Source organism: Bos javanicus, chromosome 18, assembly GCF_032452875.1.
Source record: "Bos javanicus breed banteng chromosome 18, ARS-OSU_banteng_1.0, whole genome shotgun sequence".
In the NCBI taxonomy this organism is placed as follows: domain Eukaryota; kingdom Metazoa; phylum Chordata; class Mammalia; order Artiodactyla; family Bovidae; genus Bos; species Bos javanicus.
Window position 1 is genome coordinate 45,206,108 of NC_083885.1, and position 72,089 is coordinate 45,278,196.

The following is a 72,089-nucleotide window of genomic DNA, read 5'->3' on the forward strand; positions in this document are numbered from 1 at the left end:
ACATATACACAATGGAGTATTACTCAGCCATTAAAAAGAATACATTTGAATCAGTTCTAATGAGGTGGATCCAACTGGAGCCTGTTATACAGAGTGAAGTAAGCCAGAAAGAAAAACACCAATACAGTATACTAACGCATATATATGGAATTTAGAAAGATGGTAACAATAACCCTGTGTACGAGATAGCAAAAGAGACACTGATGTATAGAACAGTCTTATGGACTCTGTTGGAGAGGAAGAGGGTGGGAAGATTTGGGAGAATGGCATTGAAACATGTATAATATCATGTATGAAACGAGTTGCCAGTCCAGGTTTGATGCATGATACTGGATGCTTGGGGCTGGTGCACTGGGACGACCCAGAGGGATGGGATGGGGAGGGAGGAGGGAGGAGGGTTCAGGATGGGGAACACATGTATACCTGTGGTGGATTCATTTTGATATTTGGCAAAACTAATACAATATTGTAAAGTTTAAAAAAAAAGTTTCTAGTTTTCTCTTGACCTATGCCTGCCACCTGGTAACTTTGATAGGACCTCATTCTACACAGAATATTTTCTGCAGCTTCTTTTTTTTTTCTTTGACTTTTCCTTTTCTATAGAGTCTAGACCATTAACAATTTTATGATAGTTTCTGCTGGACAACAAAGGGCCTCAGCTATATATACACATGTATCCATTCTTTCACAAACTCCCCTCTCATCTAGGCACTTACAAAACATTTAGCAGATTTCCCTGTGCTATACAGTTGTTCCTTGTTGGTTGTCCATTGTAAATACAGCAGTGTGGACCTGTTCATCCTGAACTTTCTATCTCTTCTCCCCATCCTTGCCCTGGTCAACCATAGGTCATTCTCTAAATCTGTGAGTCAGTTCCTGTTTTCTAAATTAGTTCATTTATATATTGTGTCTTTTTAGATTCCACATATAAAAAGATGTCATAGGATGTTTCTGCTTCTCTGTCTGACTTACTTCACTTACTTATGGCAGTCTCTAGGTCAATCCATTTTAGAAGCCTCTTTGTACTCTTGAGTGTGCTGTTCCCACTATCTCCTCTCCAGAGCTCCCACTTGAGGAAAAGTGAGGCCCCTTCTAGGCCCAATCTCTGGGCCAGTTGCACAACCAGCCCTGCACTGTTGCTGCCTCTGTGAACTTATCCCTGCTTTCTCTCCTCCCTCAGTGCCTCCTGTCTGCTTCTTGACCTAAGTGTGCTCCTGCAGCAGGGACTCTGAACATGGCGCCTTCCTGGCCTGGAAGGCTCTTCCTCTAGTGGCTGCAAGATTCATTTCCTCATCTTCAGGTGTCTTCAAGTATCATAGGGCACAAATTTCCCCACACTATTGAGCCTGCCTATCAAAGTGTCCTGCCTCCATCTTCCCCTGACAGCCCTCTGTCTTCTTCCCCTGCTTCATCTTCACCCACAGTGCCTTTTCCCTTGGGGTCACTGTCTTTCCCTCCCTCTTAGGTGATGAAGAGCTGCAGGAGAGCGAGAGCTATGCTGTGTGCTGCTGCATCTCCAGGACTAGGAGAGGGCCCAGCATTCGGTGGATGTTGCACAATGTTTGTTAGAATAATAGCAGAAATATTCCATTTCTCTGGAGTCAATAAACAATAATATTTTTAGTTCTATTTACTATAGATGTGCTTATGAACATTGCCTGGGATTAAATAAATAAGGTAAAGGTTTAAAACACTTGGTAAATCAGAATCAGGTATTTTCTCACTTGAGGCACCTGGCTGACATTTCTCTGAGCCACCTGTGGTGGAGTCTGGTTTGCAAGTCAGATCAACTTTGATCTGAAGTTGGGTTGCAAGATGTGTGACAGCAGTCGGAACCATATGGCATATAGGATTCACATCTGGTAACTGCTCTTGGCAAAGAGGCACTAAGTACTGAGCTGCAGTGACAGTTGGCCTAGTGGAGCCCATCCTTGCCATGGCTCCTTTGCCTGGGGGCCACTCCTCTGAAGGTTACCCCACAAGGGGCTCAGGGGGCTGCAGATGTGTCTCAGAGGTTCCTGGGCAAGAAGGTGAACACCCCAAGGCCCAGGCTGCACATGCTGTCTCTTTGTCTTTGGCGACAGGACTTCCATGTGGTGGGACCCCTGCCCATGCATCCCATGCCTCCTATCCTTCTGAAGACACTGCCCCCAGTGCCCTCTGCAGCTCTGTGAGGAGAGGAGTCAGGGCCTGGGGTGGTGAGTAACAGAGGTGGCTGCAATAGATCAAGCCCAGTGCCCTTCTGAGGGTGCTACAGGTTCCTCTGAGACATCTCTGGATCATGGGGACTTTTGGTGACATCACGGTGAAGAGCTGGGCAAGGTCAATGGAGGAATGCAGCGCATGTAGCTTTTTTCTAATGCATGTTGTTTTTAAAATAAAATTTTAGAGGTTGCAAATATTTCTCACAGTGAGAAACAACATTGGAGCATTACTACTAACTAAACCTCACCCGCTATTTGTAGTTTACCAGATTGTCCATTAATGTCTCTTTGGGTCCCAGCATCCAGTCCATAACCTACACATGCTGCATTCATTGTCATGTGTCTCCAGTGTCTTCTGCTCTGTGGATTACTCATTCTCTCCTGGTCTGTCGTGACCTTCACAGTCTTGAGGAGGATTGATCAGGGATGCTTAAGGACTGCCAAAAGCTTAGTTTGGCTGCTGTACTCATAATGTCGAGTGTGGTTCAGACTTTGGGTTTTGAGGAAGACACCACACAGGTGAATTGCCCTTCCTGTTTCCTCACTCGGGGTACACATGACAGCTGTGTGTCTTACCACTGGGGATATCAGCCTTGATTAGTTGATTACGTTGCGTTTGCCAGGTTTCTGCACTGTTTTCCCCCTCCCCACCTCTTCTCTTTGAAAATAAGCTACTCTGTCTAGCCCACACTTGGGCGGGGAAGGGCTGTCAGTTAACCCTCCTGGAGCGGATGATTTCTGTCTGTTATTTGGGATGTTTCTGTAAGGAATGGTTGTCTCCTCTCCCACATCACTTCAGGTTAGTTTAGGGGTGCTGGGTCTTTGTCTTGCTGTGTTGGTTCTACATTTTGGCACAAGGACCTTCTGTTTGCTGAGCATGTTCTCTCTAGTTGGTGTGTGAAGGTTTTAGTTGTCCCAGGGCATGTGGATTCTTAGTTCCCTGACCAGGGCTTGAACCAGTGTCCACTCCCTTGAATGGTGGGTTCTTAACCACTGGACCACCAGGAGAGTCTCTGTTTATTTGATCATTCATATGTCAGTATGGACTCAGAGGTATTAATTTATGCTTTGGGTTATCATCTAATACTCTGTTATTTATTTTGTTTCTCAAACTGTTTCCAGTTTGGCTGTTGGGAGCTTTCTCAGACTTCCTTCAAGAGTTTTTAAGGACTATCTCATCTCGTTTGAGCCAACAAACTGCTTTCCTAGCCTGAAAGGTTGAGTTTGACTTTTGAGAGAGGTTTCACACACAGAGTGCCACCTCTGGTGGACTCAGCTCTCTAGGCTTTAGAACTCCCGTCCCCAGTGTCCTTTAGGGCTGTAGACCTCAGAGTCTGTGCCCCAGGAGCAGAGCCCCAAACCCCATAGCTTCTCCCTGATGTTCCTGGATAGAGTGCACAGTGCAAGCACATCCCGAGACCAGGCTCACTGTGGAGGAGGAAGGAAAGCCAGGAGAAGGGGCAAGGCTGCTCAGGAGCTTGTTCCCTTAACGGCCTGAGGAAAGCTGGTGGTGTGATCTGAAACTACAGAATTACCAGTGCCTGATGAAACTCACATGGCCTCAGGTCCTGCGAGTTCTCAGGTTGGAATGATTTGGAGCCCAAGGCTGCTGTCCACCAGTCCTCAGCTGTTTAGATATTTGGGCTTCAGTAAGGCCCAGCTCCACACTCTTATCTCCAGAACTTAAACCTGGGGGGAAAAGGAAGGATTCTCAATGACCTTTTTTCTTCCTGAGAGTAGTGTAGATCTGTCCTTGGCCCTCCTGTGATTCTATCTGCTAGTTTGGGAGAGTGCTGACCTCAGGGCCAGGATAGGTTGGGGGAAGGTTGCTAGGAAAACGAATGATGGTTGGGGCTGGGACAACAGAGCACTTGGCTCCAAATGGAATCGCTTGGAAATGTCAACTCAACTTGATCTTTGGCAAAGGTACTTCCACATTTTCTCCATGAGCTCTGCTCTCAGAGCAGGAAATGCTTCCCACTGTAAACACCCCAAGGCCCCAGGGAGCCACCTGTGCCAGGTGCCTGGCCACAGGCCTGTCGTCCTCCTGGGAGGGATGTGGGCTGGGCTTGGGGAGCTAGTGGTGTATAAAGCAATAGATACCCTGTCCTGAGCAGCGCACTCCAGCCGCCGCCATGATGAAGGGAGCACTGCTTGTGCTGGCCTTGATGGTGACCAGAGAGCTGATCTTCCAGACAAGTGAGGGTAGGAAGGAGGGACCGAGGGGCCCTTCTAATCCTTGCCCGATGCCGTTTCACTGCATCTTCCCCAGTCCTGTCCGAGCTGCTTCTAGGGTCAGATTCAGAGGGCAGCTGTTTGATCAGTGCCCAGGAGTCCTGCACAGACTGCCTTAGGCTTTTATTCTTTGTAGAGGGGATGGTGTGGAGCAGGAAGGGTCATTAGCCATGCACACCCTTGGGGATAGTTCCTTCAGGTTAGTGTTGCTTAATGGAAAAAGAGAAGCAGGCTGATGATCTTGAGGGCAGTGGTCAAGGGTAGAGGGGTCTCCAGACCCAGCCCCTCTTGCTGCTCCCTCTGCTGGGAGTGCCTCATAGAGAAGGTTTTCTGTCTGGGATGTAAGCAGTCCAGGGAGAGGGCAGGTCTCTGAGGGAAGTGAGTTTGGAAGTTTTGGATGTGTGAGTTCCTGTCAAGTGGTGGGGAAACAGGAACCTTCTGACATGGCGATCCTGTTGATGAGGTGTTTTCTGTTGTGCCTTCAGCGGAAGCCTGCCCTGTGTTTTATGGAGTGTTTGGCACACTGATCCTTGGAAGCAAAACGTTGTTGAATACAACACTTGATTTTGTTGCTGCTACCGATGAGGAAAAAGCAGCTCTAGGAAAAATCCAGGATTGCTACGATGAGGCGGGATTTGATGACAAGGTTTTGGATCTGCTACTCATGGTAATTTACCCCTCCTTAACCCCCGCTCTGAGAATTCACAGGTGGCATAGTGTAATGTGCCACATGGTAATAGATCATGCTGTCATGGGATATGAGACAGAGAAGACCTATGAACAAAGAAGCACAATAAAACCTTTGCTCCAGTGTGCATCACCTATAATATGCAAGCACAATCCACCTGCACATCCAGCATCCCGCTACCAAACCTGTTCATATCATGCCAATTAACTCACACCGAGTAGGGGACTGATATCAATGTAATATGCCAAGTGTGTTGACTTGTGTGATTTTTTTTTCTAGTGTGAGAGATGCTAGCATTGGAGGACTAGAATTTTAATCTTTGGCAGGAAACCAACCATTTAATATACACATGTGTAGGAGTCATGTCAGCTCTATTTAAGGAATATTGAAAAGGAGCCCCTGCCTTTAAGAGTCTCTTTCCAGGATGAGATTCTCTGGGTTTGTAAGGTTTATGACTTATCGCCAATTCACTTCATCTTGTGCCCACTCAATTGGCCATTGCTCTGGCTCAGACCCCCATTTCCACTGACATGGTCTCTGTGTCTACAAGCCAGATTTTCCACTGTGGTGTTTTGGTGCCTGAGACTCCTGAGGAGGCTTCTAGGTACCTGCGGCTGCTCACTTGGGCTAGCGATGTATCTCCTAATGGCCTAGCTCTTCTTTCTTGTTCTTGTCACACAGTATTGGAGATTGTGAATAGTCTCTCAGCTTATTTTTCTCAAATTGTTAATTGTTCAAAATGAGAGGTTTTCAAGAACCAAAGTTTCATGCACTAATAGGAGGTCACAGGGCACATGGGGTTGTTTACAATACCTGCATGTATATTTCGTCCACCCAGCACATCTGACAGAAGAGGATCAGGTGGAGAATATGTGACCCAAACCTAGATACCAGCACTTTGCTCCTCCATCAGGACCAACCCTGGCTGTGCCCTGCTAACCCTTGTCATCTCCTCCTCTCCCTGGTGTGGCTGGTGACTCTGTCTCCATCCTGACACCTGTGCATGGGCTCTTAGGGAGCCACCTTCCCCCTGGTGCCTGATGGCAGCCCCCTTCAATGGTGGGTCTGTGGACAGAGGTTCTTACTGGGGATGGGGCTGAATCCCTGAGGGTGAAGGGTGACATGATCCTGGGGAGACAGGATAGCCTGGCTGTGTGCTCAGATCCTGTCCCTCTCCTCCTACTCCCTTCCAGGCTTCCATCCACTTGAGTACGGATTGCATCAAACATTCAGTGTCCTCGGTGGTGAATTCCATTTTCTGAGCCATACTCAGTATGCTCTCTTTGTTGACATAGTCTTTGCAAGTGATGCCTCATCTGCACTGGATCTTCCTGCCCTTTTTCCTTCTCAACTGAAGTTGGAATCTAGACACCTTTCCCCGCTGATGTGGCCTTTATCAGGTTGACTCTAATAAAATAACTGCAGCTTTGCTCAGTGTTACCAGTGTCTGTGTGCTGAGGGGAGAATGTGAGGCAGGAGGTCTTGGATGATGGTGGGGAGAAGTGGCCCATGTTGTCATTGAGAGCATGGGGACTGGGGTCAAATAGCAAAAGTGTAAACCTAGGCCCTGTCACTGGCAAGCTGTAGGAGCATGGGCAAGTTTGTTGTAAATTTCTCGTCATTTTGTTATCTGCTAAACAGGGATTATGTGTGAAGATTAAGCAAAATAGCAGATATGTAACCCCGACTTCATTATCTTGAAAGGATAAAATTGTTTTTTGTGGCCACTGATAGCTTATCTCCCAGTCTGTCCTTTAGCACAGTGGCAGAGCCTCCAGTCCTTTAAATGTCCCTCGGGTTATTGACAGGAGACTCAGGAGATGACCTTAGCAGGCTTATCAGAGGTCCCCTCTTTGTCCTAGTGGCATTCACCATTTTCTGCTTCTTAGGTGGGTGGCTTGAGGAGCCAGACCTTTTCTTAGGAACACTAAGTACCTCTGCTGTCTTTGGGTTCTTCCACAGGGACCAGTACCCCCATTAAGTCTTAGACCAGGAGGAAGGGAGTGGATAGAAGAAGCTACCCCAGTGGGAATGTTGTTTCTATGGAAACACCTCATGCTGTGAAGTGAAAATTGCAGAATTGCCACACGGGCAAGTGTCCTGAACCCTCCAGCCTACTTCAGAAATTATGAAATGCATATTTCACATTACCATAGAAGACTTGGAAGGATAGGACTAGGTTTTATCCCTGTTTCCCAGGGTCTAGGGTATTGTCAGACTACTGTCAGAATGGCCCACAAAAAGAGTGGCAAAACTGGTAAAATGTCTCAACCTTCTGGCTAGGCAGGCATAAAGTCACATCAGTTCAGTTCAGTTCAGTTCAGTCGCTCGGTCATGACCGACTCTTTGCAACCCCATGAACTGCATCACATCAGGTCTCCCTGTCCATCACCAACTCCTGGAGTCCACCCAAACCCATATTCATTGAGTTGGTGATGCCATCCAACCATCTCATCCTCTGTCGTCCCCTTCTCCTCCTGCCCTCAATCTTTCCCAGCGTCAGGGTCTTTTCAAATAAGTCAGTTCTTCACATCAGGTGGCCAAAGTATTGGAGTTTCAGCTTCAACATCAGTCTTTCCAATGAACACCCAGGACTGATCTCCTTTAGGATGCACTGGTTGGATCTCCTTGCAGTCCAAGGGACTCTCAAGAGTCTTCTCCAACACCACAGTTCAAAAGCATCAATTCTTCTATGCTCAGCTTTCTTTATAGTCCAACTCTCACATCCATACATGACCAATGGAAAAATCATAGCCTTGACTAGACAGACCTTTGTTGGCAAGGTAATGTCTCTGCTTTTGAATATGCTATCTAGATTGGTCATAACTTTCCTTCTGAGGAGTAAGTGTCTTTTAGTTTCATGGCTGCAATCACCATCTGCAGTGATTTTGGAGCCCCCAGAAATAAAGTCAGCCACTGTTTTCCCACCTACTTGCTATGCAGTGTTGGGACCAGATGCCATGATCTTAGTTTTCTGAATGTTGAGCTTTAAGCTAACTTCTTCACTCTCCTCTTTCACTTTCATGAAGAGGCGCTTTAGTTCTTCCTCACTTTCTGCCATAAGTGTGATGTCATCTGCATATCTGAGGTTACTGGTATTTCTCCCGGCAATCTTGATTCCAGCTTGTGCTTCTTCCAGCCCAGTGTTTTTCATGATGTACTCTGCAGATAAGTTAAACAAGCGGGGTGGCAATATACAGTCTTGACATACTCCTTTTCCTATTTGGAGCCAGTCTATTGTTCCATGCCCAGTTCTAACAGTTGCTTCCTGACCTGCATATAGGTTTCTCAAGAGGCAGGTCAGGTGGTCTGGTATTCCCATCTCTTTCAGAATTTTCCACAGTTTATTTGATCCACACAGTCAAAGGCTTTGGCATAGTCAATAAAGCAGAAATAGATGTTTTTCTGGAACTCTTGCTTTTTTGATGATCCAGTGGATGTTGGCAATTTGATCTCTGGTTCCTCTGCCTTTTCTAAAACCAGCTTGAACATCTGGAAGTTCACGGTTCATGTAATGCTGAAGCCTGGCTTGGAGAATTTTGAGCATTACTTTACTAGCATGTGAGATGAGTGCAATTGTGTGGTAGTTTGAGCATTCTTTGGGATTGCCTTTCTTTGGGATTGGAATGAAAACTGACCTTTGCCAGTCCTGCGGCAACTGCTGAGTTTTCCAAATTTGCTAGCATATTGAGTGCAGCACTTTCACAGCATCATCTTTCAGGATTTGAAATAGCTCAACTGGAATTCCATCACCTCCACTAGCTTTGTTCATAGTGATGCTTTCTAAGGCCCACTTGACTTCACATTCCAGGATGTCTGGCTCTAGGTGAGTGATCACACCATCATGATTATCTTGGTCATGAAGCTCTTTTTTGTACAGTTCTTCTGTGTATTCTTGCCACTTCTTCTTAATACCTTCTGCTTCTGTTAGGTCCTTACCATTTCTGTCATATATTGAGCCCATCTTTGCATAAAATGGTCCCTTGGTATCTCTAATTTTTTTGAAGATATCTCTAGTCTTTCCCATTCTATTGTTTTCTTCTATTTCTTTGCATTGATTGCTGAGGAAGGCTTTCTTATCTCTCCTTGCTATTCTTTGGAACTCTGCATTCAAATGGGTATATCTTTCCTTTTCTCCTTTGCTTTTCACTTCCCTTCTTTACACAGCTATTTGTAAGACCTCCTCAGGCAGCCATTTTGCTTTTTTGCATTTCTTTTTCTTATGAATGATCTTGAGTCCTGTCTCCTGTACAATGTCATGAACCTCCATCCATTGTTAGTTCATCAGACACTCTATCAGATCTAGTCACTTGAACTATTTGTCACTTCCACTGTATAGTCATAAGGGATTTGATTTAGGTCATACCTGAATGGTCTATTGGTTTTCCCCACTTTCTTCAATTTAAGTCAGAATTTGACAATAAGAAGGTTGGGTCACGGTGGAGAGGTCTGACAGAATGTGGTCCACTGGAGAAGGGAATGGCAAACCACTTCAGTATTCTTGCCTTGAGAATTCCACGAACAGTATGAAAGGGACAAAAGATAGGACACTGAAAGATGAATTCCCCAGGTCGGTAGGTGCCCAGTATGCTACTGGAGATCAGTGGAGAAATAACTCCAGAACGAATGAAGGGATGGAGCCAAAGCAAAAACAACACCCAGTTGTGGATGGTATTGGTGATAGAAGCAAGGCTCAATGCTGTAAAGAGCAATATTGCATGGGAACCTGGAATGTTAGGTCCATGAATCAAGGCAAATTGGAAGTGGTCAAACAGGAGATGGCAAGAGTGAGCATCGACATTCTAGGAATCAGCGAACTAAGATGGACTGGAATGGGTGAATTTAATTCATATGACCATTATATCTACTACTGTGGGCAAGAATCCCTCAGAAGAAATGGAGTAGCCATCATGGTCAACAAAAGAGTCTAAAATGCAGTACTTGGGTGCAATCTCAAAAATGACAGGATGATCTCTGTTTGTTTCCAAGGCAAACCATTCAATATCACGGTAATCCAAGTCTATGACCCTACCAATAACACTGAAGAAACTGAAGTTGAACAGTTCTATGAAGACCTACAAGACTTTCTAGAACTAACACCCCAAAAAGATGTCCTTTTCATTATAGGGGACTGGAATGCAAAAGTAGGAAGTCAAGAAACACCTGGAGTAACAGGAAAATTTGGCCTTGGAGTACAGAATGAAGCAGGGCAAAGACTAATAGAGTTTGGCCAAGAGAATGCACTGGTCATAGCAAACACCCTCTTCCAACCACACAAGAGAAGACTACACATGGATATCTCCAGATGGGCAACGCTGAATCAGATTGATTATATTCTTTGCAGCCAAAGATGGAGAAGCTCTATACAGTCAGCAAAAACAAGACCAGAAGCTGACTGTGGCTCATATCTTGAACTCCTTATTGCCAAGTTCTGACTAAAGGTCACATACTGGGAGCTAAACTTGGGACTTGGGGCTAGGTGGTAAGAGCATTGTGTCCTGGCTTTTCTTTAACCTGCTACCTGAATTTAGGCCTTTAAATTCACTGATTTACTCTTTCTACACCTTGATTGTATGTGTGTCAAGTTATGTATGCTCTGCTAGAGTTAGTATTAACTGTTCAGGTCATACTAAAGAGGTCTAAAATTTTGTTGAAAAGTGCACAGTAAAAATTGAACAGATTAATGGTAAATCGTATTCTTGCATGAAATAAACTGACCTGTAGAAATGTCAAATATTCCCAGATATGTCTCAATTAACCTTTATTCTAATGAAGATTATCTTAATGTTTACCCTGAAAACTAAATTCTTGAGCTCAACCCCCCCCCAAAAAAAAAATTGAGATAAATAGGAACTATATGGAGGATTGTTCTCTCCAGGTACTACAACAGAAGTATTAGTCTCCATCAGTAGTCTAGTTTTAGTAGAGGAATTAATACATGGTCATTGTAAGAGAATAACAGGTTTTTGATTTTTGATGAAGAAATGGATTTAAAAAAAAATGATGTTGCCAATGACAGCCCAGTTTCTTATTTTTCTCCTGCTTTACTGGAAAATCCTCAGGTTCTCAAGGTTGTATCCTATAGCAAGGATCATTCTCTTTGTATCTCTTCTCTTTCTTATATATACTCACTTTCTCAGTGATAACATGTAGCTTCATCTTCACTTTACAAGTTTCAAATTTAAATCTTCAAGCCCATTACTAAAACATTACAAAGCACAGAATTGACCCCCACAAAACATTTGTTAAATTAATGAATACTTTTTTTAAAAAAGCTCTAAAGTTTTCTTGAGGGACAAATACCCACAAAATTTAAATAAATCAATAGGCTCTTCAAGGGAAATTTTCAATGGAATAAAAATATCATTTCCCCTTAAAATTATCAGTTAGTTTAATGTAATCTCAGTGAAAGTTTTCTTGAAGAGATCTCTAGTCTTTCCCATTCTATTGTTTTCCTCTATTTCTTTGCATTGATTGCTGAGGAAGTCTTTCATATCTCTCCTTGCTATTCTTTGGAACTCGGCATTCAAATGGGTATACTTTCCTTTTTGCTTCCCTTCTTTTCAAAGCTATTTGTAAGGCCTCCTCAGACAATCATTTTGCTTTTTTGCATTTCTTTTTCTTGTGGATGGTCTTGATTCCTGTCTCCTGTACAATGTCATGAACCTCTGTCCATAGTTCATCAGGCACTCTGACTATGCCAAAGCCTTTGACTGTGTGGATCACAATAAACGGTGGGAAATTCTGAAAGAGATGGGAATACCAGACCACCTGACCTGCCTCTTGAGAAACCTATATGCAGGTCAGGAAGCAACTGTTAGAACTGGACATGGAACAACATACTGATTCCAAATAGGAAAAGGAGTATGTCAAGGCTGTATATTGTCTTATTTAACTGTATATTGCTTATTTAACTCATATGCAGAGTACATCATGAGAAACGCTGGGCTGGAGGAAGCACAAGCTGGAATCAAGATTGCCGGGAGAAAGATCAATAATCTCAGATATGCAGATGACACCACCCTTATGGCAGAAAGTGAAGAAGAACTAAAGCACCTCTCGATGAAAGTGAAAGAGGAGAATGAAAAAGTTGGTTAAAGCTCAACATTCAGAAAACTAAGATCATGGCATCTAGTCCCATCACTTCATGGTAAGTAGGTGGGGAAACAGTGGAAACAGTGGCTGACTTTATTTTTCTGACTTTATTTCTGCTCCAAAATCACTGCAGGTGCTGATTGCAGCCATGAAACTAAAAGACACTTACTCCTTGGAATGAAAACTATGACCAACCTAGACAGCATGTTAAAAAGCAGAGACATTACTTTGCCAACAAAGGTCCGTCTAGTCAAGGCTATGGTTTTTCCAGTGGTCATGTATGGATGTGAGAGTTGGACTATAAAGAAAGCTGAGCGCAGAAGAATTGATGCTTTTGAACTGTGGTGTTGGAGAAGACTCTTGAGATTCCCTTAGACTGAAAGGAGATCCAACCAGTCCATCCTAAAGGAGATCAGTCCTGGGTATTCATTAGAAGGACTGATGCTGAAGCTGAAACTCCAATACTTTGGCCACCTGATGCAGAGAGCTGACTCATTGGAAAAGACCCTGATGCTGGGAAAGGTTGAGGGCAGGAGAAGGGGATGACAGGATGAGATGGTTGGATGGCATCACCGACTCAATGGACATGGGTTTGGGTGGACTCCAGGAGTTGGTGATGGACAGGGAGGCCTGGCGTGCTGCGGTTCATGGGGTGGCAAAGAGTTGGTCACGACTGAGTGACTGAACTGAACTGAACTGAACAATGAAAATAACAAGAGCATTTTTTGAAAGGTATTTTATTCTTATAAAACGGATCTTAACCATTATCATATGATCCAAAAATCTCCTTCCTAAGTTTACACTTGAAAGGAATGAAAATTTATGTTCACATAAAAACTTGCCCACTGCTATTTATTGCAACTTTATTCACTTTATCAAATCTGGAAAACTACCAAGTGTCCTTCAACTAGTGAATAGATAAACAAAGCATGCCACGTTCCTACAGTTGAATCTACTCAGCAATTAAAAGGAAGAAGCAGGAAAAAACCCCTTGCAAATGCCATATTGTTGCATGTATCAATAGTTTATTTTCTTTATTGATAAGTAATACTTCACTGAATTGATATATGTTAATTTGTTTATCTACCCACAGAGTTAGGGCTACTGGGGTTGCTTTTCAAGTTTGAGGTGTTACAAATAAACCTGCTATGACCTGATAACTCAGACAGAAAAGATTCTGCCTGCAGTGTGGGAGACCTAAGTTGATCCCTGGGTTGGGAAGATCCCCTGGAGGAGGGCATGGCAACCCACTCCAGTATTCTTGCCTGGAGAATCCCGTGGACAGAGGAGCCTGGTGGGCAGTAGTCCACAGGGTCACACAGAGTCGGACATGACTGAGCGACTAGGCACAGCACACACATGAGTATCTCTGTGTGTGTGTGTGTGTGTGTATTTCAAAAAGAACCTATTGCCACATGCAACAACCTGGAGGAATCTCAAATGTATTCTGATAAGTTACAGATTTGGAACTTAAAGATTACACTTCCATGGTGGTCCAGTGGCTGGGACCCTGAGCTCCCAATGCAGGGGCCGAGGTTGGATCCCTGATCAGGGAACTGAATCCCGAATGTGGCAGCGAAAATCAAAGATCCTCTGTGCCCCAACTAATACTCAGTTCAGTCAAATAATAAATAAAAATTAAAATGAACATTAAAGATTACAATCATATGGTTTATTTATATTCCATTTACTGTGTTATATTTGGAAAAATCAGGAAACATATGTGTGAAAAAAAAAAAGTTAAGTAATTAGTAGTAAGCTGAGGAGATGCCTAAACATGCACACTCATATCATGGGGAGATAAATGAGCTATTAAAGGAAAACCAGAGATAGATCCTAGTCATCATGGATTTTATGAAAAAGATAACTTGCAAAGCAGGAAATTTGTATTGTTTCATACATGAAATTTTGGTGCTGAATAAACTAATTGAATATTTGGGGAAATAAAACTGTTGCATCTGTGTCTCCATAGCTTTCTCCAAAATTAATTTCAGATAAGTTAAAGGTTTACACTTTCAAAGACTGGGATAGAAAATGTCATCAAATTCTTAGAAAATGTTATGGAACGCTTTTTTTTTTTTTTTTAAACAGAGTAGAGAAGACCTTTCTAAAGATGAAATGAAACCCGATTGATAATTTTGAATGCATAAAAATTAAAATGTTACTGCATGGCAAAATGCACCACATACAACTTTTTCAGGACATCACTCAAATGTTATTTCATTGATGTCTTTGGTCATCCTGTTTAAATTATAACATGTGTACCACTCCACCTGCCCTCTGCATTGTTGATCTCCTTTCCCTGATTTCTCTCTTAATATGCTGTATGTTTACCAAGCTTTCTGGCTTATTGATTTTCTATTTTTTAAATTTTATTATTATTTTTTTTAGTTTTATGCATCTATATTTTATTTTATTCTTTAACTTTACAATATTGTATTGGTTTTGCCATATATCAACATGAATCCGCCACAGATATACACATGTTCCCCATCCTGAACCCTCCTCCCTCCTGCTGGTGCACTGAGACGACCCAGAGGGATGGCTTATTGATTTTCTAACACTCTCAGACCTAATCTATATGGCAAAGAAATTTTAATCATTAAAGAAATATTCTCCATTGAGAAAGTATCTCACCTATCTATCTATCTAGTCTATCTGTCTCTTCTCCATCCCCTCTCCACCTAGCCCCGTACATACTCTTTTAATTCGGGTTCCACAATGTTCTTTGCCTACTCCAATGGAGAATTTATAATAAAACAATGCCCTTCCAAATTTGTAGTCAATGGAATGTGCTAAGGCATTCAGACAAAACAAAATAAAAATATTAGTGGTTCTGGGCAGGAAATGGATTTATACTTCCACCTGGAACAACTAAAACTGGACAAAATATAGGAAAGAATGATATTCAGAAATTGAACTTCAGTCCACGGTGGCCAGTGTGGTCACATTTGCAGAGCAGAATACTGAAGTGGAGAGAGTTCCACAGAAAAACAATTCCAGGATTCTGCAAGAAGTCCTAAAGACTTCACTGCATATTGCTCACTGTGTGTATATGAGAAAACTGCCCAAAGTGAGGGAATAATCTGAAAGGAGCAGAGGAAACAATACTGAGAATTTGTACAGGTCTGAAAATAGTTTGTATTTCTAACAGTCTTAGAGGAATACCTAGGTTATTCATGGGGAATCAAGTATTTGATTAAGGAAGGGATCTTCAGATCAGATCAGTCGCTCAGTCGTGTCTGACTCTTTGCGACCCCATGAATCGCAGCACGCCAGGCCTCCCTGTCCATCACAACTCCTGGAGTTCACTGAGACTCACGTCCATCGAGTCAGTGATGCCATCCAGCCATCTCATCCTCTGTCGTCCCCTTCTCCTCCTGCCCCCGATCCCTCCCAGCATCAGGGTCTTTTCTAATGAATCAACTCTTCGCATGAGGTGGCCAAAGTACTGGAGTTTCAGCTTGGATCTTAGCAGTGGTATAAAATTTGCCTTTTCATGTGGATGCTTATGTACCAGCTAAACAAGGCTTAAAAGAAGCTTCAAATGGATCAGCCTATTTCAAAGTAAAAGATAAAAGCTCAGGAATATCTATAGTATTACAGAGGTACCTAGTACCTAAATGTTAAATTTTAGAATATATGGCATCAAAAAACTAGCTAGCAGCATGCAAAGCAGCAGAAAAATATGAACTGTGATCAGAAATAATCAATATAAATGACTCAAGAAACAAAGACATCAATACAAACAATTGGAGAATTGAAGAATAGAATCAATATAAATAATTGAAGAACTCAATATAAACAAACCCAGAAAACACAAACATGATACAGTTGATAGACAAAATATTAAAAGTTATTAAAATTGTATTCCAGATGTTTAAGAAATGAGAGGACCACTTGGACATGTAAACTTGAAACATAGATATATTTTTAAAAAGACTTGAATAGGTTAAAAAATATACTCCACTAGATGGAATTAACAATGGGTTAGGCACCATAGAAGAAAATATTAGTAAGTTTGAAATAGACAATGACAGAAACTATCCAAAATAAAAACCAGAAAAAATTGAGTAATGATAAGAGGATCAGTGAGCTGTGAGACAACCTGGGGGAGGGGTAATACATGATTAATTGGAATCTCTTAGGGAGTAGGGGCCAAAATCTTCCCATATTTGATGAAAAATATAAACCTATAGATCTATGCTAAGTCGCTTCAGTCGTGTCCAACTCTGTGCGAGCCCATAGACGGCAGCCTACCGGGCTCCCCCGTCCCTGGGATTCTCCAGTCAAGAACACTGGAGTGGGTTGCCATTTCCTTCTCCAATGTATGAAAGTGAAAAGTGAAAGTGAAGTCGCTCAGTCATGTCCGACCCTCAGCGACCCCATGGACTGCAGGCTTCCAGGCTCCTCCATCCATGGGATTTTCTAGGCAAGAGTACTGGAGTGGGGTGCCATTGCCTTCTCCGATAGATCTATACTACTTAGTTAACTTTAAGCATAAGAAAAATGAAAAAAAAAATTCAGTTAGCCCATTGTAATCAGATTTCTTAAGTGTGGTGATAAAATGGAAATCTTCAAAGCAGCCAGAGAAACAGGAACAGAGAGAACAGCAGCGTACTTCTCTTAGAAAACAATGCAGTTTACCAAGTATTGAAAGTATTAAAAGAAAAAAATACTGTGAATCTCTAATTCTCCACCTGATGAAACTATTTTTTAAAAATAAAGGAAAAAGAAACACTTTTTCACATATGCAGAAGCTTAAAGGATTCATCACCATCATACCTACACTATAGGAAATACTAGAGGAAGGCCTGCAGGACGGATTGATGTGGTGCAAGGTGGAAATCTCAAACTGTACCAGGGAAGGGAGAACATGGATGATTGTCAGTCTGAGGAGATCTTTCTATTTCTCTATCACTATCCTACCTGGAGAATCCCATGGACAGAGGAGCCTGGTGGGCTACAAGTCCATAAGGTCGCAAAGAGTCAGACACAACTGAGCACACACACATCCCTTATATAGAGAGATTTAATACATTCACAATGGATTTTCTTGGACTAAAGTATTCAAATAATACATTCAAAAGCAGAAATTACAGCTGTTGATAAAATTAGTAAGTTTTAACTTAGCTCAAAGAACAATAACTTGATAAAACAGAGACATAAAGTGTAATAAAATATGGAAGAGTGTGTAAGAGATAACATGGGACACAGTGAAAAGACTCTCAGTATGTAGATACTGAAATTCCTGGTGGGAGTCCTGTCTCCTGCCTAGAGCTGACTGGCAGGAGGACTCCCAGGGAGCAGAAGCTGCAGTGTGTGAGCCCCCAGCTGAGGGCGTGGAGTAGGTCAGCGGGGATGCTGGCCTCAGTACACTGGGTGGCCAGCACTGCTGCTTGTGTTGCTTTCTGCCCTACTTGTCTCAAGGATGGCTCTGGCTGAAGGGACCTAAGGGACATGGGCCAAAGCAAAGGACTCTTACAGAGCTCCTTGGAAGGTAAAAGGGCAATCCTCTGGCAATACCTAGATTGGGTGTACCGCCAAAGCCAAGTGGGGTTTCCTGGATGAGATATTAGCCAGCCTCCTGGGCACCAAGAGAACTCCTTAGCAGTGCCAGGAGAGGGTGTTCTTCTTTTTTTTTTTTTTTTTTTACTTTATTGGATTATAGTTGCGATACAGTGTTACGGAGAAGGCAATGGCACCCCACTCCAGTACTCTTGCCTGGAAAATCCCATGGATGGAAGAGCCTGGTAGGCTGCAGTCCATGGGGTCGCTAAGAGTCGGACACGACTGAGCAACTTCACTTTCACTTTTCACTTTCATGCATTGGAGAAGGAAATGGCAACCCACTCCAGTGTTCTTGCCTGGAGAATCCCAGGGACGGGGGAGCCTGGTGGGCTGCCATCTATGGGGTCGCACAGAGTTGGACACGACTGAAGCAACTTAGCAGCAGCAGCAGCAGCAGCATACAGTGTTATGTTTCTGCTGTACAGCAAAGTGAATCAGGTACCCATTTTATTTTGCATTTTCTTCCCATTTAGGTCACCAAAGAGCACTGAGTAGAGTTCCCTGTGCTATATAGTAGGTTCTCATTAGTTATCTATTTTTATACATTGTCAATAGTGTATATATATGAATCTAAATTTCCTTCATCCTACCCTCTCCTTCTTATATATATCTTTATTTTCTATGTCTGTGTCTCTGTTTCTGATTTGCAAAGAAGATCATCTATACCAAACCATCTTTCTTGGTTCCACATTTATGTGTTACTATATGATATTTGTTTTTCTCTTTCTGCCTTCCTTCACTCCTTATGACTGTCCCTAGGCAGTCTCTCACAAGTGGCACAGTTTGTTCCTTTTCTGTTGTTTATATGTACCACATCTTCTTCTTCTTTTTTTTTTTTTAACAACTGCTGGGTCAGATTTGATCTTTATTTCAATGGTAAAAAATTAACATTTTTTTTTCTAGTTTGATTTTTTTAAATTAATTATTTTAATTGGAGGCTAATTATTTTACAATTTGTAGTGGTTTTTTTTTTTGCCATACATGGACATGAATCAGCCATAGGTGTACATGTGTCCCCCATCCTAAACCCCTCTCCCACCTCCCTCCCCATCCAATCCCTCAGGATCATCCCAGTGCACCAGCCCTGAGGACCCTGTCTCATGCATCGAACCTGGACTGGTGAGCTATTTCGCATATGCTAATATACATGTTTCAATGATATTCTCTCACATGATCCCACCTTGCCTTCTCCCACAGAGTCCAAAAGACTGTTCTATACATCTGTCTCTTTTGCTGTCTCGCATACAGTGTCATCATTACTATCTTTCTAAATTCCATATATATGCATTAATATACTGTATTGGTGTTTTTCTTTCTGACTTACTTCACTCTGTATAATAGGCTCCGGATTCATCCATCTCTTTAGAACTGATTCAAATGCTTTCTTTTTAATGGCTGAGTAATATTCTATCGTGTATATGTACCACAGCTTTCTTATCCATTCATCTGCTGATGGACATCTAGGTTGCTTCCATGTCCTGGCTATTATAAACAGTGCTGCAATGAACAATGGGGTACACCTGTCTCTTTCAGTTTTGGTTTCCTCGGTGTGCATGCCCAGCAGTGGGATTGCTGGGTCATAAGGCAGTTCTATTTCCAGTTTTTTAAGGAATCTCCACACTGTTCTCCATAGTGGCTGTACTAGTTTGCATTCCCACCAACAGTGTAAGAGGGTTCCCTTTTCTCCACACGCTCTCCAGATTTATTGCTTGTAGACTTTTGGTCGCAGCCATTCTGACTGGCGTGAGATGGTACCTGATAGTGGTTTTGATTTGCATTTCTCTGATAATGAGTGATGTTGAGCATCTTTTCATGTGTTTGTCAGCCGTGTGTATGTCATCTTTGGAGAAATGTCTGTTTAGTTCTTTGGCCCATTTTTTTTTCTTTAATTGGGTCATTTATTTTTGTGGAATTGAGCTGCAGGAGCTGCTTGTATATTTTTGAGACTAATTCTTTGTCAATTGTTTCATTTGCTATTATTTTCTCCCATTCTGAAGGCTGTCATTTCACCTTGCTTATAGTTTCCTTCGATGTGCAAAAGATTTTATGTTTAATTAGGTCTCATTATTTTTTTTTTCTAAAACAGGTTTTAAATTTTATTTTATTTTTAAACTTTACAATATTGTATTAGTTTTGCCAAATATCGAAATGAATCCGCCACAGGTATACCCGCGTTCCCCATCCTGAACCCTCCTCCCTCCTCCCTCCCCTACCCTCCTTCTGGGTCGTCCCAGTGCACCAGCCCCAAGCATCCAGTACCGTGCATCGAACCTGGACTGGCGACTCATTTCATACATGATATTATACATGTTTCAATGCTATTCTCCCAAATCTCCCCACCCTCTCCCTCTCCCACAGAGTCCATAAGACTGATCTATACATCGGTGTCTCTTTTGCTGTCTCCTACACAGGGTTATTGTTACCATCTTTCTAAATTCCATATATATGCGTTAGTATACTGTGTTGGTGTTTTTCTTTCTGGCTTACTTCACTCTGTATAATAGGTTCCAGTTTCATCCACCTCATTAGAACTGATTCAAATGTATTCTTTTTAATGGCTGAGTAATACTCCATTGTGTATATGTACCACAGCTTTCTTATCCATTCATCTGCTGATGGGCATCTAGGTTGCTTCCATGTCCTGGCTACTGTAAACAGTGCTGCGATGAACATTGGGGTACACGTGTCTCTTTCCCTTCTGGTTTCGTCAGTGTGTATGCCCAGCAGTGGGATTGCTGGATCATAAGGCAGTTCTATTTCCAGTTTTTTAAGGAATCTCCACACTGTTCTCCATAGTGGCTGTACTAGTTTGCATTCCCACCAACAGTGTAAGAGAGTTCCCTTTTCTCCACACCCTCTCCAGCATTTATTGCTTGTAGACTTTTGGATCACAGCCATTCTGACTGGTGTGAAATGATACCTCATAGTGGTTTTGATTTGCATTTCTCTGATAATGAGTGATGTTGAACATCTTTTCATGTGTTTGTTAGCCATCTGTATGTCTTCTTTGGAGAAATGTCTATTTAGTTCTTTGGCCCATTTTTTGATTGGGTCGTTTATTTTTCTGGAGTTGAGCTGTAGGAGTTGCTTGTATATTTTTGAGATTACTTGTTTGTCCTTTGCTTCATTTGCTATTATTTTCTCCCATTCTGAAGGCTGCCTTTTCACCTTGCTTATAGTTTCCTTTGTTGTGCAGAAGCTTTTAAGTTTAGTTAGGTCCCATTTGTTTATTTTTGCTTTTATTTCCAATATTCTGGGAGGTGGGTCATAGAGGATCCTGCTGTGATGTATGTCAGAGAGTGTTTTGCCTATGTTCTCCTCTAGGAGTTTTATAGTTTCTGGTCTTACGTTTAGATCTTTAATCCATTTTGAGTTTATTTTTGTGAAAGGTGTTAGAAAGTGTTCTAGTTTCATTCTTTTACAAGTGCTTGACCAGTTTTCCCAGCACCACTTGTTAAAGAGATTGTCTTTAATCCATTGTATATTCTTGCCTCCTTTGTCAAAGATAAGGTGTCCATAGGTGCGTGGATTTATCTCTGGGCTTTCTATTTTGTTCCATTGATCAATATTTCTGTCTTTGTGCCAGTACCATACTGTCTTGATAACTGTGGCTTTGTAATAGAGCCTGAAGTCAGGTAGGTTGATTCCTCCAGTTCCATTCTTCTTTCTCAAGATTGCTTTGGCTATTCCTGGTTTTTTGTATTTCCATACAAATTGTGAAATTATTTGTTCTAGCTCTGTGAAGAATACCGTTGGTAGCTTGATAGGGATTGCATTGAATCTATAAATTGCTTTGGGTAGTATACTCATTTTCACTATATTGATTCTTCCAATCCATAAACATGGTATATTTCTCCATCTATTAGTGTCCTCTTTGATTTCTTTCACCAGTGTTTTATAGTTTTCTGAATATAGGTCTTTAGTTTCTTTAGGTAGATATATTCCTAAGTATTTTATTCTTTCCGTTGCAATGGTGAATGGAATTGTTTCCTTAATTTCTCTTTCAGTTTTCTCATTATTAGTGTATAGGAATGCAAGGGATTTCTGTGTGTTGATTTTATATCCTGCAACTTTACTATAATCATTGATTAGTTCTAGTAATTTTCTGGTGGAGTCTTTAGGGTTTTCTATGTAAAGGATCATGTCATCTGCAAACAGTGAGAGTTTTACTTCTTCTTTTCCAATTTGGATTCCTTTTATTTCTTTTTCTGCTCTGATTGCTGTGGCCAAAACTTCCAAAACTATGTTGAATAGTAATGGTGAAAGTGGGCACCCTTGTCTTGTTCCTGACTTTAGAGGAAATGCTTTCAATTTTTCACCATTGAGGATAATGTTTGCTGTGGGTTTGTCATATATAGCTTTTATTATGTTGAGGTATGTTCCTTCCATTCCTGCTTTCTGGAGAGTTCTTATCATAAATGGATGTTGAATTTTGTCAAAGGCTTTCTCTGCATCTATTGAGATAATCATATGGTTTTTGTTTTTCAATTTGTTAATGTGGTGTATGACATTGATTGATTTGCGGATATTGAAGAATCCTTGCATCCCTGGGATAAAGCCCACTTGGTCATGGTGTATGATCTTTTTAATGTGTTGTTGGATTCTGATTGCTAGAATTTTGTTAAGGATTTTTGCATCTATGTTCATCAGTGATATTGGCCTGTAGTTTTCTTTTTTTGTGGGATCTTTGTCAGGTTTTGGTATTAGGGTGATGGTGGCCTCATAGACTGAGTTTGGAAGTTTATCTTCCTCTGCAATTTTCTGGAAGAGTTTGAGCAGGATAGGTGTTAGCTCTTCTCTAAATTTTTGGTAGAATTCAGCTGTGAAGCCGTCTGGACCTGGGCTTTTGTTTGCTGGAAGATTTTTGATTACAGTTTCAATTTCCGTGCTTGTGATGGGTCTGTTAAGATTTTCTATTTCTTCCTGGTCGAGTTTTGGAAAGTTGTACTTTTCTAAGAATTTGTCCATTTCTTCCACGTTGTCCATTTTATTGGCATATAATTGTTGATAGTAGTCTCTTATGATCCTTTGTATTTCTGTGTTGTCTGTTGTGATCTCTCCATTTTCATTTCTAATTTTATTGATTTGATTTTTCTCCCTTTGTTTCTTGATGAGTCTGGCTAATGGTTTGTCAATTTTATGTATCCTTTCAAAGAACCAGCTTTTGGCTTTGTTGATTTTTGCTATGGTCTCTTTTGTTTCTTTTGCATTTATTTCTGCCCTAATTTTTAAGATTTCTTTCCTTCTACTAACCCTGGGGTTCTTCATTTCTTCCTTTTCTAGTTGCTTTAGGTGTAGGGTTAGGTTATTTATTTGACTTTTTTCTTGTTTCTTGAGGTATGCCTGTATTGCTATGAACTTTCCCCTTAGGACTGCTTTTAAAGTATCCCGCAGGTTTTGAGTTGTTGTGTTTTCATTTTCATTAGTTTCTATGCAAATTTTGATTTCTTTTTTGATTTCTTCAGTGACTTGTTGGTTATTCAGCAGGGTGTTGTTCAGCCTCCATATGTTGGAATTTTTAATAGTTTTTCTCCTGTAATTGAGATCTAATCTTACTGCATTGTGGTCAGAAAAGATGCTTGGGATGATTTTTATTTTTTTGAATTTACCAAGGCTAGATTTATGGCCCAGGATGTGATCTATCCTGGAGAAGGTTCCATGTGCGCTTGAGAAAAAGGTGTAATTCATTGTTTGGGGATGAAATGTCCTATAGATATCAATTAGGTCTAACTGGTCTATTGTATCATTTAACGTTTGTGTTTCCTTGTTAATTTTCTGTTTAGTTGATCTATCCATAGGTGTGAGTGGGGTATTAAAGTCTCCCACTATTATTGTGTTATTGTTAATTTCTCCTTTCATACTTGTTAGCATTTGTCTTACATACTGCGATGCTCCCGTGTTGGGTGCATATATATTTATAATTGTTGTATCTTCTTCTTGGATTGATCCTTTGATCATTAGGTAGTGACCATCTTTGTCTCTTTTCACAGCTTTTATTTTAAAATCTATTTTATCTGATATAAGTATTGCTACTCCTGCTTTCTTTTGGTCCCTATTTGCATGGAAAATCTTTATCCAGCCCTTCACTTTCAGTCTGTATGTGTCCCCTGTTTTGAGGTGGGTCTCTTGTAGACAACATATGTAGGGGTCTTGTTTTTGTATCCATTCAGCCAGTCTTTGTCTTTTGGTTGGGGCATTCAACCCATTTACATTTAAGGTAATTACTGATAACTATGATCCCATTGCCATTTACTTTATTGTTTTGGGTTCGAGTTTATGCACCGTTTTTGTGTTTCCTGTCTAGAGAATATCCTTTAGTATTTGTTGGAGAGCTGGTTTGGTGGTGCTGAATTCTCTCAGCTTTTGCTTGTCTGAGAAGCTTTTGATTTCTCCTTCATATTTGAATGAGATCCTTGCTGGGTACAATAATCTGGGCTGTAGGTTATTTTCTTCCTGGCTTGAAGAGTTTCTATTGAAAGATCAGCTGTTATCCTAATGGGAATTCCCTTGTGTGTTATTTGTTGTTTTTCCCTTGTGGCTTTTAATATTTGTTCTTTGTGTTTGATCTTTGTTAATTTGATTAATATGTGTCTTGGGGTGTTTTGCCTTGGGTTTATCCTGTTTGGGACTCTCTGGGTTTCTTGGACTTGGGTGATTATTTCCTTCCCCATTTTAGGGAAGTTTTCAACTATTATCTCCTCAAGTATTTTCTCATGGTCTTTCTTTTTGTCTTCTTCTTCTGGGACCCCTATGATTCAAATGTTGTAGCGTTTAATATTGTCCTGGAGGTCTCTGAGATTGTCCTCATTTCTTTTAATTCGTTTTTCTTTTATCCTCTCTGATTCATTTATTTCTACCATTCTATCTTCTAATTCACTAATCCTATCTTCTGCCTCTGTTATTCTACTATTTGTTGCCTCCAGAGTGTTTTTAATTTCATTTATTGCACTATTCATTTTATATTGACTCTCTTTTATTTCTTCTAAATCCTTGTTAAACCTTTCTTGCATCTTCTCAATCTTAGTCTCCAAGCTATTTATCTGTGATTCCATTTTGATTTCAAGATTTTGGATCAACTTCACTATCATTATTCGGAATTCTTTACCAGGTAGATTCCCTATCTCTTCCTCTTTTGTTTGGTTTGGTGGGCTTTTATCCTGTTCCTTTATCTGCTGGGTATTCCTCTGTCTCTTCATCTTGTTTAAATTGCTGAGTTTGGGGTGTCCTTTCTGTATTCTGGCAGTTTGTGGAGTTCTCTTTATTGTGGCGTTTCCTCGCTCTGTGTGGGTTTGTACAGGTGGCTTGTCAAGGTTTCTTGGTTAGGGAAGCTTGTGTCGGTGTTCTGGTGGGTGGAGCTGTATTTCTTCTCTCTGGAGTGCAATGAAATGTCCAGTAATGAGTTATGGGATGTCTATGGTTTTGGGGTGACTTTGGGCTGCCTGTATCTTGGAGCTCAGGGCTGTGTTCCTTGCTGCTGGAGAATTTGCTTGGTATGTCTTGCCCTGAAACTTGTTTCACCCAGAGAGGTTTACAGCGTTATATGGAGAAGAGAAGAGTGAGGAGGGAGTTAGAGGTGACCCGAATGAGATGAGGTGAGTCAATAGAGGAGAGCGTCGGCTATTCAGTAATCTCTTCCTTATGTGCACTCCACAACTGGACCGCCCAGAGTTGTTCACAGAGTTATACAGAGAAGAGAAGAAGGAAGAAGGTGGCATAGGTGGCCAGGAGGATAAATAGGGGGAATGAAAAGGAGGGAGACAGATCTAGCCAGTAATCAGTTCCCTAAGTGTTCTCCACTCTCTGGAACACACAGAAATTCACAGAGTTGGGTAGAGTAGATAGGGGTTAGGGAGGAGACACAGGCGACCTAGTGGAGAAAAAGGAGAGTCCAAAGGGAGAGAGAGCAGTTAAGCCAGTAATCTCGCTCCCTAGTGAAAAATGGGTACTGAAGATTGGGTTCTTAAAGGTACAAAATTGGTAACAAATACATAAAAGCAAAAATTAAAAATCTAGAGTAGAGTTTGGAATTTCAAAAATACGATGTTAAAGAAAAGAAGAAGGAAAAGAAAGAGAGAAAAAACGAACAAACAAAAACAAACAAGGTCGCGAAAATTATAAAGAAAATATAGGTACAAAATTGATAACTAATACCAAAAAGCAAAAGTTAAAAATCTAGAGTTTGGAATTTCAAAAATACAATGTTAAAAAAAGAAGAAGAAAAAGAAAGAGAGAGAAAAAAAAAAAAACAAAGAAGAACAAACAAGGTCGCATAAATTATATATAAAAAAAAATACAGGTACAAAATTGATAACAAATACCAAAAAGCATAAATTAAAAATCTAGAATAGAGTTTGGAATTTCAGATATACAATGTTATTTAAAAGAAGAAGAGAAAGAAACAGAGAAAAAGAAAAAATAAAAAAGGGTCACAGAAATTATATAAAAACAAAAACAAAACTATAGGTACAAAATTGATAATAAATACTAAAAAGCTAAAATTAAAAATCTCCTTTCGAAGACTTGGGTTGCTTTTCTGGGTGCCTGATGTCCTCTGCTGGCTTTCAGAAGTTGTTTTGTGGAATTTACTCGGCATTTAAATCTTCTTTTGATGAATTTGTGGGGGAGAAAGTGTTCTCCCCTTCCTACTCCTCCGCCATCTTAGCTCCTCCTCAGGTCTCATTATTTTTGCTTTTATTTCATTATTCTAGGAGGTGGGTCTTAGAGGATCCTGCTGTGATGTATGTCGAGGAGTGTTTTGCCTATGTTCTCCTCTAGGAGTTTTATAGTTTCTGGTCTTATATTTAGATCTTTAATCCATTTTGAGTTTATTTTTGTGTATGGTGTTAGAAAGTGTTCTAGTTTCATTCTTTTACAAGTGGTTGACCAGTTTTCCCAGCACCACTTGTTAAAGAGATTGTCTTTTCTCCATTGTATATTCTGGCCTTTCTTGTCAAAGATAAGGTGTCCATAGTTTCTCAAGATTGCTTTGGCTATTGTAGATCTTTTGTATTTCCATACATATTGTAAAATTATTTGTTCTAGTTCTCTGAAAAATACTGTGGTAGCTTGATAGGGATTGTATTGAATCTGTAGATTGCTTTGGGTAGTATACTCATTTTCACTATATTGATTCTTCAAATCCATGAACATGGTATATTTCTCTATCTATTTTCTGTTCTCTTTGATTTCTATCATCAGTGTTTTATAGTTTTCTGAATATAGGTCTTTTGTTTCTTTAGGTAGATTTATTCCTAAGTATTTTATTTTCCTTTCTTTTTTTAAAATTTTATTTTATTTTAAAACTTTACAATATTGTATTGGTTTTGAGTATTTTATTTTCTATGCAATGGTGAATGGAATTCTTTCCTTAATTTCTCTTTCTGTTTTCTCATTGTTAGTGTATAGGAATGTAAGGGATTTCTGGGTGTGAATTTTATATCCTGCAACTGTACTGTATTTGTTGATTAGCTCTAGTAATTTTCTGATGGAGTCTTTAGGGTTTTCAATGTAGAAGATCATGTCATTTGCAAACAGTGAGAGTTTTACTTCTTCTTTTCCAATCTGGATTCCTTTTAGTTCTTTTTTTGCTCTGATTGCTGTGGCTAAAACTTCCAAAACTATGTTGGATAGTAGTGTTGAGAGTGGGCACCCTTGTCTTGTTCCAACTTTAGGGGAAATACTTTCAATTTTTCATGGTTGAGGGTAATGTTTGCTGTGGGTTTATCATATATGGCTTTTATTATGTTGAGGTATATTCCTTCTATTCCTGCTTTCTGGAGGGTTTTTTTTTTTTAATCATAAATGGAAGTTGAATTTTGTCAAAGTCTTTCTCTGCATCTATTGAGATAATGATATAGTTTTTTATCTTTCAATTTCTTAATGTGGTGTATCACATTGATTGCTTTGTGAATATTGAAGAATCCTTGCATCCCTGGGATAAAGCCCACTTGGTCATGATGTATGATATTTTTAATACGTTGTTGGATTCTGTTTGCTAGAATTTTGTTAAGGATTTTTGCATCTATGTTCATCAGTGATATTGGCCTGTAGTTTTCTTTTTTTGTGGCATCTTTGTCTGGTTTTTCCTTAAAGATGATGCTGTGAAAGTGCTGCACTCAATATGCCAGCAAATTCGGAAAACTCAGCAGTGGCCACAGGACTGGAAAAGGTCAGTTTTCATTCCAATCCCAAAGAAAGGCAATGCCAAAGAATGCTCAAACTACCACACAATTGCACCCATCTCAGATGCTAGTAAAGTAATGCTAAAAATTCTCCAAGCCAGGCTTCACCAATACATGAACCATGAACTTCCAGTTGTTTAAGCTGGTTTTAGAAAAGGCAGAGGAACCAGAGACCAATTTGCCAACATCTGTTGGATCATCGAAAAAGCAAGAGAGTTCCAGAAAATCATCTATTTCTACTTTATTGACTATGCCAAAGCCTTTGACTGTGTGGATCACAGTAAACTGTGGGAAATTCCAAAAGAAATGGGAATACCAGAGCACCTGACCTGCCTCTTGAGAAACCTGTATGCAGGTCAGGAAGCAACAGTTAGAACTGGACATGGAACAACAGACTGGTTCCAAATAGGAAAAGGAGTACGTCAAGGCTGTCTATTGTCACCTTGCTTATTTAACTTATATTCAGAGTACATCATGAGAAATGCTGGGCTGGAGGAAGCATAAGCTGGAATCAAGATTGTCAGGAGAAATATTAAGGACCTCAGATATGCAGATGACACCACAATTATGGCAGAAAGCAAAGAACTAAAGAGCCTGTTGATGAAAGTGAAAGAGGAGAGTGAAAAAGTTGGCTTAACTCAACATTCAGGAAACTAAGATCATGACATCTGGTCCCATCACTTCATGGCAAATAGATGGGGAAACAATGGAAACAGTGGCAGACTTTACTTTTTGGGGCTCCAAAATCACTGCAGATGGTGACTGCAGCCATGAAATTAAAAGACACTTACTCCTTGGAAGAAAAGTTATGACCAACCTAGACAGCATATTAAAAATCAGAGATGTTACTTTGCCCACAATGGTCCATCTAGTCAAAGCTATGGTTTTTCTAGTAGTCATGTATGGATGTGAGAGTTGGACTATAAAGAAAGCTGAGTGCAGAAGAATTGATGTTTTTGAACTGTGGTTTTGGAGAAGACTCTTGAGAGTCCCATGGACTGCAAGGAGATCCAACCAGTCAATCCTAAAGTAAATCAGTCCTGAATATTCATTGGAAATACTGATGCTGAAGCTGAAACTCCAATACTTTGGCCACCTGATGCGAAGAACTGACTCATTTGAAAAGACCCTAATGCTGTGAAAGATTGAAGGTGGGAGGAGATGGGGACAAATGAGGATGAGATGGTTGGATGGCATCATTGACTCAATGAACATGAGTTTGAGTAAACTCCGAGAGTTGGTGATGGACAGGGAGCCTGACGTACTGCAGTCCATGGGGTCACAAAGAGTTGGACGTGACTGAGCAACTGAACTGAACTGAACTAAACTGCAGTTACTAGAAAGGAACATAGCATATATTGACATGGTCATCTGTTTTTAAAGTAAAATTTGACAAATACTTTAAGCACAGTTAAAATATGTATTCTTTCTATTCTGATTTGCCCTCGTTTACATTATTGGAATGTTTGAGTTACTTTCTTTTGTTTTGTGGGGTTTTCCTGTGTGTATTTGTTTTTCTTTTTCTTTTTGGTAATAGGAGTATTGAGTCTCTTCAAAACTATTTATCTCAAAAGAGTGCATGTACAAAATTTTCACTCAATTTTAGTATGCACATTGATGAGTTTTGAAATATTTTACACTGATAAACACATATAATCAAGATATTAAACATTTCCATCATTTTACCCAAATAAATGAAATAATGCAAGATACACTCATTTATACCTAGTTTTTTGTTGAGTTATGTTGTTGTGGGCAGCAGTAGTTCAGTTCTTTTGCTAAATAGTATTGCATCATATGGATATACCAAAATTTGTTACATGTTGGTAGAAATTTCTACATATTTTTTCAGAATTATATTATTATTTTTATGGTAATGGAAAACACATGAAATCTATATTTTTTCTTTTTGATTCTTTATTTAGATTTATAATAAGTATATATATGTTAATACGAATCTTAAACACACAGCCATGGAAGTTCCTCTGACGTCACTGTTGTTATCAGGAAAAAAGACCTGAGGAAATTGTTGGCCTTCCAGAACACCTCTAATCAATGACTTCTTTATTGAAATATTTACTGACCACACGGCATGTGCTAGTTCACTTGTTCCCTGGCTTTCTCAACTCTGTTTTTTTAACTAAATAACCAAGACAGCCTCATCAATCAGGCAGAATTACATTTCTTTCAGTGGCAAAAGAAATGGACCAGTGAACACACAGCCACAGCTATCACTCCAGCATCCTGGGCTCATGTTTTGTCATTAGCTAAGTGAAATCAAAACTAGGAAACCACATCTTTAGAAAACTCAGACACACTAGTTTACTGAGTGGCAGAATTACAAACACCATCCCCAAAGGGGCAAAGAAAATGAAACTTTTAATTTTCCTCTAAGAGAGACAGTCCCAGTTTATACCTGTTGTGTCACAGTCCCAGCTACCCAAACATTTCCCCCAGGGAATCTATATTCTTAATAAATCTAAGTATTGTTAACTAGAAGTAGTTAAGAATTGTACAGTAGTTCTCTAGCAGCTTTATATTTTCCACATTGCATAACCTGTCAACAAAATTTTCATTTCCCAACTACTCTCAGTCCTTGGTAACCACCATTCTTCTCTCTGTTTCTGTGGATTTCAAACTTTATATATATATATATATATATATATATTTTTTTTTTTTTAAGTAAAAAATGTGTTTTCTTGAAAAATTTATTTTTTTGCCATGCCGTGCAACCTGTGAGATCTTGACCAGGGATTGAACCCGGGCCCTCGGCAATGAGAGATTGAGTCCTGACCTCTGAACTGCCAGGGAATTTCCTGGTATATCTACTCAAGATACTATCTCATGTAAGTGGGATTGTGCAGAATTTGTCTTTCTGTGACTGGCTTATTTGTTTTGCAATAATGTCCTTGGGGCTTCCCTGGTGGCTCAGATGGTAAAGAAACTGCCTACAATGCAGGAGACCTGGGTTCAATGCCCTGGAGAAGGGAATGGAAACCCACTCCAGTATTCTTGCCTGGAGAATCCCATGGACAGAGGAGACTGGCAGCCTACAGTTCATGGGGTCGCAAAGAGTTGGACATAACTGAGCGACTAACATTTTCACTTTCAGTGTCTTTAAAGTTCATCTATGTTGTATATAGTAAGATTTACTTCTTTTTAAAGACTGAATAACACTGCACTGTATATATGTGTGTATATGTGTCTATATCACATTTTCTTTTTATATCTGTTGATGGATATTTGGCTTACCCCCATGTCTTGGCTATTGTGAATAATGCTACAATGAACTGCATAGTGCTATATCTTTTGAGATCTTGATTTTAATTCTTTTCGTTCATTTTTTCAGTTGCTTAGTCATGTCCGACCAGATGCCATGATCTTAGTTTTTAGAATGTTGAGTTTTAAGCCAGCCTTTTCACTTTCCTCTTTCATCCTCACCAAGAGGCTGTTTAGTTCCTCTTTGCTTTCTGCCACTAGAGTGGTATCATCTGCATATCTGAGGTTGTTGGTATTTCTCTTGGCAATATTGATTCCAGCTTGTGATTCATCCAACCCAGAATTTCACATGATGTACTCTGAATATAAGTTAAATAAGCAGGGTGACAATATACAGACGTGATGTACTCCTCTCCCAATTTTAAACTAGTCTGTTGTTTCATGTCTGATTCTAACTGTTGCTTCTTGATCTGCATGCAGGTTTCTCAGGAGGCAGGTAAGGTGATCTTGATTTCCCATCTCTTTAAGGATTTCCCACACTTTATTGTGATCCACACAGTCAAAGGCTTTAGTCAATGCAGCAGAAGTTGATGTTTTTCTGGAATTTCCTTGCTTTTTCTATGATCCAGTGGATAGTGGCAATTTGATCTCTGGTTCATCTGCCTCTAAATCCAGAACATCTTGAAGTCCTAGGTTCATGTACTGCTGAAGCTGTACATGAAGGATTTGAACATTACCTTGCTAGAATGTGAAATGAGCCCAATTGTATGGTAGTTTGAATATTCTTTGGCATTGCCCTTCTCTGGGATTGGAATAAAAACTGACCTTTTCCAGTCCTGTGGCCACTGCTGAGTTTTCCAAATTTGCTGACATATTGAACACAGCACTTTAACACCATCATCTTTTAGGATCTGAATAGCTCAGCTGGAATTCCATCACCTCCACTAGCTTTGTTTGTAGGTAATACATCCTAAGGCCCTCTTGACTTCAAACTCTAGGATGTCTGACTCTAGGTGAGTGACTGCACCATCATGGTTGTCTGGGTCATTAAGACCTTTTATGTATAACTCTTCTGTGTATTCTTGCCACCTCTTCTTAATATCTTCTGCTTCTGTAAGGTCCTTGCCATTTTTGTCCTTTATTATGCCCATCTTTCATTAAATGTTCCCTTGGTATATTCAATATTCATGAAGAGATCTCTAGTCTTTCCAATTCTATTATTTTCCTCTTAATTCTTTTAAATAGATAAATACTCAGAAGTGAGATTGGTGGATCATATGAAAATTTTATTTTTCAATTTTTGTGGACCCTCAGTACTGTGATCCATACTAACTGTGACAGAATACATTCTCAATTTCTCAAAGTCCATGCCAGTACTTGTCTTTTTTTTAAATGGCCTTCACAATAAGTAGGAGGTAATATCTCAGTGTGGTTTTTCTTTGTATTTTCCTCATAATTATTTACATTGAGCACCTTTTGGAAATCCAAATACCTCTTGGATTTCCTTGTTGGCTCAGACTGTAAAGAATCTGCCTACAATGCAGGAGGCCTGGCTTCAATCCCTGGGTTGGGAAGATCCCCTGGAGAAGAGAATATCAACCCACACCAGTATTCTTGCTTAGAGAATTTCATGGACAGAGGAGCCTGGCAAGCTACACCAGTTCATGGGGTCCCAAAAGTTGGATGACTGAGCAACTTTCACTTTCCCTCTTCACCATTAGTGTATTTTCTCTGGAGATTATCTGTTCAGATTCAATGCTCAGTTTTAATTGGGATATTTGTGTTTTTATATGGAGATGTAGGAATTCCTTCTGTATTTTGAATATTAACTTCTTTTCAAATATGTGGTTTGAAAATATTTTCCCTTTATGTATGTGGCCTTTTCACAGTGTTGATGATTTCCTTTGCTATGTAGAAGCTTTTTCTTTACATCATTTTCACTTGTCTACTTTTGCTTTTGTTGCCTTGCTTTGGGTGTAATATTCAAGAAATTATTGCCAAAACCCATGTCATACAGTTTCCCCCCATGTTTCCCTCTAGTAATAAAGTTTCAGGCATATATTTCAGTCTGTAATTTATTTTGAATTGTTTTTTGTGTGTTCAGTTCAGTTCAGTCACTCAGTCGTGTCCAACTCTTTGCGACCCCATGAATCGCAGCACGCCAGGCCTCCGTGTCCATCACCAACTCCCGGAGTTCACCTGGACTCACGTCCATCGAGTCAGTGATGCCATCCAGCCATCTCATCCTCTGTCGTCCCCTTCTCTTCCTGCCCCCAATCCCTCCCAGCATCAGAGTCTTTTCCAATGAGTCAAATTTTATTCTTTTTCACTTATATATCCAGTGGTTCTCAGCACCATGTATTGAAGATACCATCTTCCCCCATTGTGTATTCCTGGCACCCTGTCCAAGATCAGTTGACTCTGTGTGTGTGTGTGTGTGTGTGTGTGTGTGTGTGTGTGTGTTTCCTTGGCTGTTTATTCTGATCCACTGGTCTATATGTCCAAATGTTGGTATCATACTGTTTTAATTACTGCAACTTTGTAATATGTTTTGAGATGAAGAGGTGTGCTGCCTCCAGCTTTGTTTTTTTTCCCCTCAAGTTTAGGCTATCCAGAGTCCTCGATGGTTGCATATGATTTTTAGGATCGTTTTTCTAGAACACCAAAAAATGCCTTGGAATTTAGATAGGGACTGCATTGACTGTTTATATCATTTTCCATGGTATGAATATCTTAACAATATTAATCTTTCAATCCATGAATGTTGGGTATTGTTCTACCTATCATGTCTTCTTTAATGTTTTCCATTAATGTTTTGTAGTTTTCCGTGTATAAGTCTTTCCCCTCTGTGATTCAGTCTATTCTTAAGTGTTTTATCTTTTCTTAATTTCCCTTTGAAGTTTTCATTGTTAGTGTATGGAAACATAACTGTTGTGGTCCTCTGGGTACAGCAATAAGGGACTAGGGCAGACACTGGTGATTGCTAGTGCCAGGAGTGTGCATATGCTCAGCTATGGGGCTGTAGGTGAATGCATAGGGGCAGTGATGTATGCATTGTGGTGAGGGTGGGCCCCGTGGAGGATCTGGGTCTGATCTCAGGTGCAAGTTCAGTTGCTGAGGTCAGAGCTGGTGCCATGTACATGCCTGACTTCAGGACCGGGACTAACTTTGCAGCATCCATGATGGCTGTGCTGAGTTTCAAGGAGGCACTAACTGTAATGGCTCCTGTTTAGGGAGGGTGGAGGGACTCAGCATCGGGAGTCTGAGACATAAAAACCTGTGGGACCTTCTGTGCTGAGAGTTGTGGGCACATGCAGTGGTTGTGCTGGCTGTTGGTTTCCTGCACAGCTTTCCCTCATCTTACTTTGCACTACTTTGTTGCTGCAGATTCTTAAGTGGACCCCTGAACTCTGTCAGAGCTATTTCATTCACATCTGTCTGTCCAACTGTTGTTTTCATTATGAGGGTAGAGAGTGGGATCTCCTACTAAACCATCTTGCTGACATTACTCTTTATACATTTTAGAATCAGTTTGTCACTTTCTACAAACTTCCCACTGGCATATGAATCAGGATTTCATTGAAACTGAAGATCAATAGAATTGAAATCTTAGCAATATTACATCTTTCAATATAGAATCATGGTGTATGTCTCCATTTATTTATGAATTTTATTTCTCTCAGAAATTAATGTTTTGTAGTTTTCATCATACAGATCTTGCATGTATTTTATTAATTCTGTACCACAACATGTTTTTGGTGCTGTTCTGGATGATGAATGAAAGTGTTAGTCACTCAGTTGTGTCCAACTCTTTGCGACCCCATGGGCTGTACTCCACCAGAATCCTGTCTCCATAGACTTCTCTATGCAAGAATAGTGGAGTGGGTAACCATTCCCTTCTCCAGGGGATCTTCCCAACCCAGGGATTGAACCTGGGTCTCCTACATTGCAGGCAGATTCTTTACCATCTGAGCCACCAGGGAAACTCCATGATGCATGATATTGTACTTCAGTTTCCAATTGTTTGTTTCCGGTATGTCAAATAATCTTGATTTTTATACATTGACTTTTATTTTGGAAATATATTCAACTGACTTATATGCATAATCGTGTTTTTGTAGATTCATAGGATTTTCTCTGTACATTATATTTTACTCTGTATATTTAATGTTTTCTCTGAAAGAAGAGAATTTGAATTCTTCTCTTCCAACTGTACTTTGTGTTTATTTTTTCTTGACTTATTGTAGTTTTGAGAGCTTCCAGTCCAATAGAAATAGAAAGCATAGGCCTCTTTGCCTTATCCTTAATCATAGGGGGAAAAACTCAGTCTCTTCTTTAAGTGCAATGTTAGCTAAAGTCTGCCTTGTTATTTTTGGTGCCTTTTAGTAGTTTGAGGAAATTTTCTTCTATTGCTACTGTACTGAAAGGCTTAATGAATTTTGAATGTTTTCAGTTTCTTTACTGCATATTTTGATATTTGATAAACACTATTAACTGTTTCAGTTATGCTAAGTACCAATCATATCGAAATATGAACTTCTCTTCCCTTGGCAATGCTTGCAATGGAAAGTAGTAGCTGTATTTCGTGACTAAATTCCTCAGCAAAAATTTTACAAAAATGTTGGCAGACTCTGAGGTAGACGGAGTGTGGTGGAAAACAGAGTAACATTCTGCTGAAATTGCTTGTAAAACAGGCACTGTCCCTGTGAAACATGATATGTACATGGCCCCACCCTTTCTAACTTGAGCCAAAATACTTCCCTCCCTCTTGAGATTCTCTTATTGTTCTGTGAGGAATAGTGACCTCATTACTAATTCAGAGCTTACCGGGCCTGTCTGCTTTCTGCCTTTCTTTCCAAAATTTAGCTACCTTATCTATAGCTCATTTAGCAAACGGTGAATTAGGTACTGGCTTATCAGTGTAAGGAAATATTTACCAATTGGGAATTGAATGCAAAACAAACAAACAAACAAACAAAAAAACCCACCATACTAGAGTGAGTTTCCTGAGGTAAATGTGAACCTTAAAGAATCTACAGATTTATAGCAGTTTATCTTGGGAAGCAGTACAATACCTTCAAGTGTGGACTTTACAAGCACTCATGTACATGAAGAAATAAAATAACAGTGCTGAAGTAAAAGACACTTTACTGACAGCTGAGAATATCAATCCAAAATAAGCCATGAAAGAGAAACAAAATGAAGGTATATTTTACAGTTCTTAGGTAGGTTGAATTATTATTTCAAAAGCCTCCAAGAATTTCTAGCAAGTTTTAAGACTGTTCATTCTTGGTGACTCACATGCAAAAGAAATGGCTATTCTTAAATAATACCTGTTTGAACTTCTTATTCTTTTATGAAAAATAAGATTATGCATAAATTTTTTTTGGCTATTGAAATTATTCTGCTAGTTGTTACTATCACTGTTGTAGTGTGCAGTCCTAACTGGCTGAAGAATTTTATTCAGGCTTCCACATATTATTGAGCAGAGTTCCCTGCGCTTATGCAGCTGGACCTTTTTGGTTATCCGTTCTAAATATAGTAGGGTGCACCTGTTCATTCAAAACTTCTAATATCCTTTCCCCCTATCCTTATCCCCAGCAACAATAGTTTGTTCTCTAAATCTGTGAGTTTCTGTTTTGCAAATAAGGTCATTTGTATCATGTCTTTTCAGATTCCTCATGTAAGACATGTTATGTTTTTGTTACTCTAAGTTATATCACTCAGTATGACAGTCTCTAGGTCCATCCATTTTCTGCAGCCTCTTTCTACTCTTGAGGGTCTCTGTATTGTTTCCACTATTTCCTTTCCTTCTCCACTTGAGGAAAAGCCAAGCCCCTTCTAGGCCACAATCTCTGGGCCAGTTGCACAACCACGCCTGCACTGCTGCTGCCTCTGTGAACTTATCCCTGCCTTTCTCTCCTCCCTCAGTGCCTCCTGTCTGCTTCTTGACTTGACCAAGTGTGCTCCTGCAGCAGGGACTCTGCACATGGACCCCTCCCAGCCTGGAAGGTTCTTCCTCCAGTGGCTGCATGATTCATTCCCTCATCCTCAGGTGTCTTTGAGTATCACAGGGAAGATTTCCCCAGACACTTGAGAACTCCTATCAAAGCATTCTGCCTCCATCCTCCCCCCACAGCCCTCTGTCTTCTTCCCCTGCTTCATTTTCACCCAGAGTGCCTCTTCCCATGGGGTCACTGTCTTTCACTCCCTCTTAGGTGATGAAGAGCTGCAGGAGAGCGAGAGCTGTGCTGTGTGCTGCTGCATCCCCAGGACTAGGAGAGGGCCCAGAATTTGGTAGATGTTGCACAGTGTTTGTTAGAATAATGGCAGGAATATTCCATTTCCCTGGAGTCAATAAACAATAATATTTTTAGTTCTATTTACTATAGATGTGCTTATGAATATTGCCTGGGATTAAATAAATAAGGTAAACATTTAAAATATTTGATCAGAATCAAGTAGCTTTTGGCTGGAGGCACCTGGCTGTTCTTTCTCTGAGTTACCTTCAGGTTTACTGGAGACCTGATATGAAGTTGAGACACAAGGTGTGACCACAGTCAGAACCCTATACCAAATAGGATTCACATCCAGTAACTGCTCTTGGCAAAGAGGCACCGAGTACTGAGCTGCAGTGTCAGCTGACCTCCATGGAGCCCTTCCTCGCCATGGCTCCTGTTGCCTGGGTGCCACTGCCCTGAAGGTCACCCCATGAGGGGCTCAGGTAGCTGCAGATGTGTCTCAAAGGTTCCTGGTCAGGAAGGTGAACACCCCAAGGCCCAGGCTGCACATGCTGGCTCTTTGTCTTCGGCGGCAGGACTTCTGTGTGGTGGGACCCCTGTCCATGTATCCCATGCCTCCTGTCCTTCAGAAGACACTGCCCCCAATGCCCTCTGCAGCCTGTGAGGAGATGAGTCAGGGCTTGGAGTGCTGAGTTATAGGTAGCTGCTAGGGATCCAGCCCAGTGTCCTTCCAAGGGTGCCACAGGATCCTCTGAGACGTCCCCGGATTGTGGGGACATTTGGTGACTTCAGGGTGAAGACATGGTCAGAGTCAATGGAATACAGCATGTGTAGCCCTTTCCTAATGCCAGTTGTTTTTTAAAATGTATTTTTAATTGGAGGATAGTTACTTTACAATATTATGTTGGCTTTTGCCATACAAGATGATTCAGCTGTAAGCATACATATGTCTCTTGCCTCTTGAACCTCCCCCCATGTCCCACCCAATTACACTCCTGTAAGTTGTCATAGAGTACCACTTTGAACTTGTGTCAAGTTGTTTTTCAATAAAATTTTACTTTGGAATAATTTTAGATTAATGGAAGAGTTGAAAATATTTGTCAAAACTGATAAGCAACTTTGGAGCATTATTTCTAACTTAACCTCACATATTATTTTTATTTCACCAGGTTGTCCATTAGATGCTTTTTGGATTTCAGAATTCAACCCACAACCTACACACACTGAATTAATTGTCATGTGTCTCCAGTGTCCTCTGCTCTGTGGAGTCCCTCATTCTCTCCTTGTAATAGCCTACACATATGGTGTTTGGTGCTGAGTTCGTGGTCTCCGAAGAAGAGTTGACTCCAGGACCAAAGACACAGTTTCAGTAACTCAAAGCTTTGTGCAGCAAAGATTTTTATTTAAAATGACAGGACAGAGAATGCTTCTGACATGGACATAAGAAGGGGGTAGAAAGAGTACCCACCTTCACTATTTTAAGCATGGCATTATGTATTTCTCAACTGGCTGGTGAGAACAGATAAATAGAATACCTGAAGGGTGTAAGAGTTCCACCAGACCCTTTCTGAAGGCATACATCCTGAGATAACTTCAGCACAAGATTGGCCAGAGAGCACGGGTCCTGGGAGGGAGAATGGTTCCCTACACCTTCTCTGGGTGAGATATACAGTTGCTGTGTAATCAGGGGTACATCTTGAGTAACAGGTTCCCTGGCAAGCTTTGTTACAATTATAATCTTCAAGGTAGAGGGTCAGAAGAACATTTCCCTGTTCACAGGTTCTGGACCTAAAGAACTGCCAGTTCTTGGGTGAGATACATTGTTGCACAAGGCTTAAGGAAAGCATGAGGGAGAGTGTTCACCTCCTCCTTAAAGGGCCCTGGACTGCCTAAGCTTTAAGGGTCTCTTATGGGTCTGTCATGGCCTTGGCCGTCCCAGGAGGACTGGCTAGGGATGGTAGAAGGACCTCAAAGCTGAATTTGTCTGCTGTTGTATAGCAGACAGATGTAGAGTGGAGGAAGAAATAGCAGCTCTTTCTTGCCTGGAGAAACCCATGGACACAGGAGCCTCATGGGCTACAGTCCATGGGGTCACAAAGAGTGGGACACGACTGAAGCAACTGAGCATTGCAGAAAGTGGGGTTTAGACTTTGGGTTTTGAGGAAGACACCACAGAGGTGAAACACCCTTCCTGTCTCCTTACATCAGGGTACACGTGACAGCGGTGTGTCTTACCACTGAGTGTGTCAGCTTTGACTATTGATTAACTCTGTGTTTGTTAGACGTGCACTATTTCCCCCTTCTCCTCCCCTCCTCTTTTCTTTGGAGATGAGTTACTAAATCAAGCCCACGCTCAGGGAGTGCAGGGCAGTATGTTCTCCATTCTTGAGGGCATAATCTAGCTCTGTTATTAGGGATGTTCCAGTAAGGAAAGATAGTCTCTTCACCCACATTATTTTAGTTTAGTTTTGTTTAAATGGGCTGGGTCTTTGTGTGGTGTGTGGGCCTTCTCTTTGCAGAGCACGTTCTCTCTAGTTGCAGCAGGAAGGTTTTTAGTTGCCCCAGCGCAGGTGGGGGCTTAGTTCCCTAACCAGGGTTTGAACCAATTACTGCTGCATTGGAGGGCAGATTCTTAACTACTGGACCACGAGGGAAGTCCTCATTTATTTACTTAATCATTTGTTTGTATCAGTATGGACTCAACTCCCCATTCTTATCCCCAGGACTTGAGCTTTGGATAAAAGGGAGGATTCTGGATGACCTTTTTTCTACCTGAGAGTGGTGTACACCTGTCCTTGGCCCTCCTGTGATTCCATCTGCTTTGTTTGGGAGATTGTTCCATCAGAGCCAGGATAGGGGGAAGGATGACCAGGAAAACAGGTGATGGTTGGGGCTGGGACAACAGAGCACTTGGCTCCAAATGGAGTCACTTAGAAATGTCAGCTCCACTTGAACTTTGGCAAAGATGCTATCACAAGTTCTCCCTGAGCACTGTTCTCAGAGCAGGATGGGCTTCCAAGTAAACACCCTAAGGTCCAAGGGAGCCACCTGTTCCAGGTTACTGGCCACAGGCCTGTGGTCCTCCTGGGGGGGATGTGGGCTCTGCTTGGGGAGCTAGTGGTCTATAAAGCAGCAGAAACTCTGCCCTGAGCAGCACACGCCAGCTGCTGCCATGATGAAGGGAGCACTGCTTGTGCTGGCCCTGCTGATGACCAGAGAGCTGACCTTCAAGACGATTGAGGGTAGCATGGAGGGTCCAGATGGTCCTCCTGATCCTTGCCCCATGCCATCTCACTGCATCCTCCACAGTCCTGTCCTAGCTACTTCTAGGGGCAGATCCGAGGGCGGGTGGCAGATCAGTGTCCAGGAGTCCTTCACAAATTCCCTGGGGCTTTCAGTCTTTAATGGAGAGAGTGGTGTAGAGCTGGAAGGATCATTAGCTATGCAAACCCTGGGGAATATTTTGTTGGGGGTATTGGTGCTCATTGGGAGGGAGGAAGAAGGCTGATATGCCCGGGGATGGTGGTCAAGGCCAGAGGGGTCTCCAGGCCTCGCCCCCCTTGTTGCTACCTCTGCTGAGGAGATTTTAAGTCTGGGATGTTAGCAGTCCTGGGAGAGGCCGGGTCTCTGTGGGAGGTGAGTTTGGAAGCTTTGAATATGTTAGTTTCTATCAATTGGTGCAAACAGGAACCTCCTACTCTGGTTATTCTTTTGACAAGATGTTTTTTGTCTTTCCTTCAGTAGAAGCCTGCCCTGCCTTTTATGCTCTGCTTTCTGGTGTTAGTTGGAAATGAAACATTGTTGAACTCAACATTGGATTTGGTTGATGCTACTGATGAAGGCAGGCTTTGGAAAAAATCCAAGATTGCTTCAATGAGATTTAATGCCAAGCTGCATATCGCACAAATTGTGGTAATTTTCTCTCCTGACCCTGACTCTGCCCTGTCCATTCACATGCATAGTGTGGTATGCCACATGGGAATAGATCATGCAGTCATGGGATATGTGACAGACAAGAGCTATAAGCAAAGAAGCACATAAACCTTTGCTCCACCCTGCAGCACCTGTAATATGCGAGTGCAGTCCATGTACACATCCAGCCTGTGTTGTTGCCAAATATGCCCACAGCATGCGAATCAACTCACACACAAAATAGGGTTGTGAGGCCAAGTGTGGTGAGACAGGTGATTGTTTTTTTCCTCAGTGAGTGGAACTAGCATTGGAGCAGTGGAATTTTAATGCTTGGCAGGAAAGGAAGCTTTCAGCTCACACATATGTAGGAGTTGTGTCAGTTCTACTTTAGGAATATTGAAAAGGAGCCCCTGGCTTTCGAGTCTCTTTCCAGCATGGGACTCCCTGGCTTTGTAAGGTTTCATCACCTCCTCTTGTTCCCACTCTGTGGACCATTGCTCTGGCTCAGAGTCCCATTTCCACTGACATGGTCTCTGTGTTTACAAGCCTGAATTTCCACTGTGGTGTTTTGGTGCCTGAGGCTCCTGAGGAGGCTTCTGGGTACTTGTGACTGCTCACCTGGGCTAGCAGTGTATCTCCCGAAGAGCCATCTTTCCTTTATAGTTCCTGTCAAACAATAGTGGAGATTTTGGAGAGTCTGTATCAACACATTTTCCTCAAGTTGTTGATTGTTCAAAAGGAGAGGTTTTCTGTGAGCAGAGTTTCATGCACTAATAGGAGCAAGCAGAGCATTGGGTTTGTTTATGACTCCTGCATGTACATTAGTCCACCAAGCACACCTGACAGAAGAGGCTCAGATGCAGGAGGTGTGACCCAAACCCAGGCTCCAGCACCTTGCTCCGGCTTCAGGACTAGTCTTGGCTGTGCCCTGTTGACCCTTGTCTTCTCCTCTCCCTCCCGGTGTTGCTGGTGGCTAGTCTCCCTCCTGACACCTCTGCCTGTGCTGTTAGGGAGCCATCCTCCCCTTGGTGCCTGATGGCAGCCCCCTTTCAATGGTGGGTCTGTGAGAAGAGGTTCTTCTGGGGAGGGGTCTGAATCCCGGAGGGTGAGGTGATTCTCAGGAGACAAGATAGCCGTGCTGTGGGCTCAGTTGTTGTCCCTCCTCCTCCTACTCCCTGCCAGGGTTCCATCATCTCTGACAACGATTGCAATGGCTATCAGGTATCCTTGGTGCTGAGCAGTGTTTTTGGAATAATTCTCAATGAGGTCTCTTTGGTGCAATAATCTTTGCCAGTGATGCCTGGTCTGCACTCCATGTGCCGCCCTGTTCTTCTCAACTGAAGCTGGAATCCTGACACCTGTCCTACCCATGTGGTCTCTATCAGGCTTACTCTAATAAAATCACTGCAGCTTTGGTCAGTGTGCCCAGTGTCTGCTGTGGGGAGGACGTGAAGCAGGAGGTCTTCGGTGATGGTGAGAGTGACCCATGTGGTTACTGTGGGGAGTATGGGGACTGGGATCAGACAGAACGAGGTAAACTTAGGTCCTGTCCTGACAAACTATGGAACCATGGGCAGATTTATTGTAACTTTCTCAAGTCATTCTGTCATCTGATAAATAGGGGCTGTGTATGAAGATTAAGCAAAAGAAGATATAGGTAACCCTTGCCATCACAGGCCTGGAAAGATAAAGCTGTTGTTTGTGGCCACAGATAGCATACCTCACTCTGGTCTTTAGCATGGTGGCGGAGCCTCCAGCCCTTTAAGTGTCCTTTCAGTTATTGATGAGTGACTCAGGAGATGCCCTGAGCAAGCTTGTGACAGGTCCCCTCTTCCTCCCAGTGGCATTCACCATTTTCTAATTGTTAGGTGCTGGGAGCCAGCGTGAGGAACTCCACCTATGGCAAAGGTCATGAGGAAGGAGGCTTGACATACGCAAAGGTGGGATCGAGCCTCAGGAGTTCCCCTGGAAATTCTCGAGCATCTACCCCAAAACCAGAGTCTGCCTACTTTACTACTTTGTGCTCTCACCTACACCTCTGACTTTATGGGGGGCTGTCCCCCACCACCTCTTTCGGAGAAGGAGTTAACTTAGAGCTCCAGTTAATAATGATTCCTGGGCGTGACAGGAGTGTTTCAACCTACAAACTCCTCTGAAGGTTCTCTAGCCTGCCTGACAGGCTTGTCCGGCCACATGTGATTGTTCGCAGCCTCCCAACTGTGAGAGGCACGAGATGCTTTAAACCTTCTAAAAACAGATTCTTTTGAGAAGTTAGGAAATTATTAGTGTAGTATAGTGGGCTGATTAAAAATTGTATTGGTGAAGGGTTTTTCATTTGTTGAGCGAATGTTTGCTACATCTCCATATCCCTTGCCCCTTATACACATTAATGAATATATAGAAGAAATAAGTATTAACCTTTGATATTAATCACGTTAGACCTTAGGCTAAGCAAATTCTTTCCTTAATTAAAACCTACTGCACCCTCACCCTATAAGAATGTAACCATTCTGGTGTCTTCGGAAGGTGGTGTCTGTTTTAAGAATAATCACTCCTAGAGAAATAAGTGTTCTGTTTGACTGACCACTGTCACAAGGAGAGGGTCATACATTGTTAGCAGGCCCCCTGGCCAGAAGATGATGTAACACGCCTAAGACCTTTGTATACATTTGTATGAAGCACCTGATTTTGATAAAAGTCAGGACTGCTGACCCCATGTAACTTTTGTATTACATCTCTGTGTATGAAAGCAGACCCTGGAAAATAAAGAATAGGATCAGTTCCTGGAAAGACTTGTCTCCCCATGTGGTTCTTTCTCTCACCTTCTGGCTGAATTCCCATCTGGAGTGTGGAGGCTCGTCAAGCCTTCTAATTATGCCTGGGCTTCTATGATCTGACCGGGGAGGCCTTAGTGTCTCCTGTCCTTCGGGAGAACAGGAGGACGCCTCTGGCCTACGTAGGTGACACAGATTCCTTGTCTGGAATTTTATTGGCTTTCCACGTAAACCAAGTTATTCAGCCTCTTTTCTCCACTGAATTTTCCTACTGAGCTATCCTTATTTAACCACTCTTTATATCTTTAATTCTGTGGTATCCTGATTGCCGATGCCGTCCCCGCTTCGAATTCCCTGGATCCTCTGGGGCTGGACCCCGGCAGTTAGGTGGGTGACTTTTGAGGAGCCAGACCTTTTGTTTTCAGGGACACTGTTGTTCCTGGGTTCTGCCATGGGGACCAGGATCCCCAGGAAGTCTTGGACCAGGAGGAAGGGAGTGGATGGAAGAAGCTACCCCAGCGGGAATGTTGTTTCTGTGGAAACATCTCATGCTGTGAAGTGTGAATTACAGGATGTACCACATGACTGAGTGTCCCGAATGCCCCAGCCTAGTTCTAAGAGCATGAAATAGGCAGCTGCATTACCAGTAGGACATTTGTGAAGGTACAAAGAAAGGACTAGCTTTTATCCTAGCATCTAGGCTTTTGTCAGATTACTCTTAGCATGACCCACAAAAAGAGTGGCACTACTGGTAAAATGTCTCTACCTTCTGGCCGAGCAGGTGAAATCAGGTCACATTCTGGGAGCTGAAGTTTGGATTTGGGGTAAGCGGTGAGGGCCTTGAGTCCTGGCTCTTCTTTGACCTGCTACCTGAGTTTAGGCCTTTAAATTCACTTTCGCTCTTTCTACAACTTGAATGCTGGAGAGTGTGCGGAGAAAAAGGAACCCTCTTACACTGTTGGTGGGAATGCAAACTAGTACTGCCACTATGGAGAACAATGTGTAGATTCCTTAAAAAGTTGGACATAGAACTGCCATATGACCCAGCAATCCCAGTGCTGGGCATACACACCGAGGAAACCAGAATTGAAAGAAACGTGTGTACCCCAGTGTCATAGCAGCACTGTTTACAATAGCCAGGACGTGGAAGCAACCTAGATGTCCATCGGCAGAGGAATGGATAAGAAAGCTGTGTACATATACACAATGGAGTATTACTGAGCTATTAAAAAGAATGCATTTGAATCAGCTCTAATGAGGTGGACGAAACTGGAGCCTATTATACAGAGTGAAGTAAGTCAGAAAGAAAAACACCAATACAGTATACTAATGCATATATATGGAATTTAGAAAGATGGTACCAATGACCCTGTATGTGAGACAGCAAAAGAGACACAGATGTAAAGAACAGAGTGTTGGACTCTGTGGGAGAAGGCAAGGGTGGGATGATTTGAGAGAATAGCATTGAAACATGTATATTGGCATATGTGAAATAGATCTCCAGTCCAGGTTCGATGCATGAGGCAGGGTACTCAGGTCTGGTGCACTGCAATGTCCCTGAGGGAGGGGATGGGAAGGGAGGTGGGAGGGAGTATCAGGATGGGGAACACATGTACACCCATGGCTGATTCATGTGAATATATGGCAAAACCCACCACAATATTGTAAAGTAATTAGCCTCCAATTAAAATAAAACAAAACAAAAACATATACCAAGGGCTGGATGCTCTGCCAGACTTAGTGTTAAGTCTTCCAGTCATAATAAAGATGTCTAAAATGTTGTTGAAAAGTACAAAATAAAAATTGAACAGATTAAGGACTAAATTGTATTTTTCTATGAGATGAATTGATATCCTAGAATTTCAGCTATTCCCAAATATGTCTAAATTAATCCTTGTTCTAATGAAGGTAACTTAATGTTGACCCAGCAAACTGAATTCTTGAAGTCAACCAAAAAAATTGAGATCAATAGGAACTGTAAGGAGGATTGTTCTTACCAAGAATTACAACAGAAGTATTAGTCTCCATAAATAATCCAGTTGTAGTCAAGGATTAAATAGATGGTCATTATGAGAGAAAAGAAAACCCATTTACAGAGTCAAAGATAGTTTAAGATACAATAAGAACAGTTTATTGAATCTTGAAGAGGGAATGGATTTTTAAAAAATACTGTTGAGGAAAATGAGCAAACATTAAAACAATGGATCTGCAGAGCTGTTTCCTGTGGATTTATGTGGAGTAATGATTTAATTGCCATAATTCTAATGTTTAATTATTCATTTGTCACAGCTCATTTCTCCTCCACCCTTCAGTTTTTCTTTCAGTTTGACTTTCATGACATCACAGTTTCTCATTTTTCTTCTGTTTTACTGGAAGATCCTCCTCAGGTTTTCAAGGCTGTATCCTATATCAAGGGTCATTCTCTTTCATCTCTTCTGTTTCTCATGTATGTTCACTTTCTCAGTGATACCATCCCACTTCATCTTCACTTTATAAGTTTCATATTTAAATCTCCAAGCCCATTACTAAAACATTGCAAGCCCAGAATTGACCCTCAGTAAGCATTCATTGAATTAATGTATACTTTTTAAAGAAAGCTCTAAGATTTTCTTGGGGGGTAAATATCCACAAAATTTAAATAAATCAGTGGACACTTCAAGGGGAATTTTCAGTGGAATAAGAATGTCATTTTGCCTTACAAATAGCCATTTGCTTAATGTAGTCTCAATGAAAATACCAAGAGCATTTTTTTTTTTTTTTTTTTTTATTCTTCCAATTTTATTTTATTTTTAAACTTTACATACTTGTATTAGTTTTGCCAAATATCAAAATGAATCCGCCACAGGTATACATGTGTTCCCCATCCCGAACCCTCCTCCCTCCTCCCTCCCCATACCATCCCTCTGGGCCGTCCCAGTGCACCAGCCCCAAGCATCCAGCATCATGCATCGAACCTGAACTGGCAACTCGTTTCCTACATGATATTTTACATGTTTCATTGCCATTCTCCCACATCTTCCCACCCTCTCCCTCTCCCACAGAGTCCATAAGACTGTTCTATACATCAGTGTCTCTTTTGCTGTCTCGTACACAGGGTTATTGTTACCATCTTTCTAAATTCCATATATATGCGTTAGTATACTGTATTTATGTTTTTCTTTCTGGCTTACTTCACTCTGTATAATAGGCTCCAGTTTCATCCACCTCATTAGAACTGATTCAAATGTATTCTTTTTAATGGCTGAGTAATACTCCATTGTGTATATGTACCACAGCTTTCTTTATCCATTCATCTGCTGATGGACATCTAGGTTGCTTCCACGTCTTGGCTATTATAAACAGTGCTGCGATGAACATTGGGGTACACGTGTCTCTTTCCCTTCTGGTTTCCTCAGTGTGTATGCCCAGCAGTGGGATTGCTGGATCATAAGGCAGTTCTATTTCCAGTTTTTTAAGGAATCTCCACACTGTTCTCCATAGTGGCTGTACTAGTTTGCATTCCCACCAACAAGAGCATTTTTTGAAAGACATTTTATTCTTATGAAATTGATCTTAACTGTTATCTTATGATCCAGAAATCTCCTTCCTAGGTTTACAATCAAAAGAAATGAAAATTAGTTTTCTTTTAAAACCTGCCCATGATGCTTATGGCCCCTTTTTTCAGATAAGTTTATCAAAACTAGAAAACTCCCTAAGTGTCCTTCAGCTGGTGAATAGGTAAACAAAGCACACCACATTCCTACAATTGAATTTATGCAACAATTTAAAGGAAGAAGCAAAAAACCAATGTAAATGCCTTATTATTGCATGTATCAGTAATTTATTTGTCTTATCTATGAGCAATGTTCCATTGTATTGGTATAGCTTAATTTGTTTATCCACCCAAACAGTAGGGCTATGCTGCTAAGTCACTTCAGTCATGTCTGACTCTGTGCGACCCCAAAGATGGCAGCCCACCAGGCTCCCCCGTCCCTGGGATTCTCCAGGCAAGAACACTGGAGTGGGTTGCCATTTCCTTCTCCATTGCATGAAAGTGAAAAGTGAAAGTGAAGTTGCTTAGTCGTGTCTGACTCCTAGGGACCCCATGGACTGCAGCCCACCAGCCCCCGAGTCCATGGGATTTTCCAGGCAAGAGTACTGTAGTGGGTTGCCATTGCCTTCTCCGAGTAGGGCTATAAGAGTTGCTTTTCAATTTGGAATGTTATAAATAAAGCTGCAATGAATATCTATGTATATTTTAAAAAATAGAACCTGTTGACACATGGAACAACGTGAACAAGTCTCAAATGTATTATGATCAGTAAGAGATTTGGAACTAAACGACTGCAATCAAGAGCTTGCCTGGTGGCCCAGTGACCGAGACTCCATGCTCCCAATGCAGGGACCCAGGATGGATCTCTGATCAGGGAACTAGATCCCACACATGCAGTGAAGATGGAAGATCCCACATACTCCAATTAAGATGTGGCACAGCCAAATAATAAATAAGTAAACATTAATGATTTGATTAATCATTAATGTTTAAAGGGATTAAATCAAATCCCTTATGATTATACAGTGGAAGTGAGAAATAGATTTAAGGGACTAGATCTGATAGATAGAGTGACTGATGAGCTATGGACTGAGGTTCGTGACATTGTACAGGAGACAGGGATCAAGACCATCCCCATGGAAAAGAAATGCAAAAAAGAAAAATGTCTGTCTGGGGAGGCTTTATAAATAGCTGTGAAAAGAAAAGAAGCAAAATGCAAAGGAGAAAAGGAAAGATATAAGCATCTGAATGCAGAGTTCCAAAGAAGAGCAAAAGAAATAAGAAAGCCTTCCTCAGCGATCAATGCAAAGACATAGAGGAAAACAACAGAATGGGAAAGACTAGAGATCTCTTCAAGAAAATCAAAAGTACCAAGGGAACATTTCATGCAAAGATGGGCTCAATATATGACAGAAATGGTATGGACCTAACAGAAGCAGAAGATATTAAGAAGATGTGGCAAGAATACACAGAAGAACTGTACAAAAAAGAGCTTCACGACCCAGATAATCACAATGGTGTGATCACTGACCTAGAGCCAGACATCCTGGAATGTGAAGTCAAGTGGGCCTTAGAAAGCATCACTACAAACAAAGCTAGTGGAGGTGATGGAATTGCATTTGAGCTATTTCAAATCCTGAAAGATGATGCTGTGAAAGTGCTGCACTCAATATGCCAGCAAATTTGGAAAACTCAGCAGTGGCCGCAGGACTGGAAAAGGTCAGTTTTCATTCCAATCCCAAAGAAAGGCAATGCCAAAGAATGCTCAAACTACCACACAATTGCACTCATCTCACATGCTAGTAAAGTAATGCTCAAAATTCTCCAAGCCAGGCTTCAGCATTACATGAACCGTGAACTTCCAGCTGGTTTTAGAAAAGGCAGAGGAACCAGAGATCAAATTGCCAACATCTCCTGGATCATTGAAAAAGCAAGAGAGTTCTAGAAAAACACCCATTTCTGCTTTATTGACTATGCCAAAGTCTTTGACTGTGTGGATCACAATAAACTGTGGAAAATTCTGAAAGAGATGGGAATACCAGACCACCTGACCTGCCTCTTGAGAAACCTATATGCAGGTGAGGAAGCAACAGTTAGAATTGGACATGGAACAACAGACTGGTTCCAAATAGGAAAAGGAGTACATCAAGGCTGTATATTGTCACCCTGCTTATTTACCTTATATGCAGAGTACATCATGAGAAACGCTGGACTGGAAGAAGCACAAGCTGAAATCGAGATTGCTGGGAGAAATATCAATAACCTCAGATATGCAGATGACACCATCCTTATGGCAGAAAGTGAAGAAGAACTAAAGAGCCTCTTGATGAAAGTGAAAGAGGAGAGTGAAAAAGTTGGCTTAAAGCTCAACATTCAAAAAACAAAGATCATGGCTCCGGTCCCATCACTTCATGGCAAATAGATAGAGAAACAGTGAAAACAATGGCAGACTTTATTGTATTGGACTCCAAAATCGCTGTAAATGGTGATTGCAGCCATGAAATTAAAAGATGCTTACTCCTTGGAAGAAAAGTTATGACCAACCTAGATAGCATATTAAAAAGCAGAGACATTACTTTGCCTACAAAGATCCATCTAGTCAAGGCTATGGTTTTTCCAGTGGTCATGTATGGATATGAGAGTTGGACTGCAAAGAAAGCTGAGCGCAGAAGAATTGATGCTTTTGAACTGTGGTGTTGGAGAAGACTCTTGAGAGTCCCTTGGACTGCAAGGAGATCCAACCAGTCCATCCTAAAGGAAATCAGTTGTGAATATTCATTGGAATAACCGATGTTGCAGCTGAAACTCCAATACTTTGGCCACCTGATGCGAAGAGCTGACTCATTTGAAAAGACCCTGATGCTGGCAAAGATTGAAGGCAGGAGGAGAAGGGGATGACAGAGGATGAGATGGCTGGATGGCATCACCGACTCAATGGAGATGAGTTTGAGTAAACTCTGGGAGTTGGTGATGGACAGGGAGGCCTGGCGTGCTGCAGTCCATGGGATCACAAAGAGTCTCACACAACTAACTGAACTGAACTGATCAGTAGTGCGTATATGTCCGTCCGAGTCTCCCAATTCATCCGAGTTGCCCTTCCCCCCTTGGTGTCCATATTTGTTCTCTAAGTCTCTATTTTGCTTTGCAAATAAGTTCATCTATATAATTTTTCTAGATTCCACATATATATGTTACTATATGGTATTTGTTTTTCTCTTTCTGCCTCTTTAAAAACTTTACTTTTATTTGGAGGATAATTTCTTAACAATAGTTTCTGCAATATATCAACATGAATCAGCCATAGGAGTACATATGTCCCCTTCCCCTTGATCCTCCCTCCCACCTCCCACCCCGTCCCACTCTTCTACGTTGTTGCACAGCACCAGATGTGAGCTCTGCATTGTATAGCAAATTTCCACGGGCTGTCTAATTTTACATATGATAATGTATATGATTTAGTGCTAGACTCTCAATTCGTCCCAACCTCTCCTTCCCCAAGAGACAAGACACTTGTCTTCAAGACACTTCCCTATGTCTCCCTCTCCATTGCTGCCCTGAAGTCATGTTCTTAGGTGCCATCTTTCTTGATTCCATATATATGCATTAATATATGATATTTATCTTTCTCTTTCTGCCTTACTTCACTCTGTATGACAGTCTCTAGATCCATGCATGTCTCTGCCAATGGCACAGTTTAGTTCCTTCTTATGACAATAGTCATGTATGGATGTTTTTCTGGAATTCTCTTCCTTTTTCTGTGATCCACCGGATGTTGGCAATTTGATCTCTGGGTCCTCTGCCTTTTTTAAGTCCATCTAGTGCATGTGGAAGTATTTTATTGTACCCATGTTTGCAGGAAACATTCCCTTGGTGTCTCTAATTTTCTTGAAGAGATCTCTAGTCTTTCCCATTCAGTTGCTTTCCTCTGTCTCTTTGCCTTGTTCACTTAGGAAGGCTTTCTTATTTCTCCTTGCTGTTCTTTGGAACTCCACATTCATATGGGTATATCTTTCCTTTTATGTTTCAGTGTATATGTAGCATATCTTTTTCATTTTGAAAGAAATATTTATTCATTTGGCTGTGCCAGTTCTTACTTGCAGCATGCAGGATTTTTGTTGGGGTATGAAAAATCTTTCCTGTGACATGAGGGCTCTTCATTGTGGCATGTTGGCTTAGTTGCTTCATGGAAGGTGGGATCTTAGTTCCTCCATCAAGGATCAAACCCTAGTGCCCTGCATTGGACAGCAGATTCTTAACCACTCACTGGACGACCAGAAAGTCCTTGTACCACATCTTCTTTATAGGAGAGGCAGTCTTCAGGGAGTTAGCAGATCAAGCAGTGATAAATTAAAACTACATGTAAGCCTATTGCAGAGTCCTTGAAAGATTCTTATGTTCCACTTGTTAAAAGTTTAACTGAGGGGTTCCCTGGTGGCTCAATGGTAAATAATCTGCTTGTCGATGCAGAAGTTGCAGTTTTGATCCCTGCTCCGGCAAGATCTCATATGCTGCAGAGCAACTAAGCCCACAGGCCACAGCTGTTGAGCCTGTGCTCTAAAGCTTGGGAGCCCAAGTGCTAAGCCCACATACCCTAGAGCCCATGCTCTGAAGAAGAAAAGCTACTGCAATGAGAAGCCTGCCACTCGCAGTAACTAGAGAAAAGCCCATGCAGCAATTAAGACCCAGCACAGCCGAAAATAAATAAATAAATAAATAAATATATATATATATATATATATTAAATATATATAATATATATAGCTGAGGAGTCAACAATTGGTTTGGCAGGCACAGAAGGCATGGAACTAGGATACCTGAGACCACAGTGGTGGAGAAAGTCTTAGAACACTTAAAACAGCAATTATTAGGGGAAAATGTACAAGATTCACCATTTTGCAAACCAGAAAAAATCCACTGGAAGGAGTCAGGTGAATGTCAGCTCTCCCTGGAACCCATACTGTTTATACATGATCCTATCTTTGCTGACATCATTCCACCTCCCTAACCAGCCTGTATCCTCTTGGAAGATATATGCTCATGAGTTACTTGTACACCCACAACACTTGCTAAATCATCCTCATTTCATGACGAGTCCTACTGTTTTGGTTGGCCTGGGAGCTTTGTTAGGGAAAGTAAGATAACTGGGTTGAATGACTCTTCTATACATTTATAACACCCAACCTCAGCTTACTTCATATTTCTCTTCAACCATCTCTTTTAACTTTTATATGCATTCTCATCTTACTCCATTTTTTGATCCAAAATATTTCCCATTCTACCTTTAGCCTCCAAACGATGCATTTTGACCACAGAAGTGAAGCTTTAAGGCCCCTCCCCTACTAGGACACTTCCAGTTATTAAAGAGAGACATAGTAGTGTGTTGACACGATTACATAATATTTTAAAATAAAATTTGACAAGTAAGGTATTCTAAGCACCGTTCACATAGCTCTTCTTTTTATTGCCCTCCTTTACATTTTTTTGAATGTTCGCAGTTACTTTTTCTTTGTTTTGTGGGTTTTGGTTATTTTTGGTAATGGGACTATAGAGTCTTTTCGAAACAATTTATTCAGAAAGAATTCGTGTATAATAAATGAACTCATTTTTAGTATACATTTTGATGAGTTTTCAGTCCATCTTAGTTCGTTGTTTCCTAGAATGTCAACATTCACTCTTGCCATCTCCTGTTTGACCATTTCCAATTTGCCTTGATTCATGGACCTAACATTCCAGGTTCCTATGCAATATTGCTCTTTACAGCATCAGACCTTGCTTCCATCACCAGTATCATCCAAAACTGGGTATTGTTTTTGCTTTGAATCCATCCCTTCATTCTTTCTGGAGTTATTTCTCTACTGATCTCCAGTAGCATATTGGGCACCTACCAACCTGGGGAGTTCATCTTTCAGTGTCCTATCATTTTTCCTTTTCATACTGTGCATGGGGGTCTCAAAGCAAGAATACTGAAGTGGTTTGCCATTCCCTTCTCCAGTGGAACACATTCTTTCAGACCTGTCCACCACGACCCATCTGTCTTGGGCAGCATGGCTTAGTTTTATTGAGTTAGACAAGGCTGTGGTCCATGTGATCAGACTGGCTAGTTGTCTGTGATTGTGGTTTCAGTCTGTCTGCCCTCTGATGCCCTCTTTTAGCTCCCAACATCTTACTTGGGTTTCTTTTACTTTTGGTGTATGGTGTATCTTCACAGCTGCTCCAGCAAAGCACAGCCACTGCTGCTTACCTTGGATGTGGGGTAGCTCCTTTCAGCCACCCCTGACCTTGGATGTGGGGTAGCTCCTCTGGGCCGCTCCTGCACCATGCAGCTGCCACTCCTGTGCCACGCAGCAGCCGTGCCTGTGCGAATTTAAGTCAGATGACCATTATATATACTACTGTGGGCAAGAATCCCTTAGAAGAAGTGAAGTAGCCATCATAGTCAACAAAAGAGTCTGAAATGCAGTACTTGGATGCAATCTCAAAAATGACAGAATGATGTCTATTAGATTCCAAGGCAAACTATTCAATATCACTTAATCCAAGTCTGTGCCCTGACCAGTAATGCTGAAGAAGCTGAAGTTGAACAGTTCTATGAAGACCTATAGATTTTCTAGAATTAACACCCCCCAAAAGATATCCTTTTCATTATAGGGGACTGGAATGCAAAAGTAGGAAGTCAAGAAACACCTGGAGAAACAGGCAAATTTGGCCTTGGAGTACAGAATGAAGCAGGGCAAAGGCTAATAGAGTTTGTCAACAGAACACACTGCTCATAGAAAACACCCTGTTCAAACAACACAAGAGAAGACTCTACAAATAGACATCACCAGATGGTCAACATCGAAATCAGATTGATTATATTCTTTGCAGCCAAAGATGGAGAAGCTCTATACAGTCAGCAAAAACAAGACACAATTTGTATGGAAATACAAAAAACCTCGAATAGCCAAAGCAATCTTGAGAAAGAAGAATGGAACTGGAGGAATCAACCCGCCTGACTTCAGGCTCTACTACAAAGCCACAGTCATCAAGACAGTATCACTGGTACTGGCACAAAGACAGAAATATAGATCAATGGAACGAAATAGAAAGCCCAGAGATAAATCCATGCACCTATGGACACCTTATCTTTGACAAAGGAGCCAAGAATACACAATGGAGAAAAGACAATCTCTTTAACAAGTGGTGCTGGGAAAACTGGTCAACCACTTGTAAAAGAATGAAACTAGAACACTTTCTAATACCATACACAAAAATAAACTCAAAATGGATTAAAGATCTAAATATAAGACCAGAAACTATAAAACTCCTAGAGGTGAACATAGGCAAAACACTCTCCAACATAAATAACAGCAGGATCCTCTATGACCCACCCCCCAGAATATTGGAAATAAAAGCAAAAATAAATGGGACCTAATTAAAATGGAAAGGTTCTGCACAATAAAGGAAACTATAAGCAATGTGAAAAGACAGCCTTCAGAATGGGAGAAAATAATAGCAAATGAAGCAACTGACAAAGAATTAATCTCAAAAATATACAAGCAATTCCTACAGCTCAATTCCAGAAAAATAAACGACCCAATCAAAAAATGTGCCAAAGAACTAAACAGACATTTCTCCAAAGAAGACATACAGATGGCTAACAAACATATGAAAAGATGCTCAACATCACTCTTTATCAGAGAAATGCAAATCAAAAGCACAATGAGGTACCATTTCATGCCAGTCAGAATGGCTGCTATCCAAAAGTCTACAAGCAATAAATGCTGGAGAGGGTGTGGAGAAAAGGGAACCCTCTTACACTCTTGGTGGGAATGAAAACTAGTACAGCCATTATGGAGAACAGTGTGGAGTTTCCTTAAAAAACCGGAAATACAACTGCCATACGACTCAGCAATCCCACTTCTGGGCATACACACTGAGAAAACCAGAATTGAAAGAGACACGTGTACCCCAGTGTTCATCGCAGCACTGTTTATAATAGCCAGGACATGGAAGCAACCTAGATGTCCATCAGGAGACTAATGGATAAGAAAGCTGTGGTACATATACACAATGGAGTATTACTCAGCCATTAAAAAGAATACATTTAAATCAGTTCTAACGAGGTGGATGAAACTGGTGCCTATTATACAGAGTGAAGTAAGCCAGAAAGAAAAACACCAATACAGGGTACTAACGCATATATATGGAATTTAGAAAGATGATAATGATAACCCTATATGCGAGACAGCAAAAGAGACACAGATGTATAGAACAGTCTTTTGGACTCTGTGGGAGATGGTGAAGGTGGAATGAATTGGGAGAATGGCATTGAAACATGTATAATATTAAATGTGAAATGAATCGCCAGTCCAGGCCTGATGCATGATACAGGATGCTCGGGGCTGGTGAACTGGGATGACCCAGAGGGATGGTATGGGGAAGGAGGTGGGAGGGGGTTCAGGATGAGGAACACGTGTACACCTGTGGTGGATTCATGTTGATGTATGGCAAAACCAATACAACATTGTAAAGTAATTATCCTCCAATTAAAATAAATAAATTTATATTTGAAAAGAAAGAAGACTGAGAGCTGACTGTGGCCCAGATCATGAACTCCTTATTGCCAAATTCAGACTGAAATTGAAGAAAGTGGGGAAAACCACTAGACTTATCAGTTCAGTTCAGTTCAGTTGCTCAGTCATGTCCGACTCTTTGTGACCCCATGAATTGCAGCACGCCAGGCCTCCCTGTCCATCACCAACTCCCAGAACTCATTCAAACTCACGTCCATCGAGTCGGTGATGCCATCCAGCCATCTCATCCTCTGTCATCCCCTTCTCCTCCTGCTCCCAATTCTTCCCAGCATCAGAGTCTTTTCCAATTAGTCAACTCTTTGCACGAGGTGGCCAAAGTATGGGAGTTTCAGCTTTAGCATCAGTCATTCCAATGAACACCCAGGACTAATCTCCTTTAGAATGGATTGGTTGAATCTCCTTGCAGTCCAAGGGACTCTCAAGAGTCTTCACCAACACCACAGCCCAAAACCAGCAATTCTTCAGCACTTAGCTTTCTTCACAGTCCAACTCTCACATCCATACATGACCACTGGAAAAACCATAACCTTGACTAGACGGACCTTTGTTGGCAAAATAATGTCTCTGCTTTTGAATATGCTATCTAGGTTGGTCATAACTTTCCTTCCAAGGAATAAGCATCTTTTAATATCATGGCGGCAATCACCATCTGCAGTGATTTTGGAGCCCCCAAAAATAAAGTCTGACATTGTTTCCACTGCTTCCCCATCTATCTCCCATGAAGTGATGGGACCAGATGCCATGATCTTCATTTTCTGAATGTTGAGCTTTAAGCCAACTTTTTCACTCTCCTCTTTCACTTTCATCAAGAGGCTTTTGAGTTCCTCTTCACTTTCTGCCATAAGGGTGGTGTCGTGTGCATATCTGAGGTTATTGATATTTCTCCCAGCAATCTTGATTCCAGCTTGTGCTTCTTCCAGCCCAGTGTTTCTCATGATGTTCTCTGCATATAAGTTAAATAAGCAGGGTGACAATATACAGCCTTGACATACTCCTTTTCCTGTTTGGAACCAGTCTGTTGTTCCATGTCCAGTTCTAACTGTTGCTTCCTGACCTGCATACAGATTTCTCAAGAGGCAGGTCAGGTGGTCTGGTATTCCCATCTCTTTCGGAATTTTCCACAGTTTATTGTGATCCACACAGTCAAAGGCTTTGGCATAGTCAATAAAGTAGAAATAGATGCTTTTCTGGAACTCTCTTGCTTTTTCCATGATCCAGCGGATGTTGGCAATTTGATCTCTGGTTCCTCTGCCTTTTCTAAAACCAGCTTGAACATCTGGAAGTTCACGGTTCATGTAATGCTGAAGACTGGCTTGGAGAATTTTGAGCATTACTTTACTAGCGTGTGACATGAGTGCAATAGTTTGAGTGCGGTAGTTTGAGCATTCTTTGGCATTGCCTTTCTTTGGGATTGGAATGAAAACTGACCTTTTACAGACCTATCAGGTATGACCTAAATCAAGTCCCTTATGATTATAGAGTGGAAGTTAGAAATAGATTTAAGGAACTAGATTTCATAGACAGAGTGCCTGATGAAGTATGGATGGAGGTTCGTGACATTGTACAGGAGACAGGGATCAACCATCCCCAAGAGAAAGTAATTCAAAAAAGCAAAATGGCTGTCTGAGGAGGCCTTACAAATAGCTGTGAAAAGAAGAGAAGTGAAAAGCAATGGAGAAAAGGAAAGATATACCCATTGAATGCAGAGTTCCAAAGAATAGAAAGGAGAGATAAGAAAGCCTTCCTCAGTGATCCATGCAAAGAAATAGAGGAAAACAACAGAATGGGAAAGACTAGAGACCTCTTCAAGAAAATTAGAGATACCAAGAGAATATTTCATGCAAAGATGGGCTCAATAAAGGACAGAAATGGTACGGACTTAACAGAAGCAGAAGATATTAAGATGAGGTGGCAAGAATACATGGAAGAACTGCACAAAAAAGATCTTCATGGCCCAGATAATTATGATGGTGTGATCACTTACTTAGAGCCAGACATCTTGCAATTTGATGTCAAGTGGGCCTTAGGAAACATCACTGCGAACAAAGCTAGTGGAGGTGATGGAATTCCAGTTGAACTATTTCAAATCCTGAAGGATGATGCTGTGAAAGTGCTGCATTCAATATGCCAGCAAATTTGGAAAACTCAGCAGTGGCCACAGGACTGGAAAAGGTCAGTTTTCATTCCAATCCCGAAGAAAGGCAATGCCAAAGAATGCTCAAACTACTGCACAATTGCACTCATTTCACACGCTAGTAAAGTAATACTCAAAATTCTCCAAGCCAGGCTTCAGCAATACGTGAACTGTGAACTTCCAAATGTTCAAGCTGGTTTTAGAAAAGGCAGAGGAACCAGAGATCAAATTGCCAACATCTGCTGGATCATGGAAAAAGCAAGAGAGTTCCAGAAAAACATCTATTTCTGCTGTATTGACTATGCCTAACCCTTTGACCGTATGGATCACAGTAAACTGTGGAGACTTCTGAAAGAGATGGGAACAACAGTTTGTTGTGATCCACACAGCAGTCACAGATGGTCACAAAGTGACATATACCAAGTTGGCATACTTGGTTCATGTATTGTCATTAACTTAGTGAACCTAACTAGGAAACCACACCTTTAGAAAACTCAGACACATTAGTATACCAGGTAGAAGAATTACAAACACCATTCCCAAAGAAGGAAGGAAAATGGAGCTTATTTATTTTCCAGTAAATGGGACAATCCTAGTTTATACCTGTTGTGTCGGAGTCCCTACTGCCCTAACATTTCTCTCAGGAAATCTACATTCTCAAGACTATTAAGCTATTGTTAGCTGTCAGAAGTGTATTGTACATTAGTTCTTTAGAATTTTTCAATTTTCACATTGAAAAAACCTGTCAACAGAAATTCCCACTTTCTGACTAGCTTCAGTTCTTGGTAACCAGCGTTCTACTTTCTATTTATTTATTTATTTATTATTATTATTATTATTATTTTTTTACTTTACAATATTGTACTGGTTTTGCCATACATCAACATGTAAGAAACGAATCTCCAGTCCAGGTTTGATGCAGGATACAGGAAGCTTGGGGCTGGTGCACTGGGACGGCCCAGAGGGATGGTATGGGGAGGGAGGTGGGAGGGGGGGTTCAGGATGGGGAACACGTGTACTTTCTGTTTCTATGGGTTTAAATATTCTTTCTTTTTTAATGAAAATGCTTTATATTTTTAAACAACCTTTTAGCATGCCTTGCAGCTTGTGGGATCTTAGTTCTTCACCAGGGATTGAACCCAGGCCCTCAGCAATGAGAACACGGAGTCCTAATCATTGGACTGCTAGTGAATCCCTGGATTTACCTACTTTAGATACTACTTCATATAAGTGAGATCATGCAGAATTTGTCTTTCTGTGACCGGTGAATTTTACTTATAATAATGTCCTTAAAGATTCATCCATGTTGTTGCATATAGTAAGATTTTCTTCTTTTTAAAGACTGAATAATATTACCCTGTGTAATATGTCTATATGTATGTGTGTGTGTGTGCATTCATGTGAGTCTGTTAGTTGCTTAGTTGTGTTTGACTCTTTGTGACCCCATGGACTATAGCCCACCAGGCTCATCTCTCCATGTACTTCTCCAGGCAAGAATACTGGAGTGGGTTGCCATTCCCTTCTCCAGGGGAACTTCCTCACCCAGGGACTGTACCCAGGTCTCCTGCATTGCTGGCAGATTCTTCGGCCTGAGACCCCAGGGAAACCTGTGTATATATGTGCGTGTGTATACATATGTGTGTGTGTGTGTGTGTGTGTGTATAAAACACAATTTCTTTATCCATTTATCTGTTGCTGGATATTTAGCTTGCCCCCATGTCTTTGCTCCTGTGAATAATGCTACGATGAGATCCTGATTTTCATTCTTCTAGGTAAATACTCAAAAGTCGGTTGCTAGATCAGATGGCCATTGCATTTTGCAATTTTTGAGGACCCTTCATACTGTTATCCATAATGGCTGCACCAGCATACATTCTCTGTTTCTCAATAGAAATGCCAGTACTAGTCTTTTTTAAAAAGCGACTTGATAACAATTCTGAGATGATATCTAACTGTGGTTTTCCTTTGTATTTCCATTACAGTTATTGATATTAAGCACCTTTTATATCCCTGTTGGCTTATTTTTATATCTTCTTTGGAGAATTGTTTCTTTAGATCCTTACCATATTTTTAATTGAGATATTTCCTTTTTTAACATGGGGGTGTAGGAATTACTTGCATATTTTACATGTTAACTTCTGATCAGATATGTGGTTCAAAAGTATTTTTTCATTCTGTATATGGCCCTTTATTCTGTTGATGATTTCCTTTGCTATGCAGAAGTCTTTTAGTTTTATGTAATCCTACTTGTCTACTTTTGCTTTTGTTGCCTGTTCTTTGGGTAGAATATCCAAGAAATCATTGCCAAAACCCATGTCATGTTTCCCCCCTATATTTCCTTCTGGTAATTTTAATTTTAGGTGTTATGTTTCAGTCTTTAATCTGCTTTGAGTGGCTTTGTGTTTGTAGTATAAGATGAAAGTCACGTTTCATTATTTTTCATCTATCTATCCAGTGGTTCCCAACACCATTTATGGAAGAAACTGTCTTTCCCCACTGTGTATGTCTGGTACTCTTCTGCCAGATCACTTGACTGTATGTGTGTGTGTGTTTTCTGGGCTCTCTAATCTGTTCCAGTGGACTATACGTCTACATGTAAGTATCATACTGTTTCAATTACTGCAGCTTTGTAATATGTTTTGAAATGAAGTGGTGCAGTGCCTATAGCTTTGTTTCTCATTCTCCAGATTGTTTTGGATATTCAGAATCCTTTGTGGCTGCATATGATTTTTAGGATCATTTTTCTAGTTCTGTAAAAAAAAATGCCTTGTGATTTAGATTAGGGACTTCATTGACTGTTTATATCATTTGGGATTGTATGGCTATCATCACAATTAGGCTTCCAGTTCATGAATGTGGGGTATTGGTCTTCTTATTTGTGTCTTCTTTAATGTTTTTCATCAGTGTTTTCTAGTTTTCAGTGTAGTAGTCTTTCACTTGTGTAATTCATTGTATTCTAAGCATTTTATCTTTTATTAATTTCCTTATGGAGTTTTCATTGTTAGTAGGAAGCATAGCTGTAATGGTTGTCATCAGTGTCTCTGGGTTCAGCAGTAGGAAAACAGGGCAGGTAGTGGTGATTGTTAGTGCCAGGAATGTACACAGGCTCAGCTGTGGGACTGTAGGTGAATGCACAGGGCAGTGGTGTATGCATCGTGGCAAGAGCAGGGCCTGTGTTAGGATCTTGGACTGATCACAGCACACAAGTTCAGTTGCTGTGTCAGAGCTGGTGGCAGGTACATGCCTGGCTTCAGGACCAGGACTGGCTTTGCTGCATCCATGATGGCTGTGCTGAGTTCCAGGGAGGCACTAGTTCTCATGGTTCCTGTTAGGGAGGGTAGAGGGACTCAGCACCAGGAATCTGAGACCTTAAAACCTGTGGGACCTTCTGTTGGGGGAGCTGTGGGCACATGCAGTGGTTATGCTGGCTGTTGGTTTCCTGCACAGCTTTGCCTCATCTTACTTGCAGTACTTGCAGCACTGCTGTGTTGCTGCAACTTCTTAAGTGGACTCTGTCAGAGCTGTTTCACCCACATCTGTCTGTCCAATTGTTTTCATTGTGGGAACAGAGAGTGGGATCTCCTACTAAACCATCTTGCTGACATTACTCTCTATATACATTTTAGAATCAGTTTATCAATTTCTACAAACTTCCTGCTGGCATATGAATCAGGATTGCTTTGAAACTAAAGATCAATATAATTGAAATTTTAACAGTGCCAAGTCTTTCAATATAGAAGCATGGTATATGTCTCCATTTCTTTATGACCTTTTATTTCCCTCAGAAATAATGTTTTGTAGTTTCCATTATCGGAGAAGCCAATGGCAAGCCACTCCAGTACTCTTGCCTAGAAAATCTCATGGGCGGAGGAGCCTGATAGGCTGCAGTCCATGGGGTCGCTACTAGTCGGACACGACTAAGTGACTTCACTTTCACTTTTCACTGTCACGCATTTGAGAAGGAAATGGCAACCCACTCCAGTGTTCTTGCTTGGAGAGTCCCAGGGACGGCGGTCGCACAGAGGACATGACTGAAGCAACTTAGCAGAGGCAGCAGCAGTAGCAGTTTCCATTATGCATATCTTATATATATTAATTCCATACCACATTATTTTTATGTTTTTGGTGGTCTTAGGGATGATATTTTACTTCAATTTCTGGTTGTTTTTGCATGTATGTCAAATACACTTGATTTTTATATATTGAGTTGTAATTTGCAAATATGTTCAACTCACTTTTATGCATAATGATGTTTTTGTAGATTCTTTAGAATGTTCTCTGTATATTATAATTTAGTCTGTGTATTTAGTGTTTTCTGTGAATGAGAAGAGTTTTATTTCTTCCCTTCCAAGTGTACTTTGTTTTCATCTTTTCTTGCCTTATTGCAGTTATGAGAGCTCTCAGTCCAGTGTTGACTAGAAATAGAAAAAAATAGACATTTTTTCATTGTCCTTCATTAAATGTGATGTTAGATTAGGTCTTGTTTGTTATCTTTGATACATTTTATTAAATTGATGGAGTTTTCTTCTATTACTATTGTAATAAGAGGCTTAATGGATGTTGGTTGTTTTCCATTTCTTTTCCATGTTTTGATATTTTATATGCAGTTTACCTCTTCCTTTATAGTCTTTTATGTGGAAGGCATGGTGAGTAGTGGTCTGTTCTGGGAAGAGGCCTTAGAGTCCTACTGGGTTATATTTATGCATTGAATTAGATATTTTTGTAATGCTAAACTATGTTTGCATTCTTGTATTCCTAGAGTAAGCTGACTTTTTCAAACAAAATACCTATTTTTATACATTGTTATACTAGCTTTGCTCACACTTTGTTTTTATCTGCATGTACCTAAAATTAACCCAAACCATTTATGAAAGAATGAAAACTCTTCTTCCCTTGATCGAATACCATGAGTGCATGAGGAACTATGAACAGAGGTTGGTAACACTGTACAAGAGGTGGTGATCAAAACTGTCCCTAAGAAAAAGAAATGCAAACAGACAAAATGATTGTCTGAGGAGCCCTTACAAATAGCCAGAAAATGTACAGAAGCAAAAGGCGAAGGTGAAAAGGAAAGATATAACCATTTGAATGCAGAGTTCCAAAGAATATCAAGGAGAGATAAGAAAGACTTAAGTGAACACAGCAAAGAAACAGAGGAAAACAATAGATTGGGAAACACTAGCGATCTCTTCAAGAAAATTAGAGATACCAAGGAAACATTTCATGCAAAGATGGGCACAGTGAAGGACAGAAATGGTATGGACATAACAGAAGCAGAAGATATTAAGAAGAGGTAGCAAAATACAGACAACAACTGTACAGAAAAGGTCTTAATGACCCAGATAGCCACAAAAAAGGTCTTAATGACCCAGATAACTACCTAGATGTGGTGTGATCAGTCACCTAGAGCCAGACATCCTGGAGTGTGAGGTCAAGTGGGCCTTAGGAAGCATTCCTATGAACAAAGCTAGTGGAAGTGATGAAATTCTAGCTGAGCTATTTAATATCCTAAAAGATGATGCTATTAAAGTGCTGCACTGAATTCATCAGCAAATTTGGAAAATTGAGCAGTGGCTGCAGGACTGGAAGAGGTTGGTTTTCATTCCAATCCCAAAGAAGGGCAGTGCCAAAGAGTGTTCAAACTACTGTTAATTTGTACTCATTTCACATGCTAGTAAGGTAATGCTGAAAACCCTTCAAGCTAGGCTTCAACAGTACGTAAATTGAGAACTTCAGATAGATGTACACTGTGGATATAGAAAAGGCAGAGGAACCAGAAACCAAATTGTCCACATCTGCTGGATCATAGGAAAACAAGAGAGCTCCAGAAAAACATCTGCTTCATTGACTATGCTGAAGCCTTTTACTGTGTGGATCACAACAAAGTGTGGAAAATTCTTAAAGAGATGGGAATACCAGACCACCTTACCTGCTTCTTGAGAAACCTGTATGCAGGTCAAGAAGTAACAGTTAGAACCAGGCATGCAACAAGAGGCTGGTTCAAAATTGGGAAAGGAATACATCAAGGCTGCATATTGTTACTCAGCTTATTTAACTTATATGCGAGCACATCATATGAAGCCAGGCTGAATTAATCAAAAGCTGAAATCAAGATTGCTGGGTGAAATAGCAATAACCTCAGATATGCAGATGACACCACCCTTATGGCAGATAGTAAAGAGGAACTAAAGAGCCTCTTGATGGAAGTAAAAGAAGAGAGTGAAAAAGCTAGCTTAAAACTTAGCATTCAAAAAACTAAGATCATGACATCTGGCCCCATCACTTCATGGCAAATAGACAGGGAAACAATGGAAACAATGACAGATTTTATTTTCTGGGCTCCAATATCACTGTTGACAGTGACTGGAAGAAAAGATGCTTGCTACTTGGAAGAAAAGCTTTGATGAAACTAGATCAGCATATTAAAAAGCAGAGACATCACTTTTCTGACAAAGGTCTGTCTTGTGAAAGCTATGGTTCTTCCAGTAGTCATGTATAGAGTTGAGAGTTGGTCCAAAAAGAAGGCTGATCCTCAAAGAACTGATGGTTTCAAACTGTGGTGCTGGAGAAGACTCTTGAGACTCCCTTGGACAGCAAGGAGATCAAACCAGTCCATCCTAAAGAAAATCAACCCTGAATATTCATTGGAAGCACTGATTTTGAAGCTGAAGCTCCAATACTTTGGCCACCTGATGAAGAGCCAACTCATTGGAAAAGAGCCTGATGCTCAGAAAGATTGAGGGCCCAAGGAGAAGGAGATGACAGAAGATGAGATGGTTGGATGGCATCATCGATTCAATGGACATGAGTTTGAGCAAACTCCTAGAGATATTGAAGGACGGGAGGCCTGGCATACTACAGTCCATGGGATCGCAAAGAGTCAGACATGACCGAGTGACTGAAGAACAACAACAAGGATTATCTACCTCATTAGAACTGACTCAAATGAATTCCTTTCTATGGCTGAGTACTATTACATTATATATAGATAAACAACTTCTTTAACCAGTCATTTGTTGATGGACATCTAGGTGACTTCCATGTTCTAGGTATTATAAATAGTGCTGCAATGAGCATTGGTGTACATGTGTCATTTTCAGTTATGATTTCCTCAGTGTGTGTGCCTGACAGTAGGATTTTTGGGTCGTATTGTAGTTTATTCCTGTTTTTTTAGGCATCTCCATTCTGTTCTCCATAGTGCCTGTATCAATTTACATTCCCACCCACAGTGCAAGAGGGTTCCCCTTTCTCTATTTACTCTCCAGCATTTATTGTTTGTAGAATTTGTGATGATGTCCATTTGACTGGTGTGAGATTATACCTCATTTTAGTTTTGTTTTGCAATTCTCTAATAATAAGCAATGAGCATTTTTTCATGTGTTGGTTATCCCTTGTGATGTTTTCTTTGAAGAAATGTCTCTTTAGACCCTCTGCCCATGTTTTATTATGTTGTTTGTTTTTCTGATGTTGAGTACATGAGCTACTTGTATATTCTGAAGATTAATCCTTTGTCGGTTGCTTCATTTGCAACTAGTTTTTCCCATTCCAAGGGTTGTCTTTTCATCTTGCTTATGGTTTCCTTTGCTGTGCGAAAGCTTTTAAGTTTAACTAGGTCCCTTTCGTTTATTTTTATTTCAATTACTGTAGGAGATGTGGAGAAGGCAATGGCACCCCACTCCAGTACTCTTGCCTGGAAAATCCCATGGACGGAGGAGCCTGGTAGGCTGCAGTCCATGGGGTCGCTAAGAGTCAGACACGACTGGGCGACTTCACTTTCACTTTCCACTTTCATGCATTGGAGAAGGAAATGGCAACCCACTCCAGTACTCTTGCCTGGAAAATCCCATGGACGGAGGAGCCTGGTAGGCTGCAGTCCATGGGGTCGCTAAGAGTCAGACACGACTGGGCGACTTCACTTTCACTTTCCACTTTCATGCATTGGAGAAGGAAATGGCAACCGACTCCAGTGTTCTTGCCTGGAGAATCCCAGGGACGGGGGAGTCTGGTGGGCTGCCGTCTATGGGGTCGCAAAGAGTCGGACAAGACTGAAGTGATTTAGCAGCATGCAAGGTAAAAAAAAAAAGAAGAAGAACCACCAGCTCCACCTTGTGGAGACAGCCGGCACTGCCCGGGCATGGGCCGGCTTCTTACCAGAGTCCTAACAAAACTTGGTCCAGCCTGTGTGTCTCATCACCCGCCCAGCTCCATTTCTAACTTCACCTCCAGAAATCCCGAATTAGCTACATGCCACCATACACCTGGCAGATTGTCACCCCCAGCTGTTAGCCTTGCTCGTCTCTCTGCCTGATACACCTACTTACTCCTGCCTCATTCTGAGTCGGACACGACTGAAGCAACTTAGCAGCAGCAGCAGCAGCAGCAGCAGCAGCAGCAGCAGCAGCAGGAGGTGAGTCACTGAGGATCTTTCCATGATTTATGTCAAAGAGCTTTCTCCCTGTGTTTTCCTCTAAGAGTTTTATAATTTCTGGCCTTACATTTAGGTCTTTAATCCATTTTGACTTTATCTTTGTGTATGGTGTTAAGAAGTGTTCTAATTTCATGCTTCTATAGTACATGTAGTTGTCCAGTTTCCCTAACATCACTTATTGAAGAGACTTTTTTCCATTGTACCGTCTTGCCTCCTTTGTCAAAGATAAGCTGCCCATAGGTGTGTGGGTTTATGTCTCAGCTTTCTATCTTGTTTCATTGGTCTATGCTTCTGTTTTCTGCTAGTACCATACTGTCTTGATGACTGTAGCTTTGTACTATAGTCTGAAATGGGGACGGTTGATTCCTCCAGCTCCATTCTTCTTTCTCAAGATTGCTTTGCCTATGATAATTCTTTTGTGTTTCCATATGATTTGTGAATTTTTTTGTTCTAGTTCTGTGAAAAATGCCATTGGTAATTTGATAGGGATTGCACTGAATTTGTAGATTGCTTTAAATAGTTTACTATTTTCACAATACTGATTCTACCCTTCCAAGAATATGTTATAGCTCTTCATCTGTTTATGTCATCTTTGATTCTTTCATCAGTTTCTTATAGTTTTCTCTATTTAGCTTGTTTGTCTCCTTAGGTAGGTTTATTGCTGGGTATTTTATTCTTTTTATACCAATGGTGAATGGAATTGATTCTTTATCTTTCTGAGTATTGATTGTTAGTGTACCGGAAGTTGAGGGATTCCTGCATATTGATTGTTTTGTTCAACTTTACTAAATTCACTGATTACCTCTAGTAAATTTTGATGGTATTTCCAGAATATTCTATGCATGGTATCATGTCATCTGCAAAACAGTGAAAGTTTTCCTTCTTGTTTCCAGTTTGGATTCCTTTATTTTTGCTTCCTCTCAGATTGCTGTGGCTAGAATATCCAAAACTATGTTGAACAATAGCAGTCAAAGTGGGCACTTTTGTCTTGTTTCTGATCTTAGAAGAAATGTTTTCTGTTTTTCACCATTGAGAACAATGTCTCCTGTTGTTTATTATAGTCAGGTAGGTTCCTTCTATGCTGATTTTCTGGAGCGTTTCTATCATAAATGGGTGCTGAATTTTGTTGAACAGTTTTACTACATCTATCAGTCAGTCAGTTCAGTCGCTCAGTCATGTCCGGCTCTTTGCAACCCCATGGACTGCAGCACGCCTGGCTTCCCTGTCCATTACAAACTCCCAGAGCTTGCTCAAACTTATATCCATTGAGTCGGTGATGCCTTGCAACTATCTCACCCTCTGTTGTCCCGTTCTCCTCTTGCCTTCAATCTTTCCCAGTGAAAGGTTGTTGCTTAACCATGAAAAGACACCGGGATTCTTGGTCTCTGAAGGAGAAGAATTTAATCCAGGGCCAGAGACAAGGCTTGATCACTCAGAGCTTTTGTGCAATAGAGTTTTATTAAAGTATAAAAGGGATAGAGAAAGCTTCTGACATAGACATCAGAAGGGGGCAGAAAGAGTACCCTCTTGCTAGTGTTAGCAATGGAGTTATATACTCTCCAATTAGTTATTACAGTGAATCAAAAGAATGTCTGGAGGTTGTAAAGACATCACTAGACTACTTCCATAATTTACATTTAAGATAACAGGATTAGCCAGAAGGTTTTTTTCAGAGACTGTCCTCAAGCAGGATACATTACTGTTATATAATCCTAAGGAGTGTAGAGGGAAAAAAAAGTTTGTCCTTTCTTCCTCCTTGAGAGTTCCAGACCCCTCTCTCCTTGGGAACCCCTGGACTTCTTATCAACCTGCCTAGGAAATGACTCTCTCACCAGCATCAGGGTCTTTTCCAGTGAGTCAGTTCTTCTTATCAGGTGACCAAAGTATTGGAGCTTCAACTTTAGCATCAGTCCATCTAGTGAATATTCAGGACTGATTTTCCTTTAGGATGGACTGGTTGGATCTCCTTGAAGTCCAAGGGACTCTCAAGTCTTCTCCAACACCACAGTTCAAAAGCATCAACTCTATGGTGCTTAGCCTTCTTTATAGTCCAACTCTCACATCCATGCATGACTACTGGAAAAGCCATAGCTTTGACTAGATGGACATTTGTCAGCAAAGTAATGTCTCTACTTTTTAATATGCTGTCTACGTTGGTCATAGCTTTTCTTCCAAAGAAAAGCGTCTTTTAATTTCATGGCTGCTGTCATCATCTGCAGTGATTTTGGAGCCCCCCAAAATAAAGTCTGTCATGGTTTCCATTGTTTCCCCATTTATTGGCCATGAAGTGATGGGACCAGATGCCATCATTTGATTTTTATCTTTTAATTTGTTAATATAATGTATCACATTGATTGATTTGCATGTATAGACATATCCCTGCCTCCCTTGTATATACTTGAGTTGATCATCGTGTGTGATCCTTATTCATTTTAAATATAGCACTATGTACATGAGCATCCCAAACTCTCTGACATCCTCCCCAGTGGCAATAATACGATCATTCTCTAAGTCCATCAGTCTTCTGTTTTGGAAATATGTTCATTTGTATCACTTTTTTTTGATTCCACATATTAGATGTCATAAGACATTTTTGCTTCTCTGTCTGATTTACTTCACTCACTATGACAGTCTGTAGGTCCATCCATTTTCTACAGCCTTTCTACCCTTGAGTGTCTCTGTACTGTTCTCCCCCATCTCCTCTATAGAGCTCCCAGTTGATGAAAAGCCAGGCCCCTTCCAGGCCATTATCTCTGGGCAGTTGCACAATCAGCTCTGCACTGCTGCTGCCTCTGTGAACTTATCTCAATCTTTCTCTCCTCCCTGAATACCTCCTGTCTGCTTCTTGACCAGAGCAGGTGTGCTCGTGCTGCAGGGCCTCTTGGTGTGGTCCCTCCTTAACTGGGAGGCTCTTCCTCCAGTGGTTGCTTGATTCATTCCCTCATCATCAGGAGTCTTCAAGTATTGCAGGGCATAAAATTTCCTCATATCTTGAGTCCTCATATCAAAGGTTACTGCCTCCATCCTCCCCCTCACCCCCACCCATGGTTGTCTGTCTTCTCCCCCTGCTTCATCTTCCCCCAGAGTGCTTTTTCCCTTGGGATCACTGTCTTTCACTTCCTCTTACGTGATGAAGAGCAGCAAGAGAGCGAGAGCTGTGCTGTGTGCTGTTGCATCCCAAGGACCAGGAGAGGGTCCAACATTGGGTAGATGTTGTGCGATGTTTGTTAGAATAATTGCAGGAGGATTCCATTTCTCTGTAGTTGATAAATGAGAGTATTTTTAGTTCTACTTGCTATAGATATGCTTATGAATATTGCCTAGAATTAAATAAATAAGATAAAGTTTTAAAATGTTTGGTTAGCCAGAATCAAGTAGCTTTTGGCTGGAGGAACCTGGCTGTTCTTTCTCTGAGTGAACTTCAGGTTTACTGAAGACCTGAACTGAAGTTGGGATGCAAGGTATGAGCACAGTCAGAACCCTATGCCAAATAGGATTCACATCCGGTAACTGCTCTTGGCAAAGGTGCACCAAGTACTGAGCTGTAGTATCAGCTGACCACCGTGAAGCCCCTCCTTGCCAGGGCTCCTACTGCCTGGGCGCCAGTGCCCTGAAGTTCACCCCCAGAAGGGATCAGGTGGCTGTAGATGTGTCTAAGAGGTTCCTGGGCAGGAAGGTGAACACCCCAAGGCCCAGGCTGCACATGCTGACTCTTTTCTTTTGGGGCAGAACTTTCATGTGGTGGGACACCTGCCATGCATCCCATGACTACTGTCCTTCAGAAGACACTGCCCCCAATGCCCTCTGCAGCTCTGTGAGGAGAAGAGCCAGGGGCTGGAGTGCTGAGTAACACAGGTGGCTGCTCTGGATCTAGCCCAGTTCCCTTCCGAGGGTGCCACAGGATTGTCTGAGACGTCCCTGAATTGTGGGGACATTTGACAAATTCAGGGCAAAGATGTGGTCAGAGTCAATGGAATACAGCACATATAACCCTTTCTTAATGCAAGTTGTTTTTTTAAATGTATTTTTAATTGAAGCATAATTACTTTACAATATTATGTTGGCTTCTGCCATACACAATGGCTCAGCTGTAAACATACACATTTCTCCTGACTCTTGAACCTTTCACAATGTCCCACTCAATTCTATTCCTGTAAGTGGTCATAGAGTACCACGTTGAACTCCTTGTGTCAAGTTGTTTTTCAATAAAATTTTGATTTGGAATAATTTTTGATTTATAGAAGAATTGAAAATATTTGTCAAAACTGACAAGCAACTTCGGAGCATTACTTCTAACTTAACCTCACATATTATGGGGATTTCACCAAGTTGTCCATTAATGTGTCTTGGGTTTCAGAATTCAATCCACAACCTACACACACTGCATTAATTGTCATATGTCTCCAGTGTTCTCTGCTCTGTTGAGTCACTCATTCTCTCCTGGTAATAGCTTACATGTATGGATTCGGTGATGTGTTCTTGGTCTCCAAAGGAGAAGATTTGACTCCAGGACCAAAGACACAGTCCCAGTCACTCAAAGCTTTGTGCGGCAAAAATTTTTATTTAAAGTGACAGGACAGAGAAAGCTTCTGACATGGATATAAGAAGGGGGTAGAAAGAGTACCCATCCTCACTAGTTTAAGCATGGCATTACATACTTCTCAACTGGCTGCTGAGAACAGATAAATAGAATACCTCGAGGTGGTAAGAGTTTCACCAGACCCTTTCTGAAGGAATACATCCTGAGGTAACTTCAGCACAAGATTGGCCAGAGAGCATGGGTCCTGGGAGGGAGTATGGTTCCCTACAACTTCTCTGGGTGAGATATACTGTTGCTGTGTAATCAGGGGTACAAGTCTTGAGTAACAGGTTCCCAGACAAGATTTGTTACAATTATAATAATTAACATTGACTTTATAATCATTAACATAATCAAGAACATTTCCCTGTTCATAGGTTCTGGACCTAAAGAAGGGCCAGTTCTTGGGTGAGATACATTGTTGCACAAGGCTTAAGGAAAGCATGAGGGAGAGTGTTCACCTCCTCCTTAAAGGGCCCTGGACTGCCTAAGCTTTAAGGGTCACTTATGGGTCTGTCATGGCCTTGGCCGTCCCAGGAGGACTGGCTAGGGATGGTAGAAGGACCTCAAAGCTGAATTTGTCTGCTGTTGTATAGCAGACAAATGTAGAGTGGAGGAAGAAATAGCAGCTCTTTCTTGCCTGGAGAAACCCATGGACACAGGAGCCTCATGGGCTACAGTCCATGGGGTCACAAAGAGTGGGACACGACTGAAGCAAC

The 72,089-nt window shown here is 41.1% G+C and overlaps 1 protein-coding gene across 1 annotated transcript; it reads left to right on the forward strand.

Moving 5' to 3' along the window:
- The first annotated feature begins 4,213 nt into the window (after positions 1-4,213).
- Positions 4,214-43,200, forward strand: LOC133229860 (major allergen I polypeptide chain 2-like). Its single transcript, XM_061386626.1, has 3 exons — positions 4,214-4,403; positions 4,925-5,106; positions 42,530-43,200. Exons 1-3 carry the CDS (start codon positions 4,340-4,342, stop codon positions 42,629-42,631), a joined length of 348 nt encoding a protein of 115 aa, XP_061242610.1. The 5' UTR covers positions 4,214-4,339; the 3' UTR covers positions 42,632-43,200.
- Positions 43,201-72,089: the final 28,889 nt, after the last annotated feature.

Coding starts and splice junctions, on each gene's coding strand:
- LOC133229860 (XM_061386626.1), top strand. CDS start 4,340: ATGATGAAGGGAGCACTGCTTGTGCTGGCCTTGATGGTGACCAGAGAG. Junction 4,404..4,924: donor AGAGCTGATCTTCCAGACAA/GTGAGGGTAGGA, acceptor TTGTGCCTTCAG/CGGAAGCCTGCCCTGTGTTT. Junction 5,107..42,529: donor TTTTGGATCTGCTACTCATG/GTAATTTACCCC, acceptor ACTCCCTGCCAG/GGTTCCATCATCTCTGACAA.